Genomic DNA, 72,089 nt, shown 5'->3' on the forward strand with positions numbered 1-72,089 from the left:
TGTGGTAAAAGATCATTTAAAAATATGGTATGACTTATTTTACACAAGGACTCTGCCATGCTGGGGCAAGCCCCTTACAAATAAGCTGTTATCTATCTCTTTAGATCCAGCAGTCGAAACATCAGGTGAAACAATAATTTATAGCTATTGTAATATAGAAGAGAACAAATAGTTAATTAGCTGTTGTATTACACTCAGACTAAGTTTGACAAAAGATAAAACAATGATTAACCCAACCTTAAAAAAAGAAAGACATCTTTCCTAAAAGAGATGGATTAAAGTCCAAAAAGATATCTCAGCTATTTGTGCTTATTAAAGATCTTAGGACACGTTTTGCTAGAATAGGAATTTCACTCAGAAAGTCTTCATTAAATGTAAATGTAGAAATTAATTATCAACATACAGCTGTCTAGAGCAAGCTCATATTTATTTCACTAAAGGACCAACGCACAATGGTGTCATTCAGAGCTGTCTTCAGGTTCTGGAAAAGACAAATGAAGGGATTGTACACACTTACAGGAGGTACTTCAGCACTTCTCTATTTAGGCAATACTCTCTTTTACTAAAAAAAAAGAAGGCATTTCTGTGACATCTTCATTGGGACTTCACTGCATACGAGCACACACACATCAGGCTGCATCATAACCTAACCCTTGTGGCTACTAAGGGTTTTACGGAGAATTATACCAACTAAAATTTGTTAGCAAAATAAGAAATACTTGATGTCAGCTAGTGAAAGTTCAAATCAAAGGCTTTTTAAACGAGCAGTGGATTGCAGCATCCAGCTTCCCAGAGATCATAGAGTCTGGTAAGGTATAACTAATATATCATATATTTCTCATTCAGATATATAAGCAAGACGTAGAGAGTCTGCAAAGCTCCTAATTGCTCACTGATAGAATCTATGATCTTTTTCCTGCACATTTTTATTCTTGGCAATATTTCCTCTCCCTCAGGAGATAGTCCAATATCAGCTATATTATACCACATAAATCTCCATTAAAATTAAGAACAGAGTTTCTACCCATCCCCATGCGTATTGTTTTGCATTTAAACTGTACTTGCACTACAGAGAAATAGGATTCATCCTCTGGTGAAAGTGCTTCAGTAGGTCTCTGGAGACTTGGGCTTAAGTGTTTGTGTCACAGACTGAACATAACATTGGGGAAAAAAAAATAAATCGATGATCTTTAAGGTCCCTTCCAACCCTGACAATTCTATGATTCTATGAAATAGTAAAATTCCATTTGCCTACTGGCCCTGATGGTACAGATAGGTATAGCAAAGAGAAAGTTAGGTATGCAAGTAATCTCATTCCCATCAAAGTGAGCAGGTCAGCTCCTATCACTCCAGGGAGACCATCACAAAGTGGGGAAAGTGGGGCAGCTATTTCACAGACTGGTACTGTGTTTCTGTCTCCAGGTTACTGAGATTTGAGTCATTTTGAAAACAGGATCCAGAGAGAAATTTATTTCAATACAAAAGAAAAAAAAAAACCAAACAACCCCACAGGCTCCCCATAGGGTCACTCAGCCAGCATCCTGGTTGCTATCCCTTAACTTCTCACAGCCTGCTCCCCATCATAAGCTGTCACCCACCAGCAGTCTCTGAGGCTGAAGAACCATGATGGACTCCATCACCTCCAGAAGCCAGCTGTCATCTGGAAAAGTTCTGCTGAATGCCAACAACTGCTCCCATTTTTCATAGTCCTCTCCCTTGTCTTAACTGCTTCTTTCTTTATACTCGCAGGAGCTCAGCACAGGCTAGTGCTACAACATTTACACCTTTTTAAACACTCTGCACATTATAAAATACTTTTACATCATGTTTAATTCCCTCCTGTTTCACTTCTTGCCTGTCCTATATATCTGAAGCTCATGGAGGGTTTTCAGATTTTAGCTCTTGGGACTGGCATCTATAGAGTTAATTTTAAAGCTTAAGGAAGTAAAATCACCTCCAGGCAAACCCCTTATGAGCTGTAAGCATTGCCATTCATTTCTAATCCCTGCTTCTCTACACCCACAGGAAATAACCGTGAGAAATATGGGTACTATGAATCATTTATGGTGTTTCCCTTGCATGAAAAATTGCTTTCCTTACCTATATGATCAGGATGTCCATTTTAGTTTGTCATACCTTTCAGACAGCAGCAGCAGGTCAAAACAGAAGCAGTTTTCTACCCATACCCTCATGAGGGCAGATAGTCAGAGTAGTTTTATCTGAAATACAGTTGTTGCCCTTCTGCTAGTTGCCCCAGTGCCCACTTCTGAGCTGAATCCCGAGGCAGCTACCTCCAGCCCATCACTTTGAGGAAGCATCATCTCAGGAAAGATAGTTCCTGATACAGTACTACAGAATAATGCAGTAGCCTGGGCAATAATGAACTGAAAATTTGTGCAGAAAGTTAAATAGTCATTTTAATATAATTCTGGAAACATCACGTTTACATTAATTTTATTTCCATTCAGTTCAGTACAGTGAGTGTGTCTGCATCTGTTAACTGATAACTGGTTTTCCAATTATGGTGTTCACAGCAATAATCACTTTAAAACTAACACAGTCTTCCTCCCTCTCCTCCAAACAGAGAGCTTGGAAACCTTTCTGAGGAGGCACGAGAAGCTGTGGTAGGAGCAGGGAGAGGACAGTACTGCATGGGACACTGCTACTTCCCTCCACTTTTTCACATACAGCCCACCTCTACTCTGCAACAGCTCTGCCAGCTCCCAGGCTCCTTGACAAGCAGGAAGGGAGTGTTGGGAGGGTGAAAAAAGACTTGCTGCACCACCTAAATGCCTAGGATTATTGACTGTCTTTATAATACAAAAATCAACCACCCATTGCCCGACAGCATCCTGTGGGTACATGAAGGTAGGATGCCCAATTGGAGCACCTATAATTCCTCACTGCAGATTTTGCTCTCGTAAACTCAGTATAAAAATCTACATGAAAGTTCCAGTAGTGTGTCCCTCAACCCATGTGCTGCAGAATCATGCAGTCCAGGAGAATAAGAAAAAAACCCAACACCTGACACAACAGTCTTCTCAATTCTGGAAGTAATGCCATTATGGTTAACTCAATCTGATGTTAGCGAATAAATCTGCTAATATGCTATAGATGTCAGGTAAAGACATATCCCAGTGCTGCAATTCTTTAATGCCACTCTTTTCTTTAGTGGCCAGCTCTATATTCCAATAAACTGTGGAGTTGAAAGTTTTCAGGTTCACATTGTCTTGTCTCAAACCTCTTTCTCAATTCTGATATATGGATGATAATATTTTATTAAGTTATATCCATTACTTTTATTATTTGTCCTTTTTTTCCCTTCTGTTTTTATGCTTTAGCAGCTAGCTCCCATCTGAGGTAGAAAGATCAGTGTATTACGTGCAGTACCATCAGTAAATGAAACATGCTGATGGTTTTTCACACTTTCTATTTTCCCTTGAAATAGATAGGCTGAAATAGCTCATAGATACTGCTTTTATTGCAGACAATTATTGTCTTTTGTGTGGAAACACACAGAACCAAGTCCCCACGGAACTTAAATCTAAAGCTGAAGTTACTAGTTAACTTTGGGCACTCTTCATCTGCTGCAAATGAGCTTTGCAGGTGGTGGAAACCGCTCTGCTCTCCCTTTGGCAACCTCTATTGAATTAAATGGAAAGACACCAGCTTACTACAAGGAGCTCCGAACCCAGCATTTATTCAAAGCTGTCAGATCTTGCACACTGAGACAAGTCGATCTAGTATTTCCAGGCATTATTTATCTCAAGTTTGTGATATTTTTGGGTTCTCTGTCCGAAACTCCTAGTTTTTAACCACAGGAACTTCCTTAGGCCAGTTAAAAATCAAACTAAGGTCTCCAGTTGGTTTCAGACCTAAAGTCATTGCAATTTTTTCATAAGAGAGTAAAACCTTGCTGTTTGCTGTTACAGCAAATGTCAGCCTCAGAAGGGTACTACATTAGTACTGGGATAACTGTGATAATCAGCAGTTTACTACAGTGCTAGTTTTCAATATTTTCCACCATAGCGAAGATTGCCAAAAGACTTCAGGTTTCTGCTACTGAGTTACTGGCAATGTTCTGGACTTAGCATCATGTATAAACTGGACTTCCCCAAAATTGCTAAGCTCAAATATTTCGTACCCACTCAGCAGCATAACTACAAGGCAAGAATGGGGAAAAAGGGAAAAATTAAAGCAGCATAGAGAAAATGATGCTTGAGAAGGGAATATATATACTTAGAAACTAAGATTTTCAAGGCCAGAGAAATTACATTGCATCTCATAATTACAGTGGGAACATCAGCTCCACAGCGGCCACTCTGACAAGTTCAGCCATAATTTTGCTGTTAAGGCCCTCCAGTTGATGCCTCAAAATTATGCCACCTATCAGCACTTTAAAACATTCTTCTCCAACGCATGGTGACTCACACCTCACTGCAGGCATTGGTGGACTTATTAGCCTCCTCCAGAACGTTTATTGTCTGATTGACTTAATGAAATGTGGGCTTCTTTATTCTAATACCTACAGCAATTCTGTACTTAACTCTGAATTACCTGCATTTTTTATATTTATATATAGCAATTTGCGTGTACATTTCACATTCTATTTGCAGATCTCAAAGCACTTTGCAGAGGATATTTTCCCCACTTGGTTCGCAAAAGAGAAAGAATGAACAATCCCATCTACTCATTTGCTAAAATGCAACAATTTTTAGCCCACCACAACAGTATGATGTACTCTCTTTCATCAGGTAGTATTGTTATCCTAACAACACTAAAGATGGTAATAAAACAGGCAGTAACAGCAACCATTTTACATGTTGAAGCAGTAGGAAAAAGGACTCCAACTTGCACTCTTAAGATGTTACAAAATCAACAGGCTCATTGTGCAGAGAAGCAGCTCTAGAGCCACTTCGAACTGAAGCAATAAAGCATGCGAACAGATTACAGGCTCTGAAGTTAATCTAGTGCTTTACATCAGTCTTTTATAGCAGAATGCATTAATACCATGCTCCAATAAGCATAGCAATAGATGGAAAGATGTAACAGCATCTCTGGATCCTAAATAATACATAGGAGCCTTCATATATGGGGGAGAGATTTTCTACTGCTGTGGATCTGCTACTTTTTAGAAGTGCTAAGAATTATTTCTGCCTTAAAGGAAGAATAAACCAGGCTAAAATGCAGCACGTTTACATTCAATATCCTGGCTTCAATAAAGTTTGGAGTCTTTCAGAAGATGTGGAATGAGTTTAATTTCAGCGTCATTTGACTAAATCTTACCCCTAGGTTTGCTTAATTATAGAGACACTGGAAGAGAGATGAGATCATAAATCTCACAGTGTTGGGAAGCTACGCTAGTTAAAATTCAGCTAATAGAAAAGAGGTGCCTCCTGTGAGATTCAGCATGGATACACCATAGAAACAACAGTAAAAAAGCACAACTGTATTAATTACGTGCAATACTTACCAGCTTGTCTTTTTCAATATATTTACTGTACCACACTCCGAACATTTGTAAGTGCCTTATTATTCACTTCTCAAAAACCCAGCACACAGTGCCTGCCCGTTTCTCTTTTCACCTAATTCCTACTGGCTTCAGAAGTAAGGTACAGAGAGAGAAGAAAAGAGCGTTCTCGTCCCTACAGAGAGCCACAGCCCAGAGGAACCGAGTGGTTTCTTCAGCATCTCACTGGAAATTTGTGAGGAATGCAATGCAAACCAGATGCCCCTCCTGTCATCCCAGCTCACTACCAGTATTTTTTTTTTTTTATAACTGACTCAGAAAAAGATAAAATCTTTTTAATTAAATGGGCTTGTGTTTCAAATAAAGCTCACGTTCACAGGTTTTCTTGAAGCATGTATCTATTCATACCAACATAGCTATGAGCTGCAAGTTCCTCAATAGACCAATCACAAAACCAACAGCAGAGGCAGCACACAGGCAATCAAATTAAGACCCACCAGATCTTAAAACTTCCCCTGCAATTCTGTCTATTTAGTCTTCTGCTTTTTATACTTTTAAAAGACAGTGTGACAGGGAGAAATGGTACAAAATATTCTCCACAGATGGTTTAGAAAAATTGTAAACTGAACTCCAGGATGAGGCTTTTATGTCTGGGCTACCCTGATAAATCAGACTGCTGTCAGTCCCTGGTAATGTAAATCACATAGTGCAGTTTTGATGTGACAAATGCATTGATCCTTGCTGATAGTTGTTTTGCATCATTTATTTGAAACACACACCAAGCCAGGCTCATAGGAAAATTCTCTTAACCTGAGATAAACTTCTCATTGACTTGAGTCACGTTTTGTTGCAAAATGCAAATCCTGAAACTTTCTTCCAGATTGCTTTTTAATTAACACCTTGTTCAGAGCTAATTCACAGTCTTTAAAATGAGCCAGTGAGACACTTTGATCTCTTTCCTTCTAAACCATACTTTTCAGTTGATGAGGAAAGCTTCCTCTGGTCTTCCTGTGTAAATACTTCTGGTACATGTTAAACAATAGCCTGGTTATATCTTTCCCTCATTATCTGGGGCGTAACACAGCATCTCACCTTTTCAAGTAGAGTGTATAATTTGTTCCAAATAGCAACTACTCTGACTACACTGCAGTCCTATTCAAGTGACATGTCTGAGTTGTTCAAACGAGTTAAGTCCTGCGTCACTCTGACATATCTGATAACAAGGACTTGGAGTGTTTATTCATGTAATCATGCATTTATTGCTATGCTACAGTCTTTTTCCAGTGCTACTATTAGTTGCTCACACTTAGTCCGGGATGTACTCCCACTGATCAAAAAGACAGCATGGCAATCTAACTAAAAGCAACTAGCTTTGCAGACCCTTTCTTGCTGAAATGAATACAGTAACTCGGCTTCAGGAGCGTGAGAAGAAGCTATGCAGAAACCTATCTTAGGGCAGTCTTCTGAAAGCCCAGGAATTGCTTTGTAGGACTTGGCATGCAACGTGGCACATAGTTAGAGGAAAAGATTGTGTGTTTCCAGTATTACTCAATATATTGTGATCAATAGTAGAAACGAATTCTGGGGGGTCAACCTGAACCCTCTGCACAGCTTCTGGTAGTGACTGCTTTAAGTTGTAACCTAGTGACTTCTCACTGAACTTGCCTGGAGTTAGATCTGGACACATTATACAAAGTCTACAAACAGAGCTTGTGCCTTTGAGAGTTATACTGAATAGATTATCCTTCAAACAGTTTTGTATATAAGATGATGATCTTAGCATCTACAGCCCTCTCAAGGAGAGAGAGAAAAGGAGGCTGCTGCAGAATCCCCTGACTTACTGCACGTAATGCATATGGGTTAGAATCTCTCCATGCAGGGTTGATGTGGCCATAAAGTTCAGTTCTGTGGCACATTTTAATGTCAAGTTTTTATATATTATATTTTTTAGATATACTATATCCAGATATAATCCTGAGAATTGTCTCTGTTCAATTATGGTGTTACAGAGAAGAGACCAAAAATCGTGGCAGTAAGCAGTTCCGCCTCACATGTTTAACCTGCTCTGTTTGTACTTTTCACATGAACTTCTTAAAAGAGCTGTATTTGTCTTTCTCACTTTCATTCATCTATGAAACGCTTTCCACACTGCTAGTTATAAGGGAGAGAGAGCAATTAATTTTAACCAAATGCCCTCTCTTCTGTTCTTGCAAATTATTCCTACAGAGAACGTCTCATGCAAATTCTTACACGTGCTGAGTCTAACAGACCAATACCTGTAATGCCACTGTACCAAATCAAAACTTTACAATCCCTTCAAAACAGCACTTTTATCTGGCAGTTTGTTTTTGTGCTTTTATTCTTGGGAGTATGAGACACCTGATATTATGTATGAATACTAATAAAAAATAATCTTTCAAATAAACCAAATTTAAAATCAGATAATTTTGCCAGTATTTTTTTTTGTTTATTATAGAAACTGTATGTTGGAAGTACAGCTAAGTAGCCTAAAATCTTGATTCTGTTCTTTGAGACACAAGACAGCAGAACAATTGACATTTTCTACTGATTATACACAGGGTAATCCACAGAGAGAAAAATAAGAGTAAAGAGATGGAAAACTGAACTGAGTGTTTCACTAGTGTAGCTGTTGTCTGAATGTTAATCAATAAAGCAATAAATAAGCTGCCAAGTTAGGCATATCTTAGCTGTGGAATTTGGCCATAATTCTCTAGAGCACGTTTAGGGAGAGAAAGAGGTTGATTTCTATTGAATTTGTATTCAAATTTAAGCTTTAGAAACAAAATACAGATCTTCAGTTAATGCTGAAGGAGTCGTATCTTTCCACTTCAAGAGGAGAATAAAAATGTCTTTCTGCTACAGTGTTCCGAAATCTAAACTTCTCTAAGAGCTTATATGCAATGAGTCTTTTAATTTTTTTCCTGTGAATGACTCTGAACAAGATGCATGTAGAAAAAGCGTAACATCAACAATTATGAATTTCATACTTCAAAAAGAAGTAAACTGGACTTGTAAATACACCAAATAAGACAGGTCTTAAGACGTCTGCTACGTGTGTCTTCCACCCTAGTAGGTTTTCAAGACTTTGGTAGACAAAACCATGGCTGACCTGGTAGTCCTTCTTTGAGTAGGAGTTTAGATCAGAGACCTCTACAGGTTCTCTACAACGAACACTTCTCTGGTTCTGCATGTGTTTCTATTTCATCATATGGTTAAAAAAAAAAATAATAAAAAAATCTCATCTTTACCAGAAGGATCACTCAACTGAGAAATAATGGACAGTCAGAAGACCCATCCAGGTAGAAAATAAGTAATAATAATTTAAAAAAAAAAGGAATTGTGTGAAACTTTTTCCAATCAAAACCAAACAAAAAAGCTGAAAACTATAGAGAGGCTTTGAAGATACTACAATAAATAAGCTAAACATTACGTAATGGAAGCAAAAGTAAGGGCAGTCTGTACTATATGAAGAGTACAGCACACCCCCTTCAGAAATACAGCTCCACATTGGATGTAAATGAGATGTAATAATCTGAGAGGCAATTAATTAATTTAAATTAAAATTAGAGGAGAATTCTTTAGGAATTAAAGGAACTTGCTTTAGTGGTTTTGTCCTAAACTGATTTATTAATATATATCAGCTATTTCTCTATATTGTTAAAACATGGAAGTCCATTGACCATACTGTGAGATTAACTAAAATTCTTCCATGATTTTCCAGCGTTAATCTCTAAACCTAAAATTCCTTCAGAGAGCAGACCTTTCCAAATGTTTTCATTTCCTTTCTGAAACATGCTCTCCAGATGGGCGGTTGCTCTCCAAGCTATGTCCACATGTCCAGTCTATCTCTCTAGAAAGAGCGTTTTGTAAGAGAAGTCACAGACATTACACTATCTTTTTCTACTGGAAGCAGAAGAGGTGGGATACAAACTGAATAGGAGTGCCTTGGTTTTCCCAAGGGAGGGAATTATGAATTGGCAGTTCATAATTATGAATGTGTCAAAACCAGGACAGGAGGGAACTTCATGTGACAAAACAAACAGAACTCACTTTTTTTTAGTGAAAACAGGCTACCGGCTACTCCTTAATTTAAAAAAAATGTTTTTCATTGCTAGTAACTCCTGAAGGTTGCAGTTACTGGTGTGATTTATTTCTCATTGTTGATTATGTCTATGACCTTTACAAAAATAACTTTCACCATGTAAGCCCAAACTGAACTTTCTATATATATCCACATCTTATATGGACTAACTTCATGTGACACATCAGTCACAGCCTGAACAAGGGAGCACAGCAGTTCTCAGACTCTGGTATGCTGAACCTCAATACCGGACCATCAACAGCTTTCCTGACGTTTAGCAGAACTATTGTTCCTCCTAGCACAATATGTGGTTAAAGATCATTTTAGGCTGCTGCCAGAACATAAACATGCTACAAGTCAGCTAGTTTCTATGGAAACCACACTCAGTAGGTCACTGCTTCAACAAAAGATAAACAAACCGGGAATAGCTAATGTGCGAAACCTCAAATTATTTTTCCCTCTAAACAAGAGTGCTGTTGCCCTCAGCAATAACTCTGGTTAAGAGGTAGCACATGCAGAAAGCGTAGACTGAACACTCCAATAGTTTTTACTAATTTGGGAAGAACATTTTCAGCATTTTAAAGAGACTTAATTTTGTCAGATGGTGAGCACGATTCCTTTGAAGGTCTCAAGTTTGATAGCTTAAAATGGTGAGATAGTCAAAATAATCAGTTATCTTTAAAGCCAAAAATATTCATTTGAGGACTGTCCCTATTCATCCATCATAGTTTAGTCTCTATCCATTTTAATGCATCAAATGGAAGATTTTATAAGACAACAATCAGTGGCGTCATAAAAACAAAAGCTGTATTGTCAAAGAAACTTAGAAGATACTTGGATGCCCAAATGTCTTAGGAGCATGTGTACGTTTCATTCTTAAGCTTTTAAAGAGGTGAAGTCCTGAAATAATTGCTTTGTTTAGTCATACAAATTCGACAAACACAAATAAAACAAAAAAACCCAGCCCAAAACATTTCTGCTTCCTGATCCAAAACAATTAGAAAATGAAATCCGAAATAAAATTGGTAACAGCAGTTTCTCTGCCGTATATCCTCACCAGCAAATACTCTAAACATTTACCATGACTATTTACCCCAGTAAAAAAGGATCACCCCAAAATAAATGGAAATGGGCACAAAAGAGTTACAGAAGGCAATCCCAATGATTATTTTTACATTCAAATAGTCATGTTTTTCTACTGTTCCTGAAGTTTTATAAATAACATAAGAGCTAGCTGGCGCAGCAAGAGACCTAATTATAAACAAGTTATAATTAAGTGCCATCTCTAAATTATATAACATAATATCAATACAAATGTATTCATTATGTAAATGGTTATTTTATTGTTCATTTAAAATACATAATGAAAATGCAGCTAGTAGGTGGACAGCATGCTAAATAAGGGCACAAATGAAGGAAACATATCTTGGCTGAGACAGAAGACGTAGGTGTGAAAGAACAAGAGCAACACTTAGTTGTCTCTCTGATAACAGACAAGAATATATGCTCATGAGCTGTTCTTATGCATCACAGCCAAGTTTGAAGATTTCAGTCATCAGAAACATGCACCATATTTGCTTCGAATTTCAGAAGCCTCTCTCCTTCCCTTCTCAAGGGGGCACGAGAGGAACGGGGAAGAGACATCCAAACGCACCCAAACTCCTGCTATTTTTTCTACCAGAATCTCAGTCCAAAACAAATGCAAGAACTTCCCCTATATGTGAACCTGACCAGCACTAAGGGTTGAATTAGATACTTGAATGCTTAAAAAAATTTTTTCAATTACTTGAACTCCTAAGGAGGCAACTAGAGACTACAGAACTCGCTTTCTGTGGACCAGGCCAGGAGGAATACTTACAGCATGTGCTACAGAGGTGAATTTCTGAACTGTGATGAAATAATTATTCATCACCCCAGACCAGAGCTGGGAATCTAGATACTCCAGGTGAACTATATTTGTAATTATTTCAAACAACCCAGAATATGTTTTTATTAAACCATATTTACAGGTCCTAAATGCAGAGCTCAGCTGAAGCAGCTAACAAACACCACGTCAGTTCAGATAAGTCTCCCTGAAAAGCAGTAACTAGTCTATGTGGTACCTACTGAATGCTCATACTCAATTTTGACAAGAACTATATATATTTTGCCAGAATGTGAAGGAACATGATTTATCAGTTCCCAAAGAAGCCTTTCTTCCTCCTTCTCTGTATTTAATGTCTTGATTATTTTACAACCCCTGGTTCCAGCTACTCAAGTTGTCAGCTTGTAGACACTTAATGACAACATTTAGCTTTTGAGATTTTATGTAAGAAAAACACTGGTCAGTGCTTTTAGAAAACAGTTCCTCATTTTGAGCATCTTTCTTGTGAAATTAGAAGTGTAAAAATTAGTAGTTCTCAGCATGCAAAGCAAATATTTAAATATCCTTTAAAAAAAATCTGCTAAACATCTACTCAAATCTACTCAGAGTCCTACAAAAAGCTTCAAGACAATTCCCAGCTTGCTCCCTTCCTTCAGCTTCTCTCCAAGCTGCTTATTTTCCCAAGAGGTTCAGCATACCCTTTGCTTCCTTTTACCTTAGACATCTCCTGTTTAATTTCTTAATTATAAGAATAATACTGTTCATCATTTAGCAGGATTCATAAGTCATAATTAATATCATTGCAGCACTGGTATATGCCCACTGCTCTCTTACCCACCTCATGATTTACGGGTTGCTAGTTATTCGGTGTATCTGCTTCTGTAGGAAGAGAAAAATCCCCTTACCATATCTTTCAGTTCACCAAACTCCTGCCTGTTACCTCCACACCACCTTTTATACTAAGCAATTCTTCAAAAACAGACTCACCAAGGGAAATCCCAGTTTGCAGATACCAGTCAGACTTGGTCAGAGCAACAGGTGGGGAATGTCCTTTCGTTAATTAGGCTGCCTTACAGCTGGTTGGACATCATGCTATTAGAATTGCTAACACCTGCTTTAAGCCAAAACCCCCAGAAACTGCACAGCTTCATCGGTGTTCACAGTAAAAACCTAACCCAAACACCCACCACTCCCAAGGCAGCGCTATCAAAAACCAAAAAATCTTTTAGACTAACTTTACATGCGTTTCAGCATCAATTTTCAAAAGAATTAAAGGTGAATTTCGAGGCCTACTTTTTTCAAGCTCTGCCAGGAAATTATAATATTTAAGGTTTGCACACTTTTATTTACCTCATTACCACCTGAAAGACCATTCTGAAATTCAGAAAAACTTAGCCTTCACTAGTGAATAATTTGTTTTGATAAATTAAAGCTTTGTCAAGGTAGGGAGAGACAGATGCTCAGCTTGCAAGCATTTATGCATGCAGAGCTGTTCACTCATTTATGGCCTGCTTTTGCAGACACTTCACTATGTGCTTGAATATGCATTATGAGTAGTGCCATTACCTTAAATGGGATTGATTCCAGCACCTAAAACTGGGCCAGAATGTAAAGCTGTGCTGCAGTTGGATATTAAGTAGTCTTATTTACTTTAATGAGTAAGATGTACATATCCTTAAGGGTTTATTTTTCCTCTCTCTAGACAGGAATGAGGTTGTTCTCTTCAGGCATCACATTTGTAGACTGAAAACCTTGATCTTATTTTCCAGGCAATTCTTCCTTCAGTAGAGTTTTATCCTGAAATATGTTTAGACTTTGAATTTTACAAAAAGCTGACTCAATTTTGTCATTTTGAGATGCTAACTTGTTTTTGCTCAAATGACTGCCACTTTCTACTCCAAATCAGGATGCAAGTAAGTTAATAATCCTCTTTTATCCTGTCACCTCTCTAACCCAGGACCAAGGAACTCCAATGATGCCTTCCTCAGAAATACCAGAGTAAGCACTCCAACGCTACAGAGAGTGAAGAAAACACAGTTATTATTTTCTGGACCCTTTACTCTGAGCTTCACAAATGATTGCTCTAATAATTTCACCTGGGCTTTACCCTGTTCAGTCATGCAGAAGAGAAGCCGGGATGTAAACTTTGCCTCTGTCACAGCTAGTGGCCGTATCAGTGGTCAGGCCAACCAGCTCCATCCTGCACCTGGGCCGGGGGAGCGGGACAGGAGCGGACCAGCTGTGAGCAAGCCCAGTTCTGGAAATCCTACATCCAATGCATGACATCCATCAGGTCTGTGCCTGCATAAACAAGGTAATTAACCTTTTGTTGAAAGCTATTTAGTTTTGCTGTCTTGGGGCATATAAAATATGGTATCTATTCACAAAAATTTGAGCTATCTTTTCTAAGGCAGAATCTGGAACCTATTGTTAAATGAATAAAATTACTCAGTGTCCTTTATAAGCATGAGCTTCTGTTTTAAAATGCTATGATTTACTCAAAAAATACTTAATAAATACTTAAGAATATGGCTTCTGGACTCTTAATTAGTTGTGCACAGCACACTGAATCTCTAAGACCATCTTTGACCAATGGTCAAAATTCCATTATAACTGGCCTTCTATTTACATGAATGCAAACTGTGTTTTCATCAAGCCTTCCTAGCACCTCCACCACAAAATTTAAAAATAACCCATTCATTAGCAATTACTAAGTGTCGGTACACAGTCTTTTCATAGGTATTTGTGCTGCAGAAGTCTGGCCAAAAGGATTAGAGCTATTGACTAAAAAGAGGGGAAAAAACTGCAGGAACTTGCATCATGCATTATACATAGCATGAGAAATCCCAGTGGCACCCAGACATTGGAGGCAAAATTTCCTCCTCAGATCCTCATGGTAATAGCTGAGTTGAGTATTCTGGGCACGCAGAGAGAGCAGATTCCCCCAAAGTCAGGCTGACATCAAGGTACAGTAACTGAATATCACCATTCAGTATAATCCCAGGAGGAGGAATTTGCACTGAATTTCTAACACTTTAATGCACATGTGTGAATTTAAAGGGAAGGTGATGGAAAAGGAAGAGTAATACACGATTCTAGAATTTTAAGGGTAGAAATAAACCTACGTGTGAGGGTCTGGAGGTGACATTTCAGGCAAAGAAAGAAAATTCAGACCCCAGTTATTAAGTTTAAGGTGCCAGTTTCAAGACTGTGGAGTCAGGTCATTTTATACCTCAATATAAAACAACTGTCATACAAGTACAAGCAGCATTACGTCGTCTTTAACCTCCATCATCTAAAGTCATATTAATGTGCTAAAGACAACTGTGAATAATGAGGGAAAGAACTTAACGTATCACAAATAGAAGTGGGATTTTGATCAGCGACTATAAAAACATTTCCACAATCATACAGTGCGGAAACACTGCTAACAAAACTTGCTGTGTCTAATTTTTTTTACACCATTTGCCGTATTGATTTTATTAAGTGTGAACTGGGAAATCCTCCCAACTCACGCAGAAGGACGTTTCCTGGTTTACTGGATGAATTCTAAACTGATGTTTCAGGGAAGAAGCAGAAATCCAAAAAATTCAGTAGCTCACAGAGTGAACAGGCAAAATATTCAACCCACTCTAGTTGCTTAGAGCTTAAAGCGGTTACTTGAAGCAGTATGATCTGCAGATTTGGTCCTGTATTTATCCAAAAGGCTGAGGTTTATTTTCCTTTCCATTTGGAGACGAAAACTCTGGCAGAATCAGTCTTGTGGCACTTTTTTTTCTTTTCAGTTGTTGCTCAAGAGGCAACGTAATTACTTGTTTGATATTTATTTGAGAATCAAACCCTAGAGCCTAAATCATAGTGATAAGTTATCCAGCAAAATATAGCTAGTTTCTCCTGTGCTTTTTATTTTTATTTTTTTTTTCACTCAGAATACTTTTCTCCTTGCATTTCACACCAGGGACTTTGGTGTGACTGTCAGATAGAAAATTATCAATTAACTAAGGGAACTCTTCCCTTCTCTACAGCTCTTCTCATTAGTGAGAGGAGAAGGAGAAAAACAAAGAAACCATAACTGTTTAATCTGGGCATTCCTCCATATAGTCGTAAGAAAATACAGAGAATCAGCATGTCATGCACTCCTCAGTAAAATGACACTATTTACACAGCTCATAAAAGGCCTCCATTACTCCTCATTTTAAATGAGGTTGCAGAAACATTATTAAACGTAGTGATTTAAGTGGTTAAAATTCGTCCTTGCCAGGCAGAGTCCACTCATATCCCTCTCCACTGGACAAGTCGGGATGCTGGCTCTGACAAGACCTTTTCTCAGGAGCTGCCAAGGGCAGTTGCTGAGGCATCTTTTTATCTCCAGGCATGCGTATCTGCACTTCTACGGGACTGTTAAGAAAGGATGGAAAGGAGAAGGGAAAGAGTTTACCCAGGGGCTCTTCCACGTTCTGGAATCATAAATTCTTCCTTTTACTTTTAGCCCTAAAGATCTACCTATGATGGTGCTTAAGGAGACCTACAGGGAAGGCAGCTCACAAAAAAGCAAGGAAAAGCAGGCTGCCTATTACCCTTATTAAAGTGAGGATGTTTGTTAAAGAGGGAGGAGGAAAGCTCAGTGAAGGAAGGAATGGGGGAGGGTAGGGAACTCCACATCATGCTGGGAGAAGAGTGAGGGAACACTCTAGACTGGGAATTTCATGGGAACTGCAGGGATCCAAGCCTCACATGCAACCACAGACTAGGTTGTAACAATGCTGAGATTTCACATCAATTACAGGTGCTTCAGAGGAGAAACTAGACCCTATGTTAATAATGCTCCAAAACAACATATGAACAAAAATATCTTAATGAGTATTAACTTTCGTATTTCCACAGACGCACTTGGGTAAAAAGCTGGGGTAAAGGAATCCACACTGGGCATAAGTGATTGTGTGTATCCTTGGGCATGCTCAACTCTTCACGTTCTCAGAACTTTAAAAAAGTCCCTTTACCTCCCTTTAGGTGGCTGTATATCTTAGCATCAGCAGTTATTACTAAGGCTCTAAAATTGTTCACCTCTTGAGGCTAAGTATGTAAAACACTGCAGGTGTACTTCAATAGTTCATTAAATTTAATCAGTCTAGTACCACCATAATTAGCAAGGTAATATATGCACAAACAACAAGGTAATCAACATTAAGTATTTAGAAAAAATATTATTAAGACAAATTCCAATAGGTACAAGGTTTTAAAATACTAAACATATATTTATTTTGCATTATTAAAAAAAACAACTCCACTCAGCAAGTGGAATATGAGAAAACCTGTGTGCCAGACCAACTCAAGCTTCTCCAACTTGCAGTCTACTGCAGAATTATTGCCCAAATATCTTTGTAAAAATATTGTTTCATAAAAATTATACCCTGGTCCCTAGGTTTTTGAAATAAAGCTGCACTTACAAGATAGTGCAGCAAGTTCCCGTAGCACACTGAAAAAAGCCAAAACTTCACAGCTTTTATAAAGTAGAGGTTGCCTAATATCTACATAGCTAGTGTCACCAGTGAAACAATATTAATTAATGCTGTCTGAAAATTCCATTCAGTTACTTCAGTACTGAGAATTTGCCTTAAATATTTGTAGTGTTGGTGTCTCTTACGCCAAAAGCAAACACCGAAAGCACCTTTTCAACATAGAATTTAGGAACTCAAGAACAGTTCCTTGCTCAGCTCTTTCCTAGACTGGATAAATTATTTAATTTTTATTAAATAATAAATTTTATTTTTTATAGTTTTCCATCTATAAAACGGAGATGATGCACTCTTCAAAATTCACAACACTGACAGAAGACTGCATTAACACATTCATGGCATTAGCTGTAAACAAGTGAGAGACAGCTCTTTTCTAGGACATGAGGATTCTCATGTCTTTTTATAGATACTGCATGGTTTTTTCAGGTTTGCTTTCCTCACATTCATTTTGAGCTGCTTCATGATCTTTAAGCAATGAGAGAAAGCTATTTCTACAGATCCATCGTTTTGTCCATTCACATAACAAATGTTAGACAGTCCTTTTTTTAATTTTTTTTTTTTTTTTTTTGCCTTGGCATTTTAAAATAAGGTATTTCTAATGCCTGATGAATTCAAAGGAAGGAGGACTGGTTCATGCTGGTTTGGCTTTTCCAAGCACTGATGGTAAACCGCACTCCAGCGTTACAGTTTTGCAGGACCGGGTCATGCCCAGTTTAACATCAGACAGATAAGTGTTATTAAATGAGCCCCTAAATGTAATAGAATTATAGCGAGGAAATGTAGTAGCAAAGTAAATTATCTATATATGATCACATAATGTGGAAACAGGCTTTCTCCACTTTATAGTGCCTTCAGAAACACAGTTTATCTCTGGAATTTTAAAGAAGGCTTGCTGAATGATGCTGCACACTTTACAGCTAAATATAATTTAATTGTTTTCATATATTTTTACTACTTACAAACATGGAAAGATTAACCTTGTTTTCTTAGCAAAACTAGTCAACAATTTGTGCTAATTCATTTTAGTTGTAGTTTTTCTCTTGGAAACAGAAGTGGGTTACACCTAATTAGCTTTTTTGATTTGGACAGCAACAAACTGATGACATCGAGTAAAATTCGTCTTAAACTAAATACTAATAAACCACATTTATGGCTGAACAACTGTTCTTATCTTTTTCTCAAGACAAACTTTCATAATGCGATAAATACTTTTTACCAATACTTAAAAAAAAATAATAATGTAATCTAGAAGATGATGCAATGCCACAGCTATTTCAGGGTTGAATGGTTTTTAGGCCTTTGGTGAGGAGCATGGTATTATATCACAGCCACGCTTGCTTCTGCCCAGGGAAAGTTTAGAAATTACAGCTATGCCTTCAAACACCACTCACTGACTTTAGATTAATAATAATATATTGTTAAACTTCAGATTGATAAAAACAGGCCATTAAACTCCATTTTCCCCTTGCTCCCCAGGTCGGGTCTAAACATACATTGACAAATGTAATATATTACATTCTCTACATAATGTTTGTGATTTGTTCTTACTTAAGAAACACTGTAAAGTAAAGAAGAGATATATGTTTACCTCAGACATTCACCTATCTGACAACAGGTCTAAGGGAAATGCATCAATGGCTTAGAATAGTTACATTAACACATAGCCTTAAATGGCACCTGTAATTTAAACCTTTAAACAAAAATCTTAATTTACACAGAAAAAAATCAGCAAAAGTATTTTTAAAAAGACAAGCACTTGAAAAGCAGTTATATTTTAGTGAGATATATGCAATCAAATTATGCTTTTGTATTCCTTAAAATTTTTAGAAAAACAACAGATTTGTTCTTCTCTAGCCTTATTACCTCAGAAGAACTTGATACAGAAAAGCACATTACTAACTGTTATTTACAGTTCTCCTTCTTCCTAGATTGCAACAGCAGCAACCTGCTATTTTTCACACAAAAAGAAAAAACCAAAGCCCTGCCCAAAGAATACACAATTAATACTCTGGATAACCAGTGACAGTATTTCTTAACTTATCCCATAATTTTAAAAGAAGAAAAAGACTGCTAAAAGCATTTATAGTGCTTCCTCAATTGGAAATTGCTTCTTTAGTAAATGTGTTAAAGCAAAAAGTACTTTTCTTCTATAACTCTGCATCAGACAAAATCATTTCATGACACAAAATATTTCAAGGTGGAAACACCATCACAAAGCACTGTAAATAACAATCTTTCCTAACTCTAAATTAAAGTTCTACTAGTATTTATTGCACACGCTTATCATCATACGTTACATTAGAAAATGTAAGAGAGAGGGCTGTAAAATAGAGTCAGATAATTCTGCAGATAGTAATTGGAAAAGAAATGCAGTCACACAAAAATATGAAAGTGTATTTCTGTAGCTATATTTAGGCCCACACAGGTCTTTAGGATATAGGTAACCAAAGCTGTGCCACTGTCATATGTAACAGGAGAGAAGGAAGAATATGACCTTCAGTTTATCTTTTACTTACTGCTTATAGAAAATTAATGGGCTTAACGCTTGCCAGAATGTTAATAAATGCAGTGTCTCATAGGATGAGATGGGGGAAGAACTGCCTTATTAACAGCTCGTGAATCTTAGGTGTTTGGACATGAACTGTGGCAATATAGTTTTGTTGTAAATCCAGAATATTAATCCAGGCTCCAACATTGACTTGGCACATGGATTAAGTTAAAACATTTTATTCTCCACCCTTTTAATTGTAGGATTCTAATGCTCACCTTCGGTCAGTCCTTCTTTGCCTCCTGCTGTGGACCATCCTGCCTGTTTTCCCATTCCCCCTGGAAGAAAGAGAATGAATTGCATTTCTCCCTGAAAGAAACATCTTTCAGTGTATTTGTCAGATACTTGTTTTCTAAAGCTGATATACTCTTCATTTTTCTCTACTCTTTCTCTCCTCTTGACTACAACAGAATGTCAGTTAATCAGGATGACTTTTGTTTGAATTTAGCAATTCCCTAAACGGGGTATGGTTATTAGCCGAGATTGGATCTACGCAAATACCAAGGTATTTGAACTGTTCTGTCATTTACAACTTCAATCCCTGGTATCTTGCTAGGATATTCCAATTTCGGTTTGAAAGTACAAGTCATACTAAATCCCACTCCTACATACATCCTCCCAAGTTCACAAAAAAAAATAATCTCACCATTATTTTAGGATTTAATCCTTTATTACTTGTCCAGAAATCTGCTAATTTATCACTAAGTAATTCATGCTATAGTTTCCTTTGTTCACTTTTGGTTTTCCATATTCATTTTTTCATTGTTCCATTATTATTTTCAGATATTACCTACTACCTGTATAGTCTTTATTGCATCACCAGTAACACCCATGTGCTCTAACACCCATGTACTTCTCTTTCAAAGAACATCAAATACAGTCCTTATTTTTTTCAATTCCCTCTCCTTTAACAGAGGTCTTTATTCTGACTCTGTTGCAAAACACGATGTGTTTTGACTTTTGATAAGGGCTAAAATAAAGTGAGAGGCTAACACAGTGTTGCAGGATCAAATCCCCAGTGGGGCTACTGACTCTCCTGTTGCTGAATTACTCTTGGATGAAGCCTCCATGAGCAGATGAGGCCTGGAGGACATATGAAGAGCTTTTGTTGTTTCCCACTCATTTAGACATCACCTGGTCCTTCAAGGTGAATGATTCCTTTTTAGCCCAGAGACAACGTGGGTGCAGAGGCTGGACAACATACATCAGGCCACCCTGATGCACAAGGATAGTGATGATTACTGGCAATTTTCTTCCCCCATAACTCAGAGATCATGGTTCTGCTTTTAGCCTAATTATGTTCTTATAAACGGCAATTAGTTTTTCCTGTTTACCAATTAGCCTGGAGGATTTGCTGAATATATTTTGATGCTCAGCCACCAGGTACTAGCAGAAAATGCAAATTATGAGCTATGAATTCATTTATAATACAGTGGAATCTAAACAAAGAATGAATACTTAGCAATTTATTCATGTGGTAACATGAACTACACAAAGTGATTCATGTCAAAATCAATGGAGTCTTATTTCCTGGCAGTAACATGTGGATAAAAAAAACCAAACCAAACAAACATACAGAGTACATTTATAAATAATCTAACTTGTTTTTTTCTCTTTTTAATTCAGAAAACTCGTATTATCTTGTCTAAATTGTTTTGTCTGATATTTCTTGTTCCAAATTTTATTAGTGCTATAAATGGTTACTGTAGTATTTTTTCAAGTGGTTCCATTCTTTATTATGTATACGTAAAGAACGTGAATATAATTTAAAAAGCTTCCAACAAGCTCCCTGAGCCAATGAGATTCCAGAAGTAGGAGGTAAGTCCTTCAACTGAAGTAAAAGTTTTGGAGCTTTGACTAAAGATAACTGGAAGACCAAAATAACTACTGATTTATCAATTGGTGCAGTTAATGTTCCTTAACATATTCCCATTAAAAAACTAAGTTTCTAGATAGGTTTCTCATTAAATTACAGGAAAATGTTCCCTCTAATAATATAATTTTCTTTTCAAATTGTAGGAAAATGTTGCTTCTAATAAATATTTTTACTTCGTGACATGAGAGTTCAAATATTTTTTCCAATCCTATTTAATTATCTATTTTATCAAACAAGCCATAAAAAGTTTATCAAATGACTGAAAAGAAAAAAAACCCAAACAAACACTCTTCTTAAGTGAATACAAAAATTCCTGAAGGAAAGTGCATTTTTTTCACTTCCAAGTTACAAAAATCCACCAAAGTTCTCAAGAAAAACATGTGCTTTCCAGCCAGCTCCATTTCCCTTAAAGATGTCAGCGTGCATCTGCCCTGAGCTCACTGTCGAGGCTTCCTTTAACTGTGAAGAGAAAGTAGTACTTCTAAGACACAAGGCACCCTGTCCTAAAGCAGACATTTGAGATAGACCAGATGACTAGCTCGGATGCTATCACACGTCGTCTACCACAATGTTAGATTAAATCCATTCTTCAGATCATTTTTTCTGAGTTCCCAGATCCTCACATTTAGACAGCATCCATCCAGAAGGATCTCCACGTACTCAGCTGCATAGAGGCCAATACTGGCATCTGTCCTGCATTTCTTCACGGTGATCCTTACTAAAATGAGAGGTTACAACAGCAATGGCATCTTCCATCCCAAGAAACAGCACAGTGACAACAGCTCAGATGACTCAACAGAGATATAAACTGAGAACCATGCCTACAGTAGTACTTAGTCCCACAGACTTCATTTGGACAGTCTTAACAGCTCATCAATTTAGTAATGTCAAGTGGACTTGTATTACCAAGGAATAGAAGGAAAGTTTAGCAAGCACTTCAGCAGTTTAACAGAATTTAGTACAGAAAACAACCAGAATGTTTACACTCTTCAGCTCCCTATTTTTATTCCATGCCATAGGCAGTGTTTTTTCAAAGCATTCCAATTAACACACTTGTCAAACAACTCATTTTTCTAGACTCACCATGGTCATACTTCCACTTTCAGAAGCTAACTTGAATAACATGAAACTTGGTTTCCTAGTACACCCCAAGTCAATCAAATAACTCCAATGGTTTGCTGATTCCATTAGTCTTTTCCTGACAGTTTCGCTGCAAAACAAAAAATATCTTGAAAAAAATCCTTACTGAACATGAAACCTTTAGTGGGTTTAACCTAACACATCTGTGATTTATCTGGTAGAGACATGATAATAATTCTCTCACACACAAATATTAGGAAAAAGACAATAATTTTTATGTAGTTCTACTTCTTAAAATTACAGCACAAAATTATCACAGGCAGTCAAAATTGCCCATGCTCTTATTCCTTAGTTAAAAGGAAAGAAGATATAAAGATATACGATACTGTACCTGATTTATGAATAATTTGGTTTGTGGCATCACATTTAAGGAATAATCTTATGATTTTGTAGTATACAGCAATTGACAGCTGGTGAGTTTGATTAAATATTGAAACTAAGGCATTTAATCAATCCTGATAGCCATTTATGGGAGGCACATTGAAGATCAGGCATTTAATCAATCCTGATAGCCATTTATGGCAAGCACTATATACCACAAAGCAATAAAGATTATGGCTATTATATAAAAACTATACCACAAAAAAGAGAGAAGGAAAAAATCTCTCCTGCTATCTCAGAAGATAGCACTTCACTGAGAAGGGAAGTCTGTCCTTGACATCAACGCACTCTGAATGTAGGTAATATGATGATGGGAATAATCTTCACGACAGCCAATTTAGCCATTTTGGAAGTAAAACACTATAGAGAGATCAGAACTACCAGGGGACAGAAGCGAGAGGATGGAAAGCTATCTCCTTCCGAAGAACTAACAAGATCCTTAGAGATCCTGTGGCAGGCAGAGCCACCCATCCAGGTATTCCTGCATCAGGGTCTGACTCTCCATCAGGAACTGCATTCCCAAGGGGCCTGACTCTTCACTGCCTTCCAGCCTGGCAGAGATTTACATCTGACAGTATGTGACTGGAAAGAAAGACTAAAATACTGTGTGTCTGCCGCGTAGCTTTTTTACACCTGCTTCACATGCACACCCAAAAAAACCACTCAGAAAACCCAGAGATAATTATTCCACTTCCCTGCCCAAATCACTTCTTGAGAGAACCAATATGCACTACATTTCAGAATTTTAATCCTATTGAGAGTATATATGAGGTTTTATCAAGTGTTTCATTACAAGTAAAAGCTTTCCAGCTGCTTCTGCAGAGCAAAAGATGCAGTTAATAAGTTTTACAAAATTTTTGGCGCGTACAGCAAAATCAAAAAGCCATTCAAATTAAATGAACTAATAATCAAACCTCAATATTGTGGGCAGCCCTGGCTTCCAAAATGTTGAGCCCCTTTATTTTTTGTAGCCTGTATTTTGAAAGAAAACCTCCATTTGATGAAGGCATATCTTTCCACAGCATTTTGGTCAAGGGTGGACAGATCTTCAGCGGCAGAATTATTCTTGCTAAACCACTAAGAATACTAGTTGTATGGTTTTGGGTCACGTAGTCTAATTTAAGAAGCAGATAGCCAAACGTTTTCCCAAAGAAATGCCCAGGTCATATCCTTAATTAAATCAGGTTTAAGAGACTGTCCTCAGATAATTATTCATTACAAGGATTCCTGCCCTTGCTACAGGATTAGTCCTGCTCTTCGTTAGGTTAACTATCTGTTTACCTGCCTTGCTTGTTAAATTTGCAGCCTGAGAATATGTCATGCCTCCATGTAAGTGCACTTGCATTAATGAGAAATGCACCTAATCAATGCCTAGTACACACCTTTCCTTCCCCTGCCCCTAGCATCCTCTCCCAGACAACCTCACTGCTGATAACAGCTTTCATGGAAAAGCAGTCAAACAAAATGCAAAGCACTGGTAGCAACTGATTCACAGATTTCTAACACCATGATTATCATAATTACATTGTTTAACCACTATTATCTTGCCTGTTAAACACACAAAAATTCATTTTTCCACTATGAATGTTCTTCACATGTATAATTTCAGCACTGTATGTGCAACAGGAATGTAATAAAATTAAGTCACGAATGAGTGGGTTTTACAAGGTACGTTCCAGGAGCTGTTAATTTAAAGTCATTCACAATATATTTAAATTTTACAGGCAATGTTATCAATGGTGTCACTATAACACATTTATATTGCTTTTCTATTACTTTTAAATTTTGCATTCTCTTACATAAGGCAGGGGGAACTTCACTGTTAAGTGCTTCATCCTCTCACAGTGTGGTAGTTACCACATTCATCTCCTCCTCGCAATTCTCTGTTTGGGTAGTTCAGTGACCCCAATAAACAATGCTAGTAATTGGGTCCCTGAATTTAATGTCAGAGAATTTGCATACGATACCCTTCAATATTCCCTCTCCCTGGAAAGCAGAAATCACAGAATCATAGAATTATTATCTAAGAAATGTTAAGAACTGGAAGGCAAGTAGTTATATATAGTTGGTGGTTTTGATTGGGGGGTGTTTTAGTTTTTTTTAACTGATGGGTAAATCCGAAGTATAGCTATCTTTTGTATCTATATCTGCATACATAAATAAGTATCAAAAGCAGGACTACAGCCCAGCAACCGTAACCTACTGGATTCCACCAGTCACAGAGACTTATAGAAGTCCTTTAAAATGAATTTAGCTTTTATTCAGAGCTGCTGACACTGCAGTGGATTTGGCCGGGTCAATAGGACTTTTCAGTGCATAACTACACGAGCCTGCAAAACTACCTGAAGTTTCCCAGGTAACATGGACATTAATGCAAGTTGTGGGGGAAGAGGATTTCTCTCTCAGCATACAGCATGATGAAGATGACCTTGATTTTCTGTCTTTTCTATAGATCTGAAAACAAACATTTCGCAAAACAGCGATCAAAAATAAGTCATTAAATTATTAAGGGACAAAGTTGCCAAACTGCATAGCTATGTCTTGTTTGCATAATCTGAAACTAACATCCACATATTTTATTTTCTATTAAAAGTAATTTTTCTGTTCACCAAAGTATACTTGTTTTGTGTTACAGTGTTGCTGTACGGTCCCTGGGACGTGTTTACATCTTTCCAACACAGTGAAATCTAAGGATTACCTAGTTGCAACAAATTGTAACAAAATACAATTTCATCATGGAGGAAGTAAATTATGTTTCAACAGACATACAGAGTAAGAAAAATTGGATTATTTACATTATAGGTCAAATACTGTCCCTGTAAACAGTGCCTTGTGTGGCCCTAATAACACTCGTCCTTCAACAGCCTGATCCAGCACTCAATATACCCAACACTCAGCCTGACAACCATCCCAGTGCTCCAGGAGCACGAATCCACAGTCTACAGACGAAAAGGGACAATCTTGTCCACTAGACTAATCTAGGAATGGAGTCCAATATGTCAATCTTTTATGATTCACACTTGCATTATAATTTCTGTTGTTAAATAACAGATTGGTAATGTATTTCTGATGCTTCTTCTTGCATTGTTAAGTTCAGCATCTCTACAGATTAACGTATTTCCTCTGGTTGCTTTAGAGTGTTTAACAGCACTTGCTTCTCCTGATGTCTTCTCAATTGTAATATTTTCACTCAATACACCTTAAGTTAATTGGCAAGATGTAGGACTGTCATGATAAGGCTGGTCTTCCAACTTGTATCTTCATATTAGGTGGATTACAACATGTTCACTACAATTCTTAGCTTCAGCGTTGTAGTGGTTTACCAAAGAATGGTTAACATGCAAGTAAGATGTTCCTACGTGTACCACTGGTATTTAGGCTCAGCCAGTTCCCATTTTTCACAGAGGAAACTGCTATAAGCAGAACCACTGTTTTTCTGGGTTTTCTGGGGTTTTGTGATGGTGGGGTGTCCTGGCTCTAAGCCAAATTTCTGTTTGCGAAAGTGGCCCTCCTTACTAAATTTTATTCAAAAGGCTTTTATGTCTGAAGTAGAATCACTAGTTAAGCAAAAGGAGAGTCGTTATGCCATAAGCAGGGTGTTCACCTGGAACGTGGGAAGTCTCAGCACTTCCAGTAAGAGAAATGGGTAGGAAATACCACAGCACCAGATTACTCAATCTACTAGAGCTCTTCTAATCCACATAAACTCATAGTCTTACTGAGACAGACGTTGGTTTGAAAGCTCTGGTTTTAAGATAAATGATCCAAAATAGGCTATTGGATATTCTAGCATGGGGTATGGCGTTCTGAACAATGTAATTTTCCTTCTCAAACAGAATAAAAACATCAAGGGCCTCGCATTTGGGGTGGAAAAATGGCCACTGTAAAGCATTCAGAAAAGCCCTGTCATACTAGCTACCTTGAAAGAAAATTCATACAGAATACACAAAAATGGGAATGGACACAAATATGGAAACCAGCTGAGTTTCATGGCAACATTACACTGATTCAAGGTTCTTTAATGAAAAAGGAAAGTTTGGTAGATGATGCAATTACTGAAGAGAGCGAAAGAAACTAAAAACTTGAAAGTGAATGGACAGGGCTGCAGGAAAGAAAAGAAAAAAGAACCAAAACCAATTGAGCTATTTCAGGGAACACTCCAACAAACCTTTAGTGAGACAACAAAGGGTCCTTTGAAAGTAGAGTGTTCGGCACTTATTTAAACAAGCCTAAATGGAAAAAAATATCAATTACAGTAGAGGCTTATCATTATTTTAATAAGAAAATAATAGAATACAACAATAGAATTGTTAAGAAGAAAATGTCTGTTTCAAATTATTTGAGTACACAGAAGACAGGCTGGGAATGATGATGTGTGCCTGCTCTGGGTACGTGAAATAGGATCATCAATGTTCTGAAAGGGTGGGAAGTCAGAAAACCCACAAGACGGTTAGATGTATCAGAAGTTACATAAACACTTTTGCAATTAAGGCCCTAAAAGACAAAAAAGAAAGTGAGAAAATGAACAAGAAATATTTAAGCAAAATAATTTCTGCATATTAGTTCTTTCTTAAATAAATTTTATCAAATTTCCTAGTGAGAATCATGAATTACGGCTGGGAGAAATGTAAGTATAAAATGAAGGTTAAAGATGTCATTTCTAGTCTCAGATCTCATTTGATGCAGCCTTAATCGTTAAACTGAAAGGGAAATCCAATTTTTACTTAATTTAATTAAAATATTGGACTCCTATTAGATTTTATTCTATAGAGAAAAATATTCCGTGTTCACCAGCTTAGCGTGTATTGTTGAACTGTGCATTCGCTATCTTGGCTAATATATCAACCATTATTTTATCTTCCTATCTCCTTCACAGGAGAAAAGAGCCGAGATATCACTCCAAAGACTCCAAAACCTGACAATGAGCAGAGGTCAGAGCAAAAATGCGTAAGTGCCTCCAGGTTCCCCTTCACTCTCCACTAAATACACTTCCGGAAAAAGCTTTCAGTTTCTTTGCATCTGAATTCAGGATGTTGTTAAAGTACTACAGTGCAGAATGTGCTGTGCTGGAGAGACGATACCCACTTAAAGAGCTTATTTTAAGTTTTACTAACTTTTCATATCTCTGTTACACGTTCGCAATAGAATATATAGACCAACTGGATTTAAAAAGAGAAGCAGAAAAAACTTCTCAGTTTTCTTAAGAATTGAGAACAATTAATGACTTTCTATGTCAGGAATTTGAGTATTTTTTGCTTTAGATTTCCTTTTAGAAACTATATCAATTGATAAATTCCAGACAATTGAACAGAATCTCCTTATATCATTCTCCAGAATACATCTAGAAAAGATCCCAAGTTTTTGACAATTACTCCCATAATACTGTGGAATTAAAGGAGAAAATTAAAAAGAAGAAATTAATTAGTGCTATCCTATTCATTCACAACCTGTACATAACCCAGACTATCTGGCAAGCCCTTGTGACTTATTTGAAGGGAATTCTAATGACACGTTAATTTCAGCAAAAGAAATATAACAACACTGAGACAGAAAAACAATTATTTTCATTAAAAAAAAGAAGTTGTATTAATTCCACAGGGAAGCCAAAAAAACCTGAGACACAATGAAATAATTCCTGGGAAAGTGACAGGTGTTTCAAAACTAAGCAACAAAAAACGTCAGTAGGAGACTACATAACTCCAGGGCAAGAATCTGCAAATGAAAGAAGATCAGCAGTAATTTATGCACATGACAATTAAAAAAAAGAGTAGAAAAGTAGTCTGAAATGTGAAACCTCTGCACAAGCACACCGTAAGCTCTACCTTCTTGAAGCACAAAGGAAATCAAATGTGATCAAAGGATTTCTGCTAAATAAAACCAACTACAACTATTCAGTATTAGGAGAATTGTAATATAAGTGACAAAGCTATTAGCAAGGAGAAGTGACAGCAACTAGAGACAGACTAATAACTATAGAAAACCTCAGATTACTAGGTTCTGTTGCTGTTGAAAAATATGACTATCTGTCTGTGAAGATTTGCAACATTCCTCACAGCATGGTGTTCATTACCGCTAATTAGCCAAACTTCATTTCCACCGGGACTGCAAAAGTAGCAGAATCATTGCAAAGGTAGAAAATACTAGGTACACGGATCTGGGGCTCCCTGCCAGTTTCCAACCCTTTCCTACAGTGGCTCCTGAAAGGCACGTCCTGGCTGGGTACTCCATTTATCAGCAGCAGGCTGTTGTCTCCAAAACAGCACTGTCCTATTCCGAAGGAAAACCCTGATAAGCCTTTACCAGCCAGGTGGCACAGCCCTTATTCCCTGGCCTTGTGTAAGCCAGGAGACCATCCAAGCAGCCAGGATGGTCTCAGCAGCATGTAAAAATTATGATGGTACAAATCCACAGCTGATGAACCCACTCTGCCCCACAACTGGCACCTTGGAGCTGCCAAACTCCACATGCCATCCTTGGCAGTGTTTGGGGGTTCACATTTTTCAAAGGCTCTGCCAAGCCTCTGTATATAGAGAAAGCGCAGTTGTTTGTTTGTTTGGGGTTGGGGCATGTGTGTCTATGTGCTTGGGGTTTTTTGTTGGTTTTCAGGGTTCGGGTTTTTTGGTTGGTTTGGGGTTTGTTTTGTTTTGGTTGGGGTTTGGTTTGGTTTGGTTTGGTTTGGTTTTTTTTATAAAAAAGGTTTCACCAGTTAGGCAAAATTCTGTACCGTATGTGAGATATGAATACGTTTTGTAGCAGAATTCCATTTTTCTCTTGTCAGTAGGTACTAAACATTATCAAGAGCTATTTTCATTAAATGATTTACTCTACAGACACTTTGCCAATGCATTACTAGTTCCCAAACTCTATTTATTACTTTTGAAAATGCACATTTTTTCACTGAGCACCAAGTTAAATCTTCAAGTAAAAAAAAATATGTTTCTTTAAGGAAAAAAATGCATCAAGGATTACTGATAATGATTCTATGAGAAATTTAAGTTTTTTTATTTAATTTTCCACAACTGAATATCCCACAGATTTAAAATTTCTCCATGCCAAATATCCCCATGTCTCTTTGGAATCAGTTATAGAAGACTCAGTGTAACACGTACAAAGGTGACAGATAACGAAGTCACAGATGGTGTGCCCCAACTGGAGGATTTGTTTGTTTGTTTGCTTTAACAAATGATGATGGTCTTTCTAGAAGTAGATCTATTTCCCACTTCTCCTGTATTACTCTCTCTTTTTGAATTTTTTTAAGAACTCCAGAATATCAGAGCAATTATGACTTTAGCAATTATTTCATAAGTACTTTTAACATTTTAATATCCAGCCAACTATCTTCAAAATGTACTAAGTTTGCCTATAACTTAGGAGTTATAGAACTAAAATATCCAAATCAATATCCAGAAAGTATCACATCTTTAAACCAAATTAACTTATGTAGGAGCAGTTAATCCTTGGTGTCAAGCCATGCTGCCTTTTTATTTTTTTCCCCTTAAGTAATTTAAAAGATAATTTCCCTGAGGATTTAAAAGCACTGAGATATGCTATATGGGATAGCATCAGCTCTGCCTGGGAAGAAGGACACACTTCACATGTCTTTAAAATAAATTGCCGGAGAATGTAATGTAGCCTTCCTGGGTACTTTCATCATAGCACTGCCTATTTATTATTGAGAAAACGTCAAATTCAGATGTTAATTCAGGAAGCAAAATCTTATAGATTGAACCATGAAAATGATACTCATAATGCACAAAGAAAGAGCAGCAAAACATCTCGAAGGGAACTACGACAATGAATCTGAGCTTGAGTATATCTGTAATTAAAATGGATAGTGCACATATAAGCATGTGTTATGCATGCATATTAAGATGTAATGCTGATGCGTTAAGTGAGCCCAGAGCCGCAGGAATGGATTCCCACAGATCCACAAAATCCAGAAAGTACATTACCCCATTAAATATGTGAAAGGCAGAACTGTAGGAAGCAGATGATGTTGCGGGTCCAAATGCTGCCATGATGCAGGTGATGCTCAGCTCTGGCAGATGTAGCTGCTCCAGGTTTAGATGTCACTGCATCTGACTGCTACTCAGTCACTCTGTGGCCACACATGATTCTGCTAGTTCTTCATCTCTAGAATTTACTGCTGAAAGCAGTTTTATCAAATAACAAGATTATGGCTGCTCAATAAAATGGAAATATATTTTCACACATTAACTTAAAAATACATATTTTTATGCTTAATATTTTGATTTCCTTGCACTCTGCTGAGGAGCCACCCTCTTCAGCATAAGCTCTCCAGACTGCAACTCTTCCACATTTATTTTAAAAGCCATGGCTCCCCAAACAGACTTGAGCCAAAATCAAGTGACTGATCTTGGATTTAAAACCCTGCATGAGCTTGGCTGAGTTTGTAGACATACTGGAGTAGTTGCACCCGCACGCTCCGTCTCACCAGACAACTAGGTTATACTAGAGGAAGGAAGGTGTCTGCTTCAGATGTGTGAAAGTCACATCCAGCAACCCAGCTTTCTTTACCACGAACACAGCTATTGGGAACAGTACTAGAACCCACAGATCTTATGGTGTTCAGATCAAAACATGGTCACACCTCTGAGTTGGTTTTGCTCCAAAACCCCCCAAAAAACCCCAACTGTAATTCAATAAAACAGGTGAGGAAAAAAAAATAAAAGACACAAACCATATTACGTTTACACCTACGATAAATCTCAAAAACTTGTAAAGTTCTCGATTTTACAGTGCTGGAGAAGGCAGTATTTTGACAGAGTATTTAGCTATTTTATAACCCTGCGCTGCTGGACCAAAAAAAATTGTCTTCCTGGGCATATAGTGGAAAGACAAGCATTTATAAAGAGGAATTATTTTATTTTAAACTCAATGTCCTAAATAATTTAGCACAGTGTGTTGTTTAGCAGAACCTTAAGTTCCCAAAGAAAAAGACCAATGTCTAATCAAAGTTGCCCACCTGGAAAATTGCGGTACTTTTTCAACGTTATCAGAGTAGGCTCATTTAGTGTAGTGGCATTGTACAAAAATAGCCTTGTGTATAAAACATTATCCTGATTATAGGATTACTCCTGTTAGCAGCCATTCATTTTAAAGCATCACTACCCTTCCCAAAGCAAGACAGAGTACTGTGTTATTTTACAGTAATTGTAGTGAATACTGCACCCTAATCATGGAACTCCTTAGGATAATTACTACGCAAATACCAGGGTAGTTCCATCTCTTAATAAGCTCCATCTCTTAATACCTGGAATGCAAAGGTGTTACATATGAGGTAAATCTCAAGATAACTTTAAGTTTCCAGCTGTTAACAGGCTTCCTAGTACACCGCCCCTGCAGGGCACCATTGCATCTTTATGGAGACACAGGCTCCTTCACTGGGAGACCTGCGCTCTGAGCCTTGAGGGAAGGGCTGGCCACTGCTTAGAAGGATCTGTCTGTCCACCAGTCAGTTACTTGCAAACCACCACAACAAAAACTAATGGAGCAAAATGTAACGGAGAAGCTTACTGCCTAGACAGAAAAGTATTAAGGCAGACTGTGATAAAGGGAAACAAAGTGTTTTAATAACTGCGAGATCCCTGTTGAATCATTAGCCAGCAATAAACGCCAAACAAGACAGTGTCCTTTGCCTACTCAGCCCTGCCTGAACAAACAAGGAAACAATCACCCAGAGTCTGACACCGTACAAATTAAATTACTTGCTTGCGTCTGCATGGGAATGAAACCCCACTCTTCCTCACTGCTAACAGCCCAGACAAGCCATCACCTACACGATTTACCCTCCTTCCCCAAGGAAGGGAGTGAGACACGAGTCCTTAGGGCATCGGTGCAGTTCTTATTCACAGATGCCCATCTCTCTGTTTAATGAGTATAAAATAACCGAAGGAACAAGGAATTAATTTAGGGACCGAGCACTGTTAGGGAATCAGACAAGGCACTTGAAACCTGGTATCCCACATACTTAGCCAAATACTAAAAAGAGAATTCATGTCATAACGTTTGTTGGACAGAAGTAGCAAGACAGGACAGATTAAATAGCTTCATATTAGAAGGAACTCATTTTACCAATAGTGTGCAAAGTAAACAGAAAATGAAAATTAATAACAGCACAGTTTGCTCTCCCATATGCTTCTCCATCTCACTCACTATTTTACATGGCACTATAAATGACATCAGTCTACTTGCTTACAAGTAATGAGCCATTAAGTAGAATCTTAGCAGATACCTAACAAGCTGCACTTCTCTAATTGACTTCATTGTTGGAGCAATTAACGAGATCCAACTTTCCTTCTTTATATGAAATGTGCCCAAGTTGTTCCAAGCATTGTATAAACATTATCTCCATGAATGCTTGTGTGCAGTGAGAGCAAAGTTAGAGGATGGAATTCACAGTCTGTTTTAGAAGAGGGAATGCATGCATAAATGTCCTTGTGAATCTCAAGGTGACGTACGTTTTCAGGTTTTTTTATGACACATTTTTGTCATTGTAACCATCAGTGATGGCGGGAGCTGACATTCTTATTAATATGTTTTCAAAATAATTCTCAAGAAACCTAGTGAGGAGAGAATAAGTCTAACAGGCTGGTATCCAAAAAGTCTCACTGGTCAAATCTTGTGGAATTACAAAATTTTGATGACAAAACAAAACAACTTCGTGTCTGCCCACGTTTTCCAATTTTTACTCTAACATAAACTGATTCTAACTCTGATCCCTCATGTGGGAAAATCAAGAGAAACAGCTCAAGTCTGCTGCATGCAAACAGGGATAGACCAGAATAAGCAAGAATCTCAAGAGACAAAAAAGCACACACCAAACCAGACAAAAAAGTGGAGCACAGCCAGAATTTCAGTAAAAAGCATTGACCACAGGTGCACACTGCCCAGCAGCCACCGTAGGTCAAGTCATAGCATACACATTGGTTCCTTGCTTTTCTGAGAGGGTTTTTATCTGCTCCCAAAGGTAGGAAAGTCTAAAACTGGGACTCTGGTTATGAAGGAAGAGCCCCAAGAGCAGTTGCTAACTAACTGGCTCTACACGTGAGACTGAATTGCTGCCAGATGCTGGCAGTTTAGCTAGTGCACACCTTTCCAGTGTATTGTGATGCAATATCGGAAAGTTGTCCTACTAGGGACAAGCAATGAAAGTTCCTCCAGCCAACACAAAAATATTACACAATGATAACTGGCAATAGACAATCAGAATCTATAAAAGAATGGATCTAAGTTGCAATATTTTTATATCAGTTATAGTTATAAATGCCACTGTGACACAATGCAGCAGTTTGTAACTACAGAGGCCGGTATCAGGGATCAAAAAAACCCCGTTCTGCATTGTAAGAATTGATACAAATGCAGACCCTGTTTCAGAGAATTCATAATTTATGACAAGATGCAATAGCTTGATACCACAAAAACAGGGTCAAGGCGTGGACAAATATGAATGTGCTTTTCTGAATTCACGGGTTTGATAATCAGTGAAGTTTCAATTGCCCACAATAATGGAGGGGGGAGCAGGGCAGGGGGAGGAGGGGCAGGGGGTGTGTGGAGGGGAAGGGGGCGAAGAGAACAATTTTCTCCAGCCTCTCCATTCTGGAGTTTAACAAGGTTTGCTGCTCCTTCAGCTTTGCATTTTAAACTGGATTTCTCTTTCCTTTCACATCCAATTTGGAACATAATTTTTCATTGTCATTCTGAGATGTGGCAGCAATCAAGTGGAAATAGCGGCCAGTAGCCACGGTAAATCATGACTGGGGAGTAATTAACTTGTCTGTAATTAACCATGGTATCTGGCAAGAAACTGTGGCATCTTATAACTAAAGAGTGGAAAAATTCACATCTAGCATAATTATTGATGATCACTTCAAATGGAATTTATTATTTAGGCATATACAGATTTTAGCAAGAAAGCAGATCATCCAGTATTCTGAACTTCCTCACTCTAAATAAATAAGATCAATTTTTCACCCAGACCATTACTGTGGACTGGCTCTACAGAAAGTCCTCTAAGTTCCCCAACTGTTGGATGGTTGCCTTACCAAATATCCGTTTCACCCAAGCCTGCAGATTTCCTGAAATCACTATTAAAATTGATATTTCCTGTGATCACTGATGCAACTTCTAAATTGCTTAGGGACACTACTACAGTTTATACTTGCACAAGAAACAGAACCAATACTACATCAGAGATCTGTCGGTCAGAAGAGATCGTAGCAGCCTAGCTCATCTTGTGGGTACTTTTAGAGATGAAGAATGAAAAGGTAACAGCTATTATTGTGTCAGAATTTGCAAATCAGAGCTCCATTAATAGCCCAACTTTGGTTGATTTCTGTCACATATTAAAATCAACCACATAACTGCAAATGCTCTCTGCACATAAAAACCTGAGCTTCATTCAGACCATTAGAGAGTGGCCCTAAGTGTTGTTGGACTTCTACTTTGCATAGTCTTCCAACTGATGCAAAACAAGAATGTTACCTAATTTAAATGGTGCTACATGCATTCTATGCTTATTTTGCACTAACACAAGTAACTGTGCTTTTACTTAGGCAGGTCCCCGTAAGTGTCAAATACGTGCTAACAAAGTACAGGCAGAATAAGGACACAGGTGGTTTAATATCTGTGGATGCTGACAGGACCTGTCAGCATAAATAAAACACACAATAACTGTCAAAATGCAAATAGTGGGAAAAGTCTCTAAAACCAACTTATTACCATTGCTGACCTCCATAAGAACAACTGCCGTTCCATGAGCTTCTAACAGACTGAAATGCAGAGATATAATTGGTTCTATATAAGCTGAGCTCAGGGCTGCAACACAAAAAAAAAAAAAAAGTTGTTTAGATGCTAATTAATCCTATAAAAGTACAAGGACAAATGAATTGTGTCATTAAATTGCAACACAGATGTTTCTTGAGCTCCATGCTCAATTTAAAAAATAAAAATAAAAAGAGTTGAGTATATGTTGGATTATTAGAAACAATTTCCCCTTTTCATAATGAAAAAATAAAACTCTTACTGCCCCGATGTTCCAGGCCAGTGGGGCTTTGTGATGACTCCTGCTTGCACTGTGAACACCCAATAAAGCCGATAAGCTACAACCGAAGCTGAAAGCAACCCCAGCTGAAAGCAACCCCACAGGAAAACTTAATAGGGTGTATTTTTTGGATCTAATTCTAGATTTGAATATAGGTGCATTCTGATTTCTGCATTTAGACACCTTGCAAATAGACGCAATACCAGCATCTGGAAAATACATTCCTCTGCTGCTCTGGGAATATTTTGACTTTTGCTCCTAGGGCACAGACATTCTAACATACCTCCTGCTCGCAGGGAAGTTAATAATGTATTCAATGACTGATACAAGAAACGAATCATTGTTGTGTATTTCTGTGGTTTCAGATCTGTTTGTTCTGCAAAGCCCTTTGTTCTAATATTTATAAGGTGTCGCAATAAAATATGTTTTACAGGGAAACGCTTAAAAGATATCAGTCTTTTGTGAATAAACTGTAATTTCAGAAATTACTTTCAAATATAAATAATCTGGTCATCTTAGGCTCCCAGTAATATCTTAAACTAATTACACAGACTGTTTAAAAAGCGACAAAAAAAAAAAAAAAAAGCCATTTTACGTGGTTTCTATTTCTCCTCACACTCTTGTTTTTTTGGTTTTTTTGGGTTTTTTTTTTTTTTTTTTTTTCTTTTTTCTTTTTTGTTTTTTTCTCCCATGCTATGAAATTTGGTAAAACATATCTGGAAACAGCATTTAATGCGTTCATTTTCATTTCACTAAAAGCTGTGGCAAGGGATAAAACACAAACATCAACACTAACATCAACACTGTTTCTCATTAGACTGAAACAGACAAAATTCCCAACCCCATAAGCTGCACAACTAAATCTTCCACAGACCGAGGCAGACATTGCATACATCCAAAAGCAAAGGGGCAAGGACCTGCTCAGGATGATTCATAGCCCAACGCCGACAAGGACGTTCCAAGGAGTCCCAGGATCAGGCGGGTGATCTGTGATATGGGTAACTTGCAGGATGGCCAGGCAGAATTGCCCTGTAAAATTTACTACGTTGTCACAGCTACAACTCTGTGTACAGCAGCTCCTGGTTCCCACTAATCCTGTCCTAACATCAAAACCACGCACAAACTGGTCGCAGACTGCTTGTGGCTCCAAATATATCTGGGGTGCTACAAGCCAGAACACCAAGAAATAGAGAGGATGGGCTTGCTCTATTCAATGGCATAATCACAAATTTGAGGTGTCCTTTACTTTGCTTCTTGATTAATCATTTACCTTGGACAAAACTAATGGCAATATTCCCAGAAAGTGAATTTTATTATGTAAAAGCAACATTTCCTCTCTCCTCTCTTTTCTCCTACATTTCCTCTTTCTCCAAACACTAACAGCAGACAGAGAGGATACTAGATCTCAAATAATTTATTCAAAAAGAAGAAATAAACAGAAGTAAGGAGGATTGAACAGCCAGTCCAAAAGTGGCGGGAAAAAGAGTAGCTCACTGGGCTGCTTATGCTTCCACTGAATTATTCACTGTTACACTCAAATAAATCTCATAAGATTTCATTTTTTCTCAACTTTCAAGGGATGATAAGAGCCTGTCCAGGATCAGGATTTCTTGACAGCACACAAGAGCCAGACTTTGAAATACTTATGAAAACAAGCCCCAAACAGAGACCAATAAACAATGAGTAGAAGAGAGGGTACCTCACGGAAACCAAAGATGACATTAGTTGTGGGAAAACAATTACAGATTGTTATGTACCTGATTCCCATTCCCTTACCCTGTTACAAAAGGTTCCAATCAATGCACAAACCACCAGAAAATTCCCCTAAAAAGGTTCTTTGTTCTTACTCAGCTGTCAAGTGGGTAACACAGAGCTCTTTCAGGCCTACTCTTCCCTACACCCACCTTCCCACAGCGGCTCTTAGGGACATCTGGGCCAGAAAAAACATCAGTGTGAATAAACCAGTAATGGTTCTTCAACTTACTGCTGTATCTAACAAAGAATTTGCCCTAAATAAGCAGTGTGGACCCACATGAAATGCTGAAGGCCTACAGATCCCGTCAGCAGCCATGCGCAGTTCATGGCTCCCTGGCCCTGACAGGCTGCATTTCGCAGTTTGTTACCGTTATCAAGCCCACACCTGCATGCAGCTCATTACTGGAAATTGAATATGAGGCAGCTTTTACAAATCTGGCTGGCTAGGAGTCTTTTTTTTTTTATTATTGTTGTTTACTAAGCTTTTCTATATCAATATTCTTAAGGGAGTAATTTCAAATTGTGGTTAAATGCGGCTTCCTCTTTCTCCCTGTGAAATACTGGAGGCCATTTCAAAGTGCTACAGAGCCGCACCAAACATCATCCTGCACCAAACGCTGAGAAATCCTGCGTTCAGCTGGCACTGTGGAACGGCCAGCAGCATGGATCCCAGGTGAGGTGGATCACACTGATTCCTGTGTCATAATGCCTGTTAATTCCAGTAGCAATTGGTCATGGTGGGCATTTAATTCTATATTACCTAACACAAGTCAATGAAGTAAAGTTAGACCCTAATCGGTACGTCTTTTCTGTGCCACCACCAAATACCTGGCTATACTTACATCCCAAATTATTACTTTCCATGAAGAAAACACACCTTGCCATCTGTACTACAGCTTGTTCAATAGTAAATATTTATATATGGCAGCGGATTTTGGCAAGGAAGTACACTATCACTGTGATTAAAAAGATGGAATTTTCTGCATGTTGAGCAAACAGCTTAATGCCTTGGTTCAGAAATACGCATCTAGTTAAATCCAGGCTTATGGGTCTTCCTTGTACCGATGGATTTAAGTATGTGTTTAAGTGCTTTCCTGAAGTAGAGCTTAACAGATGGAAAACCTTTTGAAACAAGAAGTCTGAAAATCAAAAAGCCCTGAAAGATGGCTATTTAAATCTTCACATAATCCTATTTGCTCAAATATTTACAGGATTCCTTTTCTGTCAATAGCAAAAAAAATCATTATTTTAATAACTGTAGAAAATAGGAAATAGGTTAAACAGATAATTGAGACCACCAAGGAATAAATTCAATGTGCTTGCAAATTCTACCCCCCTACCCCCCCACACTACCTACTATTAGGTAGGCTCAAGCTGGAGGCCTGTCATACTTCTCCACATGGCTCAATATGAGGAAATACCTGTTCATGTCAGTTGACAACAGCTGACTAGCTGACAACTAGTTCAAGCCAATCTATTAAAGAGACAGAGAACACAAGAGAAAAAGAAGCTGAAATCAGAAATATATTGCCAAAGGGTACAAAAAGACCAAATACTTAGCAAAGCTTCTATGACAACTTAATTTATCTGAGTAAATGATATAGCAATTTAGAATAAAGCTGGAAAGAATGTGACGTGTGGAATTAATGAAGTGTATGACAGTGAGGGAATCTGAGGGTAAAAACACAATTGCTAATGCATTTACAAAGTTAGAAATACACAGAACAAGTCTTCCATTAACCCAGGTATCATTAAGAGGAAAAAAAAAAACAAAAAGCTTTTGTGGACAGACTTACAATCATAGAATGGTATGGGTTGTAAGGGACCTTAAAGATCATCTAGTTCCACCTCCTTGCCCTGGGCAGGGACACCTCCCACTAGACCAGGTTACTCAGATAGTTATTGTAGTTATAGTTATTTGTCTTTTCAGAAATAAACAAACAAACAAACAAATAAATTATTCTATGATAACTAAAACCCACCAGCAGAATGGGAGCATAACCAGAGGGTGACCTACAGGGCTGAGGAAGAAAATGGATCAGATCTGTTATTACTGATATAACTAATCACTCTGCTCAAGAAAAGCATAGGTCTGGGAGGAAAACACAAGCACTGAGGAGCAGGAGAACGAAGGGCTTTGGCATAGCTCAAGAGCAAGGATTGCCACAGTAAATACACATTGCAGACAAAGAACATTTCAGCAGGAATAAAGCTGGAGACATATTTTAATAATAATATCCCAGCTCTCCATTTTTTGTAACTCCTAAACATCTGCTGATGTCTATTATGTTATTTACACTTATCAGAGTCTTGACCTTGTTACGGGTTCTACCAGAATTGAAACATTGGAAATTACTGTATTGCAGCTAATAACCTGCTCTTGTCTACAGGGCTAGTAAGGACACACTTATATCCCATTAAAGTCAATGGAACTAATGACATGCTTGAAGTCCAGCATATGCTAAATTGTTTTGCTGGAGCAATGTCAGGAAATCATGACTTTTCAGGATAAAAAAAAAAAAACTTAAAAAAAATATAAAGGACAAAGCAGCTGAAGTGGAAATAAGAAAAATAATCCTTAAAAAGGATTATGGCTGTGTTACTGAAGTCTGTGATGAGGTCATTATGACTCCTGCCAATAGATTACATGACTGAGTTTTAATCAAAGCCCACTCCAAGGGGATAGCGGCCCTATGCTCAGTGCCAGACAAATTCTATCTACCTAACACCAAAGACATTCCCAAAAACCAGACACGGTATTTCCTTCATTTGAAGAGTTTTTTCATTTTTGTGTATTGGCAGAAAATAATACTGGTAATTCTAGAAAGACTAACTCTTATATCCATTAATTTTAAAATTAACAGTGATATTCATGTGTATTTTCATAGGACTAGTACTTGACCCAGGGAAAATTTAGCCCAAGAAGGAGGAAATATTTTTATCTATATGTTTCATTTGATATTTTCAAGTTTTGAAAACTTGTACAATGGTTAAATGATTAGTACATTTATTCAGCAAAGTCCTGCATTCATTATCAGTTTATTATCAACTAGAAAGAAAGAAAATAAGACCAAATTTGCAGAAGTGAGCACCTATATTTCAGTGTGGAACTGCTGGAGACTGTAAGCACTCTCAACCTTTACAAAATGAAGCCCTTGATGTTTAAACACTGACATTCTCTTTGTGATGTCAAATGGGTATCTTTGCCTTTTGTGAAGACTAAGATTCACAAACAGAATGCAAAAATGGTATTTGTCACAATGAGTGGGAAACGAGAAAAAGGGGACAGGAAGAAAAAAAAATCAACACAATGAAATGAAATGAAAGAATATACATAAGTGCTGCATTAATAAAAGACTTTAGAAAGAGGGAGAGACATCATAAAAAGACTAGGCAATGGGCAAAGTAAAGCCAGTGAATAGGATTAGATAAAAAGCTTAAGAAGATAATAAAAATAGTTTATTCAAGAAATAAAAAAGAATGAGAAAGGGGACAAAGGGAAAAGCAATTCATATTTTTAGCAGAATGGACAATGGGAAAACTATTCTGAGTTCAGCTATACACAATTACATCTTGTTACCTTCTAGACACCAGAAAAAATATTTCAGGTCATTGTGTATGAATTTACAGAAATACTAACATTTCAGAAGTTTGGAGATTTCAATATTTAAAAATGTTACTATATGTAAACCATACCAACTTTGTTTTCAATATAGAAGAATAGAAAAAATCATATCCAACTCCAGCTGAAGCCAAAGCCGTTCATTTAAAGTGTGTCACGTAAGACTAGAAAAGAAGTGATCCCTCAGCTTAAATTCACAGATAAATATGCATCAAAGTGTGCAAAATCAGATCCGAGGATATTTCTTGTGTCAAAAAACATTCTGTTATGCTACCAGGCTTTTTAATAACCAGAAGATCCACACTATTTCTACAGTAATGATGCAGCTCCTTAGCGTCAAAACAAAGAAAATACACATTAAACAAGCTACGCTAGGGTCACTTAACTTTGAAGTGCAGTGGCAACACACATCCTCTAGACAAAATGATGTCCCAAGCTACTGCAACATAATAAAACATATTCCCGTACCTTACGTTCTTATGGCAACTAACCACAATACAAGCAAGACTATATTATGGTGGACACCAAACAGCTGTGTGTCCTTCTCAACAGAAAGGCTAAGGCTGAAATCTGCCACACAAAATGTTACGTATTACAACTGTTACACTGCCTGAGGTAGCAGAGGCCATATTAGCATTAGATTCAGTAGGTCAGCTCAACCCAAGGCAATACAAGATACTGTAACTTTGAACTCATGGAAGAGTCATAGTTGAGGCCTTCCCATTGGACAGACACGTGTCTTGTGATATAATATACAGAATAACTGAGTCAAAATGTAAGGAAATGAGAAAAACCAAAGCTCTTTGTTTACTTGTTCAAAACTTCAAATTCTTTTAACATAATACTACTTTGGTGTACCATACACTGTGTTCCAAAAGAGATGAACAGGGAACACTCTGGTAGGCGAGCTGAGCAAAACAAGTAACAAAAAACGTCCCTACTCCAGAGGGCTTGTAATCGGAGGATGCAAGCTGTTTCGATATAGTGAAGCAGATTACAAAGAGAGAAAGCACACAGCGTGGGATAGTCTTTGCAGCCAGCATGCTCTGTGCAGTAAGTGAGTTTTCAGAATTACTCTGAAAGGTGAGAGGAAGGAAGTTTGACATAACGGACCCAATCCAGCAAGTTCTCTGCATGCAACACTGCCTCATACAGGGAGCCCACAGGCCAGAGTTCATTGATTGGAAACCTCTTGCAGGGAAAGATTTAAAAAACGAATTATGCAGTCTCACTAGAAGAAAAACACTTCATGGAGAATCAGTCTTCGAACAGAAAATTAAGACTTCATGCTTATTTTGGAATATCTATCCAAGAACAATTTCCAGTATTGACAAGCCCTTAGAGTCATGTTTCAGTAGAAGAAGCCATTCTTGGTGTGACATGTTGTCTAACTTCATGCTCTAATATGAAACAGTCAGTTCTTCGCACTAAGATTTTGTAGGTAATGCCTACAGAGATCAGAGAATCCAATGATTCCTTTAACATATGGAGAATTATCTTAATCTAGGACTGAGACTTTAATTACAGGAAACAAAAAGTGCTTAAAGAGACACTAAGTATAATTAAGATATTATTTCAAATGTGACTAACAATCCTTCTTACTCAGCTCCTTCATTCAGTACTTATGTTCAGGTCAAACACTGGGGCCCCCTCTCCCACAGATACGACATTTGGTCAAGGGTAGGAATGACCAAACACCACTGTCTCTTCTCATTTTGTGTAAGAACTAAGAGTTCGATTAGACAGTTGAAATATGAGGCATTTGAGACGTGACTGTATTTAGGTTTATCTGAGCGAAGAGATATTCACTTATTTTAAAGTAATTTTCATTTTCTGTGGTGATCTGTAAGCTTCCCTTCATTGGAAATTCCTATGGAAAGGTATCACTGTAACTACACCGGAAAAAAATAAATCCTGAACTGATGTCACGTTCAGAGCCAGTCTTTGGAGAAGAAGTATAATGCAGTGATTAAGACTTCAGCCTGCATCTAGAAAATCTGCTTCCAATGTACTGCTGCTACCAGTATCTGTAATGGGTTGGCAAATATATCATCATCCCTGTACCTTTTTTATGCATAAAAGAGTGAAGAAAGGAAGGACACCACAGGTGTTTCAGACAGAAGCTTTTTGAGGGCTATTAGTGATGGAAAGGTACTCTGACATGCTACAAAATGTCACGTAAACAAGCCGGCATAGGTAAGGAGAATGAAATACCAGACTATATGGGAAGAGACAGATGAATATTCCCAAATGCTGAGCATCAGCTGAACTGCTTCCTTCAAAATCAATACCGATGTTTCCATTTCCTACAAGAAAAGGACCAAAGAAAACGTTCATGACTTCCAAAAATGCTATGCAAGAGCAAAACTGAAAAAGAACCACAAAACTGCCAGCAGACCAAATTCTCTTCACCAGCCCACACAAAATTACTCTAAAACGGTAACTAGGATAACTTTTTCAGACAAGCAGAATTCAGACTGAAATACTGTGACCCCAGGGAATAATTTTTACGGATCACAAATTCATAGTATTATTGAAGATTTCTCTTCATAAACAGCAAAAGAGAATAGTACGTATGAGAGAAACTCCATAGTTCTTTGTAACAGTAGACCTGTTTTGCGTTACTAACTCAAAGAAAACTCAGAAAAGTGCACATGAATTTTTTTCCCAGGAGGAAAACAGAACGGGATCTGTCTTAGGGACGCTCTTGGGATGCTGCTGCCAACACATTTTCATTAAGATGGGTACAGGGAGTTAAGAATCAGAAGTTTGGTCTTGCCAGATCTTAACATAGTACTTCCACATTCAATTAGCAATGTAACACTTTATATCAGCTGAAAATATGACCAAGGGTATCTCTGAACTGGAAGGAGAAGAATCTACAAACGAAATTACGTTGGGAAATCATTTTTTCCTACATCATCTTACTCCATTCCAGCATGGCACACACATTATTTGTAGTGGGAAATCATCCCTGAAAGCATTTGATTTGGAAGAACTTGTTTAGATTGTTTGTTTATAAAGCAAAGTTTTTAATTGAGAAAAGTGCGCTATTACCCTTAGGAGTAGCAATTGCAATGTTTCTGACCCCTGGGTACAATAGAAAAAAAATATCTTAATATCTAGATAGCGTTGCATTCATTAAAAAAAAAAAAAAAAAAGGAAAGAAAAAAGAAGCCTTTTGGAGAAAGAGTTTCACTCCTGAATATCAGAAAAAAAGAAGGACCTTTCTAAATTCTTTTCTGGATGGAATGAGGGCACTTAATGTTCTGACTAAAGAATGCCTGAAATAACTTCTCAGTGAAATGAACGTCTGAGGCCTCTGTTAAGATGGCATGAAAGAAATTGGTAGTGAAGATTGACTGGGTATTGCTCAATTGGATACAGTTGTGAAAGACTGCTCCAAAATAGACAGTTTTGTAGAAGCTATTTTTACTGTAGAAATTTTCAAGCTTCCTGTCCTACATGACCATATACAACTCTTTCCAAAAGTGCAAAGATGCCTTAATTTTGTGCCGTGAGCCTCAATGCCCGTTACAGTGAGCAGCAGGAGAATAGACTTTTCCCCCAACTTTGTTATTGGTCTGCATGTGGCTTTGATGAAGTCTTTCTTCATGTCTCTGCTTACAAGTTCATTGATTTATATTCAAGTTGTAAGCTCTTTGTAATTTGGGCTGCTCCCCATGAAGCATTCATACAGCATGCAACACAATGGGGTCCTGATATTAATTAAGTTCAAGTTGTACTACTGGAATATACACCGTTTAGTTTTACATAATAATACTATAAAAGTAAAAATGGCAAGATAAGTTGTAAAGCAGTGGAGAATCAGCCCCCGTGTACAACAAGTAAGTGGTTTTCTGCTGTCTTTCACCTTTGTGTCAATTTATAAAGCACACAACAGTAATTTGGGTTTCGCTGTTATTAATCCCGCTTATTATCAAGGGGATTTTAGTAGTGTTTATTCAGAATTTATGATGAAAATTTACAGGACAGTAGTGTCAGGGGAAAGAAAATTTAGGACTAATTGTAGGCAATTGGTAAATTGCATCATCAGCAGAAGCTGGTGAATAACTGATTCCCAATACATCTATCTCAGCATTTTTTCCTGTAAAGGTAAAAGAGAAGGAACACTGCTAGCTCGTCATGCTTACAGGAAAAAGTGGATTAAAACAGAAGGGCCTGGTTTAAGTCTGTTGAAGACTTCAGAGGCTTAAAAAAATGGCAGTGACTTGCTATGTTTTCCAAGATAGTACCAAGTGCAACTGGGGAAGCTCACCATAGTGATGACTAAACATTGAAGTGGTGATTACTTACAGAGGGCAAATGCTTTATTTATGGTAAATTTGGTACTGAGTTAAGATTTCATTGAAACTCTGCAGATTTATCCATTTGATTATCTTGCCCAAGCTACAGCCACACAGATAACTTAATGAGCAACCAGAACTTTGTTCACTGATCCACCACAAATGAAGAAGTTTAATTTTTCACTCATTAGTAAGTTAACTAAAAAATTCAACTAGGAGAGCAAGGCAAATGGATTAGTTATTTCCTTCAGTACATTTTAAAAAAAGTTGATGAGGTTAAAAATGGAAGGATGGCAAGAACAAGCTCTGACATATGCAGGTAGGTACTAACAGAAGTAGACAGGCAGTCACTGCAAAGAGGCAGGTTGCTGAGAGCAACTACACTGAGCCCCTCTCACTACACACAGCTCCAGGAACGGAATAGTTTGTGTGATAGATATTGCAGGGGGTCAGGATTGACTTTGAATATTGTCGAGTGGGGGTGAATTATTAGCATCTTTCCTTCTTTTTACTGTTACATTCAGCTGCAAGCTGGCCTCAAGCAATCTTGTTTTCCATATAAAAATGTGCAGGAAATGCAGGAGATGGGTGAGATTAGAGGTAATATGCTATACATTCTATTCACCCATCTGATATTGCTGAAGTCAGTGGAACTATTTGCATACACCTGGCAAATGATATTAAAGTGTTTACCAATGCCATTAGCCTGACATGAACATACCAATCTCAGTTTATTAACGTTAAAGGATTATAACCCACAAATCTTGAAAAATAATCAAGACATGATTTGCCTCCATGTCAGCATACCTAAAACTGTTCTGCAGTTCTCTCTCTCTCCATCCTGGCACCTGGCAGTGGTCTGACCAAACCCTACCCGACTGTCTCTACAGGACTTAAACAGCACTAGAAACACAGTTGGATTTACTGAGGGAAGGTGAAGAAGGGAGATCCAGAGCTTCTCAGCCTTTTTTTTGTAACTTCCCAAGTCTTTTATCTAATATTTCACACAACTTTAGAATTCTTCTCCGTTCCTAGTATCTTTCCTTCCTCTATTTAGGGAAGGTGATTTTCAACTACAATGCACTTCAAAATCTTGCGCTGTGACGCATGCCCAAACCCACACAAATCAGCTCTCAAAAAACATCAAAAAAGATCCAACCAAGGTCAGCAGGAAACAGAAGAACCTAGAGGCTTTGGATTAACATCTCAGTCGAAACCACTACCGTAATGAAATGGGTAAGAATTTGGTCATTGGCTACCATCAGGTGAACCTCTGTTGTTACCACACATAACCATACAGCACTATAACAAAACCAACCAAACAACAAAACAACAAAACAAAAAATGGGGGGGAGGGGGAGATTTGCTTATGGTTTCCAAAATTATTTCAATGCCATATGAAAAAACATCTTTAGATGGCTTTGTTCACAACAGGTTCTTTATGTCTAGAAAAGTCTTCCCCACACTTAACATCAGTGAAGATCAGAACAACTGCTCACAAAATAAACCACACATTTTTAGAAAGCAGTAAGAAGCAGTCTTGTGGATAAAAACAACATTTAAAACAACTTCCAATTTTTTTCCATATTTTTACAACAGATTATACTCCTCATCTTGGCCTATATACATTTTAGTAATTTTGTAACACATCCATTTTCTAAGCAGGACAAAACAGTCCCCTTTACAGTGGAAAAGAATAAACTGAATTGCATTCCATTTATTTCTGCATAGTCTTTCTCATACAAAGAATCTGAAAGTGTCAGGGATATAATAATGACACCATTTATCCCATTCTTTCAAGTGTTATGTTCAGCTTCAGAACTCTTAAAAGCCTTATGTTCTAACAGGACGAATTATATTCCTTATAAAAATGCTACATAGAGAAGTTACATGTCTTCCTTTTTTTTCTAATTTGTTATACCACTATACCACTTTTCCATAGAACAACAGTTTCCAACTTTCAGAGGTGTTGAATACCTCTACTTAAATATGAATTGAAGAATTCTAGTGAAGAAAAAACAGAACAGAAATCACATACATTATATGAGGTAAAAAGTTACGAGCTAGCTTATTATGTAGGAACCAACAACATAAGGGTACCAGATCCAACAGAAGTACGGAATGCCTGGTGTGAAGACAGGTCCTGGCGTGCACCGTTCCGCTGCCACTGTACCACTCCTGCCATCTGGAATATTTCACTGAAGTCAGTTGTTAAAAGAAAAACTTTGGAGCTGTCCTAACAACACTGTGATCCACACACAGGGTAATCTAGTTCCAGGATGTCTTAGTAGAAAAAAAAAAATATCTAAAACTACTAATTTAGTCTCTGTTTTTTTCAGTTGGGCTAAACAGAAATTTGGAGAAAGAATTGGCATCTATTAAAAGGACTGATGTACAGGTCTTCCCAGTGCCTGTTGAATCACTGCAGATAATCATGAAGTAATAAAGTCCATGAATTTGCTGCAATCTCTAATCTTTGGTGTCTGATCCACAATTACAACAGCAGGCCATGGCCTCAGGAGCAATAGATGCAGCATGGCCAACTACTTTGACAGTAAACCATTAAGAATTCCTGTTCTTCAGCCCTCAAGCTGGACTCGGAAATGCCAACATCTTCATTCAGTATATCAGAATCAGAAGAGATTTTTTTAAAATATCTAACAGAAAGACAAAGTATTGTATGGAAATGCATGTAAATCTTTTATTCATACAGCAGCATCCTGGGGGAAGAACAACTACCTCCCACAATGCTTTCTCCTCTCCTCAGCTATAATGAAAAAGCTCTCACAATTTTTATTCTTATAGAAAGTACAAAGAAACTAAGTAAAGTTGCAGGAACATTTCTATTTGAATGACTATGACAGCACGATCCTGTAAAATTGATAAAAGGAGGCTTGGGGTAAGGGAAAGCTATTTAGAAGAATCGCTGTCTACACCAAGTCCACCCTGTATAAAAAGATGCCATTGTGACCTCTTTGAAGAATTGAAAGTGATTGAAAGATGATGAACATAGTAGCATGTATATACTGAAAATACCATTTCTGATGTATGTTTCGTACCATACTAGAATGTGCAGAGGACAGTTAGGTGCCAAGTGATGAACACAACAGAGCTACAAAACTGAGGTTCTGTGTGAGAAAGGGGAGGGTAAAGCTTATTTATTACTTTTGCCCTACATGGCAGTCTGTGCCAGATTGGGAATAAAAATAGGAGCACAAAGTGAAGGAAGAATACCACGTTGAACAAAAGAACGTCATAAATTTAAGGGCAGGAACTGTATCAGTCAATCCTAGACTGACAGACAGCATGTAACCAGCCTCATAAATAAATCAAGAACATCCAAAAATGGACTTCCTTGTTTAGCCTAGTCTTCTGGTTTGCAACTGTTCTCTCACTTTGATCACCTAAAACTTCACTCTTATTTTAAATAAAGTAGTTGTTTGCTCTGAGATTGTCCAGAGACAGAGAAGTTACTGGGCAAGCACGAAGACACAAATTTCAAAGAAAAATAAAGCAAATAAAACAGTAATGAAAACAACTACAGATACCCAACACATAGGACTAATTTGTAAATTTTCAGAGCTGTATCTTTTTCTTTTCATTCTGAGGGAGTTAACTTAGGGGTTGGTACTTTTACTGCAAGTATACTAGGAGAAATCTCTCCCCACTTGGAACTAACAAGAACACCCATGGCAAGACTTAGGTTGTAGGCAGCATTTGTGTTACCTTTTGCTTTGGGTAATGTCACTGGTTGTAATCCAATTGACTGGATGATTTTCTTAAATAAAGAAAATAAAACCCAATTCCCAACAGTCTGTTATTAACAGGTGGCAGAGCCTTAGATTTTGACAGAGATGGTCTTTAGGTAAAAAAACGTGCCTTTTAGACATAAATTGTCGAAGTTCAGAGGGGTTTAAAATTTATTTCACGGATTGGATTCTGTAATGCGATCTTAGCCTGCCAGCATTCTCTTGGATCTCAACATGAGCATGCAGCTTAGAAAACTCTATGGGGAGTGCCATGCTTTTCTATTGGCTGTGTGTAAAAGACCTGAATCAACCCAGAGAAATTCTCAGAGCACGGAGATGGCTGAGAAGAAAAAAATTACACTGAATTATCTTTTTTTCTGCTTTCCCTACTAAAATAACACAAAAGAAACCACACAGATATAGGATTTGGGAGACTAGAAGTTCTTCCAAGTTATTCACCAAATGGCCACAGTATTTATAAACTGAAGTTAGCAGGACTCATATCACAGGGAAAAAAACCCACCATGCTTCCTTATTTCAGAGATGAAGCAGCAGAGACCTAGATATTTCCAGAGATTACAGAGGAAGTCAGCATCAGAATCCCTCTTCTATCCACAATATTCATCAAAAAGAGCACACCAGGTCCTCACCTGCCAATAGAATATGAATAAATTCATGCTGTTTCTACATGCTCACTTTGCCAGACAGCACTAAATCCACTGATGAAAGTGCAGTATGAAAGAGCACAGCAATTCTGTGCTCACAAGACAAATGGCAGGTGCAAATCTGAGTAGTTCAGCCTAGTGTTGCAAGTATTAATACAAAGCTACAAACTCTGCTGGTGAATGGCAAACCAACTTTTCAGAAAATATACTCTTACCTGCAAAGGCTACTCTTACCTTTCAAAGGCTGAACTAATATTAATAAGGGCAAAACGTTTGACTACACCAAAAATCATTTTCTGCCTTAGAAACATAAGCTTGCCAATGCATTGATTTTAACTTGCAAGAAGGTTAAGGAGGTTTTTCAGTTGTTAATTTATGTAATTTTAGGCATTGCAAAGCTCCATCTTCTTACATGGAAACTCAGATGTGCAGTATACCACACAAATCTATAAAAATTATCACTGTGAAACACCAGTCATCTTTCCCTCCTTTATCTGGTTAGCAGATACACACTACAGATAAACCAAAGTAGTGGTCAAGATTTTATAATCTGTGAGATCAAAGGCCCACAAATGTAAAGTAGAAAGAGACCCTGTGTGGCTGGCATAGTCTCTAAAGCACTATCACACACTGAAAACACAAGGGAGGTGGTAGACACTTCCTAGGACTGCTACCAATTCAGCTAGCCCACCCATAGCTGCTATTGGAAGCAGGACACTGAGTTTGTTGGTCCTTTTGAGTGATGTCCCAGATTTCAGGTCTTCTGAACAGTGACATTAAGACCTCATATGGCCACACCATGGGCTTAGAATAGAGATCTCAAAAGCAAAATGCAAACTATGAGGACTGTTTTTCCCCTAGGTTCCTGTGCCTTGATGATAACTGAAGACTCTAAGGGACCACATTTTAAGAAGTAACACATCTATCATGATGGCAGCTAGATATCACAGAGCTGGGTGCAGAAGAGAAATCCCAGCTGAACACCCAAACGTCAGATGGTTGAACAGACTCACAGACTGAGAATTCTTAAACAAGAATCGAAAGACAGTGTTATCTACCCTCAGAAGAGAAAGACAAAATGTTTTCTTCTTCCATCAAGTATTCAGACATTTGTGTTCTGTAACAAGTCACCTTAATAGATTTAATTATGTTTTTCCCTACCATGTATACTAATATCTGCTGCTGAAAGCAAAGAAAGATATTTTTCTGGGCAGTGAATTGTGCTGATAGTAATGTTCAGTGGGATTTGCTGCAATATCCCAGGCATCTTTAATATTAATACTGTGTAGTCAAGGTCCTTTATTTTTCTAAAAGCACAAAAAATTGTACATGTAGAGGGATACACAGTGGGTTCAGCCACAATTGCTGTGCCGCTTACAGTCTCATTATCTGTTACACGGAAATCAGAGAATGTTCTTAGTTCTAAAACACTGGCTGAATTATTACTTTTTTTTTACTTATCTTTGTGCAGGTCAAATTTACATAATACTAATTTGTTCTGTACCGTTTGTCATTTCTAATTAAACTGTGGCCTGCCATGAGATGGCAGCACGCTCACGGCCAGCTCCACAGGAAGGGTGAACATGGCAGAGAGGAAAGCGCATCTGGCAGCCTACACTCAGACAGATAAAGAAAAGACTGTGCATGTCTAATACACAAGTGAAAGACAAATCCACTTCACATCAGAATAGTTTAAAGTGTAAGATACTGATAACATGATGATACAGTATTTACAGGACAGGACTGCTTTTCTTCTTTGACCAGTAAAACACTTCAATCAATACTGTTATTGCAGAGCTTAATCCAAATGTCATACGAGCCTCCTGAGGCCTAGGGGCAGCTGGTAGGAAATAACCCAGTTCATAAAGGGAAGGCGTGAGAATGCAGATCTTCATACTTCGTTTATGCCTGTCATGAAGGGCCTAAGAGATTTTTTCTCATATTTCTCATAATTTCAGACAAAAATTATCATAAACTAACAAGGCCAAGACATACTTGTGTGCAAGAACTTTCACCATGCAAATTGCTGTAAACAAAGAACATGAAAATTGGCCAAATTCACTATCAAACTATAGAGATGACGACAGCAGAAAGGATCCCAGTGAGGACATGATGACACCTGTGAGCTGGCACTGGTCATTACCAAGTAGTTGGGCATATTAGAGCAAACAGAAGGTTCAACCAGAGATCTGAGGGACAGCAATTTGGTAACTGGACACTTCCCAATACCAGGAACTACAGGGAATAAGATTCCTGTATGTGGGACTGGGGGGCAATGCTACACCTTATTTCATCTGTTGTACAAGCATATATTGTCTTGGAATTGCAGGATCTGAAGTGGCAGCTTGGGGAGGATACAGGTAATGCAGCATTAATGGCTACTGAAAACACAGGGTTGTTACGGAATTTTTGCAACAATAGCACATTGCTCTTTTTCTTTATTATTATACTGAGAGAACCTCATCCAGAAAGTCTTTGAAACACATGCAAGAGATACTTCATTATTCTCAGTCTGTAAAACTAAACCAGAAACGTAACACACTTCTTGCCTGCATTCTTTGTAGAGAATTTAATTTTACATGTTGCCTGGGAATAACTGTAAGCAGCTTCTTCGAATTTCCTGTTGTTGGTTTATAAAGAGCTATCTAGAAACTCCTTTAGACTACACCCCCAAAGAGCTGATACAGCTGGTGTTTTGAAAGCCCAAACAAATATTTCTTCAATTAAAGCATGTCCCCTTGCTGCTTCCTGGAAATCTGGGGAGATAACATGCTGCATTGTTCTAGCCACGCAAACTGTGAGCATCACCACCACATCATCTCGTCCTTCCCTGTTTGCCAAGCTTTGTTCCTTCCTCAGGCACATCTATAAACACATCTGCCCCTTGGAGTAGCACTACTCTGGACCACTCAAAGATGGAGAAAGAACACGAAAAATGAGAGATATGGCTTGTGGTTTTCAAAGAAAGATGACCTGTGGCTTTCAAAGTGTGATGAATATATATATATACACGTGTGTATATTCATATACATATAGTATATATTTTTCGTATCAGAAGTTCCTGCTTGCTACATTTTGATCTTTAACGGATCTTAAAGCATTAACTTTCTGGGTGGGCAGAGAAAACATAGGATCACTGTTTTACGCTATAGCAAAGTGCAAAGCTCAACAATCGATAAGAAGCATTAAAGTGTAATTATGGTACTTTATATTACAATCCCATAATTGTCTTAGTAATTTTCCCGAAGTAATTTAAACATGCCTTTTAGATATTCAAGCAGTGAAACTCCAGATATCATCATCCAAGATAATAGCCCTGAATCGATAACCAAACAAGAAAAAAAAATCCCCTACAAAACCCAGAGACGAGAAGAGCCTCCTTTCCCAGGTTTCTGTGAGCGCGACATAGCCAGATAATAACTTGCAGTCCCACTCTATAGCTACAAACTATTTCATACAATTTAATTTTTCCTGTCAGAGATTTTTTTATTTAAATAAGTGATATATTTTTACGCCAAAAAGATCTCCCAGTCTAAACTCCTCCAACATACAGACTCAGTCATTTTTCACACCAATGATTTGGGTGTCATTGAAGGAAAATAGGCATAGGTGATTGATTTTTCTTCCCTATCATAGCATATGATTTTTATTCACTGGAGAACATCACGTACACAATTTTACTGTTGCACTAGAGAATATCTGATTTTATTTAGCAGAATCAATATTTTCTTCAAAACAAAAAACCCCACCCAGATACACAAAAGTCTTTGTGCATGAACATGTACCACGAACGACACAGCTCAGGAGAAGGATGGACTGACATGCTTCCTACTGTCCACTGTGATCTGCTTACGGAGCACCATGAGCCTGCACTTGGATATTGCAGTCTCCAAAGCCGTTACAACAACTTTAGCAGACGTTAGATCATATTCTCTTTCCTTTCTATTTATTTGTCAATTAGCGTGTGCATTCTTACAGAAGTAGCACAAGCAACTTTTTGATTATTTTAATAGGTTTTTTTCTCTACACAATTTCCCTATGCCATGTCACTGTGCTACCGAAGCTTCACTAATACGAAATCCATCATGACATAACATGATAATTAGATCAGATTGCTGGTACACAGTGATATTCTGTATTATTATATTGACATGTCACTTCCTCTTTTTGAGATAAAGCCAAGATAACTTGAAACGTCTTTTTATCAACTTCATATCTTTTTTTCTAAACATCCAAAAAATAATAATTCTCAGGCAACAAAGAAACAAGTAAACTCTACATGTGTAAAAATGGTACCTAATTTAATTTTGTGGGAAAGGGTGGGGCTGAGGGTGGGAAAAGCTATAAAAATTTTCAGAATCCCTAAAATTTGCTAAACTGGAACCTGGTCCTAAAATATCATACAGCTTCCCATCTCTTCATAGCAGCCTACTAGATTTTCTCCTGTACCATTTCTTCTTCTTTCTTATGGAACACTACAAACTGCTCTGACAAAAATCATCTCAGGAGTCTGCAGTACCTCCTCTTCATCCTACTCTGTGCCCAGCTAAGAGCATGGCTTTTGACGGTATGTTGGCATTCTTATTGAGAATCTGCCCACCATGTTCCAGTTTTACCTACTCTTCTTTTGACTTCTACTATTAAATACAACTTCCAATTATTTTTGGCTTGTATTTTTTTCGCCCTGCAAGTTACAATCATAGAAAACATAAGAGTTTCAGTTGCAAGTGAATTGAGGGGGCAGAAGCAGAGGTCTTTCACTAATAAATCCCATCATTAAAACATAAAATGCACCACTGCACAGAGCTGAAAAAAATATTTTCTAACGAGTAGCAAGTTTGCCCCAAAACAAAATACTTTCAGGGTCAAAAAAAAAAAAAATGTAATTTGATAAATTTCAGAAAGAAAAAGAATGATTCCTTCACTCTTTTTTTTTTTTTTTGTCTCAGAGTGGCAATTTTACTGGAGTAAAATTATATTTCACACAATGAAACAGTACATTTATTAATTCACTGCTTCATTATTCCCTCAAAATATTTGATTTGGTTGAAAACTGAAACCAAATTTCCCAGTTTTTCCATTTGGCAACCAGAGCAATCTCTAATTGCTGAAGCCTACACAGAAAGTTTACAGAAGGCATATGCACATAGTAGAAGAATTAAACAGGATACGGGCACTTGTAACTGGGAATTATGAACAGAAATCACTGCAATATTTGAAACAATAACCTTTGATTCCATACATTTAGAAGATGAAACTGTGCTTTAGCAATTCATAGATTTTTAGGCCAGAAGGTATTTAGACCATTTTTTTTCTCCAGTCTTTGAATGCTTTTGTATTCCCATGAAGGATACTCAGTATTAGCAAAAGCAAAGTCAGCAGCAGCTCATTTTTCTGCAGTTAGAAGGAAGAGATGGCAGCAAATGCTTACACTAGACAGCAACTGCTAACTACCTTTCCGCAGCGACTTCTTCCCTGTGAGGCAGGGGACTGACTATTTGCATTCTCAAGAATTTCAGACGGTTCTCACTCCTTTGACCTGTCAGAGCTATTCTGCTGCTTCGAGTAGTCGCACCAAATCGGTAAAATAAAGGGAAAGTGGAGTGTGCAGAGTTTCAAAAAACATCAAGAAATAATTTCAAGCTTATTTCTTACATAGAAAATTGAAGCCTCCTGGGACGAAACGCTATCATTCGCATTCTGCTAAATGATCATTCCAGAAGATTCTCTGTTACATCTAGATTGGGAGAAAAGGCATAACAGCTATTATTTTTTGTTCTTACTCCTGTAAGTGTTCTTCATTCAGCCAGCTAAGGGGATTACTCACATGATTAACAGATTTGAATCTGAAATATTTTGAAAAGTAGACAGTTGTATTGAAATAAATAAAAGAGATACTGCATAACAGACTGCAGAATGAGAGATGCAGAGAGGCTGCAGCCAAATGGGTTAGACTACTGTCAAAGGAATTACACCAAAAATGAGGAATTTAATCCTCAGAGTTCATACCAACCATTTAAAAAAAACCCGATTTTACGGTAACACCACCTAACTCCACTTTATACATTTCCTCCCTGCCTAGAGCATTCAAATATAGGTGCAGCTCTTCTCTGTGACTGGTGACCCTCAGATTTTATTGTTGAAAACTGGGGCATACAGCATGCTGTGAGGTGACAAGCACTGCTGATGGCCTATGATTTGGACGTTGGCGTTCAAATGATGTTGCAAATATAACTCCATACGCAAAACAACACATTGCTCCTTTATACTGCGGTTGTCTGGCAGAACATGCTTAGCAGACAAGTCTGTTTTGTTTAACCTTCTGCCATCTTTCTCATCAGATAAAGTGACACATCAAAAGGCCCTTTTTAATACAACTTCAATCACTAGTAGCTAGTATTAATGTTAGGAAAAGGGGGGAGAAAGGGGAATAAGAGATGAGATTCAGAGTGTGATCTTTCTCCTGTAGGAGGAAGTCAGGGAAGCTAAGTACACTAGAAAGTGTTTACTTAAAAGGTTGGTTGTTTCAGAATCTAATTGAAAAACTCCACACTATGGCATTTCCTTAACTCAGTATTTAATGTCCTCTAAGCAGGCAGGATGGAAGTTAAGACAGATTAGGTCAGAGGTGGGATGTTAATAAGCAAACACTGTGTGTCAGTTTTGATAGCTGAATCAAGGTCATTTAGCCTAAACACTGACATGTGCTGTAAACAAGCTGCAAGCTCTAAAGAGGCTTCACCTACCTGCCTATGCCATTTTTTTGTGTTTGGTGGGTTTTTTAAAGAAAGGACTCATCTTGTTAATTCTGCACTGGTAATGGGGTTTACAGATACCATCCCTGCACTCCAGGAATAATACGTGCGCTATTATCACACACTTCATGGACAAAGCTCAGAACGCGGCAAAAATCTTCTAGGTAGAAAGGCACAGCCCAAGCCAAATTAACAAAGCAGAGTTCAGTCCAAGCCAAATGAATAGGTCAGAGTCCAGCACAATCAAAAATAATCTCATACAGGATGGTTAAATGCATCTGGAGCATGACTGGTATGGAGGGAAGTCTGCAAAGGTTCAGTTATCCTGACATTATCAGCATACTCACAAATTAACATAAAAGTTTGTTTTCAAAAGGAGGTGGGTGATCAATATTTTTGGTGGAATCTTATTTTTTGATAATTTCACAGGCATAGCAGACAAAGTTAACTCAACATTGTATTAATGAGTTAAGTACCAGGTGAACCAAAAAAAAGGATAAGGCACTGCCACAAGCTTCTTGTGAGTAGGTGACAAATGTTCTTGTTTCCTCCCATGACATATGACATATGGTACAATCACTGACAATTAGCCTGAAGTTAAAGCAGCCTTGCATTATTGACATGCTAGAATAACTTTAGAGGAACATTGTGCTAATAGAACCAGGATTATCTTTTTGCCCCCAGAGCAAGAGTTAGTTACACTCACGCAGATGGACAATAGGTGCCAGTGCACTGAGTGGCAATGTTGCAAAAATTCAACAACTTTCATCAGTAGTCTACACAAGACTGAAAGCACTAAAACATTGTGCATCCATCAGCACAATCATCAAATAGTTCAGGGTTTTTTTTCCTCTTAGAAGGAAAGAAAATCCAAAACGTTATGTCGTGGTTTGGCCTCAGACGGCAACAAAGAACCACGTGCCGCTCTCTCGAGCTTCCCCAATACGGGAAAGAATTGGAAGAAAAAAGGCAAAAACTCGTGCGTTGAGACAAAGGCAGTTTAACAGAACAGCAAAGGGAACAAGAAAACAACAACAATAACAGGGACAGAGGAATATACAAACACGATTACAGAACCGCCGCTCCCCGACTGGACCCGGGACGCTCCAGCCCACCCCAAGCCCGCCTTCCTGCCCCCTCCCCCAGCAGCTCCAAGTGGGCATGGCCCCGTGGGATGCCGGAGCCTGTGGAAAATTAACCCTATCCCTGCTGGAACCAGGACATGTTATTACCATATTCATGGCATACATGAGAAAGAAAAAAAAAAGTGAAAGCTACACAAGAGGCAGAGATTATTAAAGCAAACATTGTCCTGTTCTTTAAAATTCCTTTCAGAAAATTAAACTTATTGATGTAGTCTGATGAAGTCCATGAAGGTAACCTTGCTAAAACAATAACTTCTCAATGTTTTGTTTGTATTGAGACACAGAGATCTCTGTTCATTTGCACTGTGTCACACACAGATGATGGAACCGTCATTATTACAGCTCTGGGAGATGGTCTGCAGCCTGCATTCACTGCAACACAGAAGCAGTTTCCAAAATAAAAGACAGCCTTCAAACCTTGTCAGAAGTCCACAGTCCTTCAAAACAATCATAGATTTGCTGTAAGTTGCAGCACTAAACCAAAACACTAATAACTTTTTACTTCATTAAGGGACTGCCGCGTACCCATAAGTCACATGGAAGCAGTGATGCCCAGCCTTGTACGGGTGGGATCAAAGGGGCAGGCCACCACAGGAAATGAAGTCTTTCCACAGTTTCTTTCCAAGCCTAGTCCTTTTCTTTTCTTTCTTTTCTCCCAAGTTTTCGCAGTTTTTATGCTGACACAGACAGTGACCAGTCTTAGGGCTAGTTTATACAGGCCGGTTCACTTACTAACTGAAAGCAGTTTCCATCTGCAGGACAAAACTGCACAGGAAAAACCTTTTCTGCAGCTTCCCCCACAGCAGGTGTTATTAACCCAAAAGTACTGCCTACTTTTTCTTTCAGAAAAGTATATATTCTCTCCTACTGCTGTTTTTACATAACAAGGCCTTTACAAGCTTCAGAACAAAATGCGTTAGACTTTAGTTTTGTCTCTGCATGAAAAGGCTAAATAGCCTTCTGTAGTAAAGCCACAGGACTGTAGTCAGTAGAAAGAAATTATACCTGTCTATATTGCTAGAGAATTAATTGATTACAGAATTACTTGTAAAGCGCTTATTTGTAATATTTTTATTTCCAGCAGAAATTAGCATTCAAACCTTTTATAACTGTTTGTTCCTAAACTCGAAAATACAAGAAAAAAAACTCAGTTAATAAAATGCACATTGGTAAGAACCAAGTACTGACATAAAAGAAAGAAAATAATTTTCTTCTTTTACACTTGTATCAATGACTAGTAATTCAGCTCTGAAAGCCACATGTGCTGGTTAACTGCTACTGCACAGGCAGCAGCAGACTTGCAGTAAGGTGTACCACAGGCACATGGTAACTGGGGGGGGGGGGGGAAGTTGTTTGTTTTTTTTCCCCTTGGCAGTAGAGGTCAGGAGAGAGGAAAATTGAAGGTCAGCGAGACACAGGACCTCCCTTCCAGGCCTCCTTCCTCACACAGCCTGGTAATCTGCCCCCAAGAGTGGCTCGCCATCATTGCCCTGCGGCTCCGGCACAGTAAATCAACTGCCCCATGATGCAGGGGGAAAGGAAGGAAAGGTTTCCCTCCTTGAAGAAGGAAACCAAGAGAAACGATGCTGCGTTTGTCCTGATGGCTGGTTCCAGGGGCGCTTTGCACAAGGAGGTCTGTTTGCAGGGTGAGTTGTTAGCAGACCTGTTGCACCTTTGCAGCACTTCCAAATAGGGATTATACACTGAACTGGAGAAGCTGCGTCACTGTCCAGTTAAAAACCTGCAGGTTAATGAAACTGAGAGGATAAGCATGAATGGATCGTCTCTATTATAGATGAATTATATTAATAGTGCAATAGTGTAATTTAGAGACGAAGGATAAAACAATAATTTGACAAGACTCCACAGATTTTAAACAAAACCCTATATATTTGGCTGGTTATTAACAGAGTTGCATCTATGCTGTTTCATTCTTTACTTGCGGATTGCACTAGTTAATATCATTTATTTACGATCATTTCGAAAGTATACTTGGAGGTTTCCAAACAGAAGAGGTACAGTTCTATTATGACCTTTCTCCACTAGTTGAGGGCTTGTGGAAAAGCAATTCCATGTAGGTATCTAACAAATCTGTTGCTTAATCCATCATAAAATTATGCATATGCTATCCATAATCCTATCAAAAGCAGATGTTCAATATTTTCATTCTGATTTACTCTTTGCATTATATATGGCCGTATTTCCTACCAGTTTATGGACAAGCTATCTTTTATAAAAGCAACAGCTATGACAAGTAGGTTTTTTTTAAATTTATTTACTACTGTAGCAGCCTAGCTATTTTTTAGAGAACTGAAGTTCTCTTCTTCATCGACCAGTAGACAAAAAAGTAAAAAAAAATTCATTTACCTGAGGGGATTTTCAAGACCAATTGGCAAAATTTCCCATCAGTTCTGCAGTTAATTATAACCGGCTACAACTATGTTCTTAGACTGAAGGTTGGTGACCTTGCAATGGAAAAAAATATTTTCAGCTGTGGACAATTAACAAACTCAGTAGACCAGGAAAAAAGTGCAGACCTAGTCCGTTAAAAAAACAATACAAAACTAAAACTCACCAAACCCAGACACCAATTCAACTGCATCCATTGCTTTGACAGCTATATAATTACACGGGCCATAAATTACATTCAGTAATCACCTTGTTTATAATTTCACTCCCTGTAAATTAGTAGTGTAATGGAATGAGATTTTGTAATTGCTAAACACGTAGTGAGTACTCAGTAGAGAGTATGGCATAGAAAATCTCCCATCAAATTTGCTGCTGACCACCCATTAGGCTTATGATCAATAGATCATACAGGGATACAGAAGAGTGAGTCAATGGAGGTCCAGGGTGCCAGTGTATATCAATCTCCATGAAAAACTGCCAAAACTTCAAAGCCATGCGCAGATTGGAACAGCCGTTACTACTGTCATTACTACAGTTCCTGGTGCACTTTGCTATTTCTGCTTATAATCAGGAAATCATTTTTAAAGCTTGGACAAGCTGTGTGGATGAAGACTCGGTAAGAAGGTTTCTATTGCCTCCATCTATCAGAGAGTGCAGGGAAGACACACTGCAGACTGAGGTAATGAATTTTCACAACTGCAGTTTCCCAACCCCCGGTTTATGTCTGAGATACAGACACTTCAGTGTTTTGTTAAGCTCCCGTAATGTTGGCAGGCTACACTTGTATAGTATCAAGACAGCTCCTGAGGAGTTTTACAGAGCTCTCCCATCTCTAATAAACCATCTTCAATCATAATGGTTGATAATTGCAGTTTCTTTACATCAATAATACTTAGCTACACTTCCCACATTCCACAAAGGAAAACAACAACAAAAAAAAACAAAGCTAGAGAAGCGTGAACAGTTTGTATTTTCTAGCCCACTAAGGCAGAAAAAAATTCAAAAATATATTCCAGGTCTATCTGCTCTGTACAGGGCTGTGCTGCTACAAAATCCAAATGAACTGCAGCTGTTCCTAACTTGGAGCTAGTAGCTAGAGGTCCTAATTACCTACCCAAATTTGAGCTGGTTATGCAGCACCCTCTCTATATTAATCACTGTCCAACTAAAACTAATCCTGGCAGCAGAGATGATAAAGCAGCAAAAGAATCCTGGGTTCTGGAGGTTAATGTGCACAGCTGTCATAGGTTGACAAGGAGGAAAAAAGGCTAGATGTGGGATTGTGCAAGTTTCTATATTCCACAGCCAGCAAGATGATGTGCTTTCAGAGCTCTTTTCTTCTAGAGATGCTGGCATTGTTCCAAGAAACTAGGCTATTCTAAATACAGGGGACTAAGCTGCCATAAAAATTTCTGTTTGTGGCAGTGGCTGGTTGTGTTAAATATCCTGACACACTGTTTTCTTTTGGATGTCTCAGCTTCCATTTCTCCACAGTGAGTTTACAGGTCTAAATTCAGATCAATAGCAGCAATGAATGGAAAAGGCTTGCAGCTCTGAGCTGCAGGATGCTATTCCAGGAAGGAAAACAAGGACTCTGTACTAATGGGCACTATCTAAATACACAGACCAACCAATTAAACAGTCTATATACATAACTATCTCAGAAAGTCTTTGCTTCATGAGCCATGGTATTATTTCCCAGACTACAGCTACTTAAAAACATAAACAAAAAATACCCTTGAAGCTCTATTTAATATGTAGGTAGAAAACAGATAATCATTTGGGACACATGTTCTCCAAACCCATATTCAAATGAGTTTCATACCTCTCACGCTTGTTACCTTCATTTGCATCTCAGAGCTTTACTCCAGTTCTCCTGCATGCCCAGAAGAAAGATAAGAGGGCACATTATGAACATCAGTAGGGAGGGCTGAAATCAGGCATTCACTGGTACACCAAGGAGGTTTCAGTGTTCAGTAATGAAGCGATAATCATCAAGGTAGATTAATGATTGTCTGAGAGAGTTCATCGCCTTGGGCCATTAACCCTCATGTGGTTATTAATTTTGCAAAAGACATCCTGTGCTGCTGAGGTCATTACTGCTGTTATTAGCTAATGAAAGATAAAACATCTGAAGTTCCCTCTCTCATATATTTAGATATTCACACACCCATTTCTGTATTGTACATGTGCCTGATTAAATTGGTCATTTAAAAAGTAAACGGGGTAAGTGTGTGGGGAGGTCAGAGTACCCATAAGCAGGGTAAATTACCATAGACTAAGCTCTGTTCCACCAGCAAGGCTGTTTCTACTGTCCCAGAGAAAAATGGCAATAATATAAACTTTTTTTTTTCTACAAACTTAAGCCTATAGTACCAGAGAGTTAAGTTTCAAAGGTACCTAGAAGTATCTCACATGAAGCTGCTTTGTGATGGCAACAGCCTGCAATTTCTATTGCTACACTGTTGTTGGCAACAGGTCACGCAGAAGCAAAGTTGCAGGAAAGGCCAGTGTTAAGTGGTGATCCTTTGAGACATCACTAATCAGCAAACAGTCCAAGTCCTTCCACCTCCATGCACACCATATTAGGATGCTGTTCAAATCAGCTTCAGTCAATGCAAGTTTGGGCCCATCTTCCCTCTATGTCCCCAACCACATATTCCCACTGGCAAGCTGCGTATGATGGGATGATCAGGGGTTAATTTAGCTAAACGCTGATCTCTCCCCTTTGTGGGGTTATTTTTTGTCAGTCAGCTCCCTGAACTAGTTCCCCACATCCTCACCAGTGCCAGAATGCAGCAGGGGCAGAGCTGAACGTGTCGAGGGCATGACTCAGAGCAGGAACAGAGCAGCTGTAATTTAGATGAGATTAAGCTGCGAAAGAACTTCACCCATAGCTTGCTGTCAGTGAGACACCGGCTAAATTCAACGGAAAACTTCTAGACAGTTGGTGAAAATTTGGTGAAACATTTCTGCTGGGGGAGTCCACAACCCAAAGCTGCTGATGACACAGTTTGATTAATTACTTTGGCTCAAGACTTCTTTTTTCAAAGTTATTTTCAGTGTAATTAAGTGTGAAGACCCATATTGAGGGATGGCGTACAAACCTTGCAATAAGGGAACAGTTCTTTCCTCTGAAACCTCACTGTCCAAGCTAATAATACGTAAAAGAGGGCAGGGACAAATGGGAAGAAATTCACCCAGTGCAGATTTGTTTTCCACCACGGGCTGCACCCAAGGAGGTACTACCAGAGAGCTAATCCTAAAGAAAAACAAGGCACAGAGCCATCCTGCATGAAGCCATCTCATGGCTTCACTGTTCTCAATTTTCCATTTACTTTCATTTCTGCTTCAGCCTTCAGTGTATAGGTCACCTTTACGCTTCCTCAGCACAAGGAAATAGTCTGCTGTGACTGGCACATTTCTGCATAGAAATGGTTCTGAAAAAAACTGTGTGTAAAACCCCAAGAGGCTCCTATTGAAACTTAATTACTGGAATAAAGATGATTGTTTAGGTGCCTAGTAAAAAATGGAAGACTGAAAGGTTCAAAAGAAGAGAATAAAATGCAATAATTAAGTTTCAAGTCTGTTTTTTACTGAAAGGTCATCAAATGAATAATAAAGTTGTCTAGACCACTTGCATATATTTATCTTAAAATCAAAGAGGAAAAGAAAATTTAGAGGCTTCCTTCTTTTGCAAATACCGATCTTGCTGCTTGCTACCTTGTTAGCAAACTAAAGCTCATTAAAGTTTCTAAAGCAATAATTCAGAAAACCTGTAGAACAAATATGTAAGCTCTTCTGCATTTTATTTTTGTAGAATTTAAAAGATCCAGTAATTTTTTTTCAATGTAGCCTTAGATATGTTTCACGTACAGACCATAATGAAAAATATTTTCTATGTAGGCTCTTTTCAAAGCTTGTAACATAACAAAGATCATGAGCTTCAGAGACTGTAGATATAAGTATGAATTTAACAATATTAATATTTAATATGAATGCAGTGCTACTCTCAACCGGCCTGGAGAAGGTGATAAACTGCTCAGACTGGCAGTAAGCACAAAGGCCTACAGCAACTGAAGGTCTAGGAACAAAACCAGCAGCGTTTATAGGTCATTCTGGTATGAACGACAGCCAGGAGCCAGGCATGGGGGGAATCACCATGGGGTACCCGAGATGCCCTGCTTCACCGAGCCATCAAGGGTATTTACAGTTGTATTCATCCCCAACTCCAGAGAAATGCAAGTGTGGCTAGTTTAGGAGAAAAGGTATTCAGTCCTCTGGAAAGTAAAATGACTCCGTGAAGCTGGGAGCTCAGTGTTCACGAAGAGGATGTGGCAGAGAATTCTAGATGAGAGATACAAGAACAGGCTGAAAGAAATATTGTCGAGTATAAACCAGGATTGTGTTTTATGTTGAGCTTGCTTGGGATATTTTGTTTCCAACCTTGCCCAAAAAACCTTGACCTCTGGTCTTGTTAAATCTTTGCTTTGTTTACTATTAAACCTGCCTAGTGTTCAGGGACAAGGTGAATCGAGATAAAAATGGAAAAGTTTAGGGAACTCTCTTCTCAGAGACAGTGAATCAGGATAATGCAGAAGTTGTAGCCAAGCCTGAGAGACTCGAACCTTGAGCATGTCTGGGGAACCCAAGGTTGGGGTTACCTTTCCACCTGCGTAACATCAGAATGAGTGCTTATATTACCACGATTTCCTACTGGCCGGCAAAACCCAGCATCCTTCTTATACAAGCAAACAGCAGTTTCACCTCAAAACTCCAGATGAAGCAAAAATATCAGAGAAAACAAAAGCTTCCTGTAGAGCCTAAAAAGAAGAACCAGAGGAACAGCTGTAAGAGAAAGGCTCAGCCCAAATTCTGATTTCTGGTTTGAGAAACAGTTTCTCTGAAGGTGGCTATTAGTTGGTAAGCAAGCAGCTAAAAGATAGTACAATGCTTTCTGTTAACCACTATTTAAATGTTAGTTAAAAGAGTCAGAGTGCCATGCTCAGAAACACAGTAAGCAAACATCTCAGGCACAGCATAGGTTCAAAGGCAAACTTTGCTTTTAGAAGTTAAGAAATAGTTGATACTACTGGTAACGAATTAAGCTATATTGGCACAGCATAAATTTTAGGTGACGGACTGTAGAAAGACAAGATAACACATGTCTTTCTAATGACAGCAGAAATGAGAAAGATGATGATCATCCACTAACAGACAGTTAAATAAGAGACTTATCTATTTGCAAACCAGTATTGATCCAAATTTCTTTATGTCAATGAGAGAGTCCATCATATTCAAGGAGCATTAGTAGAGATGTTAAAGCTGTCGGATTTGATGAGGAATAGCCAGGGCTCCAAACTGAAATATTCCTGAAGTTCTCACCACTTTAGGTATAATTTACACAGTTTATTTTGATACCTAACAGAACAGTGAGTCAGTTTCCATATTGGATTTTTCCACCCAATCAGCATTTTTTTTTTCTTTTTAATTTCATGTTAATTGATTCAACAAGACCAGTTAAGTATGTCAACAAATTTGTGTACGAAAAAAAGGCATACTCAGGAATAAAGCTGATCAGGAGTCATTTGCCTTTCAGAGAAAAAACATTTCAAATAAATCTCTACATTTTAATGTGAAAAGCTCATACATGAAAACCAATACAGACAGAACTAAAAACAGAAATTATGTTATTTTTAACATCCCCTATGCCCCATAAATTTTCTTCCACTCACTCTATCTTGCCACACTTGGCAGAGAAAGGTAATTTGAAATAGAAAGCTATTTTACAAGGTCAATATTTAAAAGACAGATCAGCTGAAGGAGACTTTTGTAAATATATTTCAGCAGCGAGAGGAACACAAAACTTATTTTCAAACTATTCTGTGAACACTCTCACTAAACACACGCATGTCCTATTGCATGTATTTACCGAATCCTCAGCAGCTGCCTTGAGATAGGAATGGGTTTTTGTAACCAAACAACTGCTTACATTTGAGGCAGCAACAATAAATCTTGATAAAAATTTAGTCTTGGAAAGGAGTTACAAATAGATGATAATGGAGAAACTAGCTTTTTATCTAAAGCCTGTCATAAAAGAAACCTTGCTCTGACCATCATTGCCAATTTCTCAATATATAGCATCAGGAAGGTAAGCAGAAAGGCCACTGCACAACAATTCACCATCAATATCTTTAATCACAACCTGAAAACTCTATTTCGAAAGCAGGTTCCAGCAGCACGCACCTGTGTGCTCTGTCCAGCAATTTTCAGAGTGTTTAATTAAAGTTTCTACCATTTTGAAAAACAGGACTATTTCAGGCATCTGTCATTAATCTGTATCTATTCATTGCTTTTTCGGAGTAGACTGCAGCTTTTAGAAGAAACTGGGAAGAGCCAGCTCTGCTCTATCATTAAAGCACTATTGACTTTGACAATGAGCACATACAAAAGTTAGGACAATGATTTGTTTAACAGCATAAACTAGCACAGAAAGAAACATAAGGAACCATTCAGAAAAACACAAACTTTTTGAAGGGTCCGATCCCAAAAATCCTGCTGTTATGATCTCCTAGAGTACCATCTTTGCCTTCTCAGAAAATAAAGTGGCTTTAAGAGAAAGCTACTTGTAGCAATTGAAGGAAGTGGAAAGGCTGTTTTCTAAGATAACAGTTCTTTAAGTCAATCACTATAAACCATCAGCAGCTAGAACTTGTCTGCTGTACTCGCGCAGTTGTACTGCAATACAAGGGTGAGGACAAAACTAGCAGAATCTAGTTAGTAGAACCCAGAATGCAAGAAAATGAAGGTCTTGAAGAGATTATATCCAAGCTCCAAAACGCACTTGCTCACACAGCTGCACATAAGGGCACACATTCACACCGTCCCATCTCTTCCTTCAATCCTTGATTCTGCCTACCCCCTTCTCACACAACTATGTTGGTGTAGGCCTCTTGCTTCTGATCACTGTAGCTCTAGGAACAGTAAGTGATCAGAAACAATGGCAAGCAGTGAACATAAACTTTGTATGATCCTCCACAGTGTCAGCAGGTAGAGAACTATCCCTCCTCTGCAGACTCTCATCCTCAGACTACAAACCAGGCACTGGTTTAATTAACTGCACTGTTTACAAACAGGCTTTTTGCCAAAAGCACGTTCATAAACCAAGCTCTTTTGGCCAAGGTGCATCACACAAGCAGCCAGGACAGCAAACTACCAGCCCTGTCGGGACCTGTAACTGTTGTGGCCTGCAAGTCAGGGGTCAAAATTAAGCTGATGGTAGATGGTGCCACCTTTGCAGCCAAGGTGGCATGAAAATGGTGGCAGTCTGGGGTTTCCTTTCTCCTCATTTACCTTCCTGTGTCATTAATACCATCTGGCAGAAGAGGGCAGCCCAGCGGAGCTAGAGGAGTTTATGTTACTACCCTAATAGATCCCAAATGGAAGAGTAGACGAAGAAACTGAGACTAGATTTTACCATCTGTCGCTCTTCCTATCTGTATTTTGTGGGTTTACTGCCAGTGCTGTCTCTGGGACAGCGAAGAGAAGGAATTGTGTTCTCCTTCCTACTTGCTTTAGCCCGATGTAGGTGGTTATCCATACCACCAGCTCAGCTGTTCAGGTTGGCATGGAGAGGAAGAATGGGGAAACTATGGCACTTTGCTTGCCAGAGGAGGTACAAGTGGACAGCACCTGTTTATGCCAATGTATCCAGATTCACATCTGATCAGCCAACAATATAACGAGTAATTGAGGCTGTATTGTAAACATAATGCTCTTCACATGAAAAAGACCCATAGCACTAAGCCTTGCTTTCCATCCCACAGCAAATCCACAGCTGAGACTCCACACAGCCACAGCATAAGCTGTTCTGTGCGATACTAGGATGCACACAACATGCCACTGGATTGACGATAAAAGGAATTTTCTTCGCTATTTTCTACTGATTTTGTAGCATAGGCACCAATATTGGCTGTTTAACACACGTATCCAGTAGTAATACATTCTGTTCATTTTATATAGGCACGCACTGACAAGTTTTGCTTATCAGGAGACTAGCTATTAGTGGAGCAAACTGCTTTGCTGTTCTGAAAAGATCTGGTCACAGCCTGCCTAAGGCAACAATCACAATTGACATTCAACTTAAGGTTAAGACCTGACTTCAGAGATTAAGACAACATATGAAAAGGCACAGCAGTGCCCATCTGAGAAGCTTCTGAAGATCAGAAATGCAAGATCTTTCATGCTTTGTGATTCTCTGTCCTGTACACTTCTGCACTCTAACAGTTAAATAAATAATTACCCTCCTTCCTTACACACACACCCCACCACCACTGCCCCCCGCAAGGTACCATATTTATTTATTTTATTGCACTGATAATGAGATAAACTCTCTCTTCACCCTCTCCCAAGGTTTCTTTGGGGTTTCTGATAACACGTTTGCTCCAGTGAAGAAACAAATGACTCTTGAGAAGTGCTGAGAGCCCTCAACTTTGGTTGAAGTCAAGCGCCTTGCAGAAGGCAGCCTAGACTGATTCAGAGTAAGACACCACATTGATAAACAGGGAGTTTATTTTTCTGCTTTCCCTGCTGTTTTTCTTACAGTATACATTTATGTACAGTATAGATTTTTGCACATATATAATCCTTATAACCCGTTGAAGCACCAGAAAAGCATGTGCAACTTCTTGAGTCTGAAGCTGTTGGTAACAGTAGACTGTCCAACACCTGCCATCCTTAAGCTTTGCATTAGGTCCACTACCTGAGGCTCCACTATGCTTGATCAGCAGAACTATTATTGTAATCAACAGCGCCCAAAGGGAAACATTCACGCCATTGCCCAGGGACTGGAGACCAGGTTATCCAGCAGCAAACACGCCATGGGAGTTTCGGAACTTACTGGTGACCTTTGCAGCGAGATACAGGATTGGTCTCAGGTGGGGGAGTCATATTTGTTTTTTTAAGCAGATCATATTGTCAAAACTAAAGGTCTAGAATGAAGAAAACCCAACAACACCTCTTCATCCTAGTACTTTAAGGGCATCGGTAAAAGGCACTTTTTTTATTTTCGTAAGTTCTTAAACTTCCCTTCTTCCTCTCACTCAAACCTAAAGTTTAGTGGAAACAAGTGAATTTACTGTCTCTTTCATCTCCCAGCTCCATCTCCCACCTTCATGCCAGGTTGAAAATAAACTCTTCATTAAATAACTTCAAAATGAGCAAAATTATCATACTTGTGTTGCTTTCAAATTATTTTACAGATAAAATATGAAGAAAAAACTCAGACACATCTACAAAAAATACAAAGTATCTATCAAAGGGGGGAAGAGAAAGGCAGGGATTAATTTTTATTACCAGAGAGTAAATTTTGGTAGTGAATCAAATACATTATAGCAATCTTTTTTCAAAATACAATTCCTTTTCATAGTGTCATCACCCAAAAATGTAATTAACATAAAAGGTTGGGAATGCAGCCTTAAATAAGAATAATTTCTGTAGCCATCTTTGAAACAAAGATGTATTTCTGCTTTAATCCCGGATAGAAGATCTGGTTTTAATTTCCATAGAAATGAGATTCCCTTCCTTGTGGCAGAGCCGCCTGTAAGTACACAGTAATCCAGACCTGAGAGAAAGGGCTCAAGTTTAATGAAAATTTAAACAGACTGTAAAGAAAATAAATTATTCCCATTATCTGTAAATAAATAGTTTGGATTGTTCTTCTTCTTTCCCTCACATTCCCCTTCTCCGACACTGTTTGCAAATGTCTCAATGTGTTGACCTGCCACAACGGCAACTGCTGTTGAGAAAATACCTTCCCTGCACAGTGGACTTCAAGAATCTTTCTGCATCCATCAGTACCATTGGTGTTCACAAGCAAGGATGTTTTGGCCCTCAGTTTCCATGGCTTGTTGCTCCCAACAAGACAGCCAAACCTGTCTCCTGGGAACAGTCTGATCTATCATTTAATGAGGAGCAGGAAGCTATTTCTCTCAGATGTGGAGTATAATACACAACACCTGCTGCAGAGCTAGAATTTAACTTCTGTGGAGTTTGGGTTAGAACATACATCTGGGAATAAAGAATACACTGACTTGTATGCGTGCTTTAAAGGACTACAAGACATTCACTTCTTGCTGTTAACTGGCATTTCAGAAATTCAGGCTTAGTAGTTTAAATCAGACTTCGGAAACATTCTTTATTACTTCACCATCTTCATTAACACAAAGGTAATTAAAAACTGACATTTACTCTAGTTCCTCCTTAGGATCAGGGCTTATTTTTTGTTTTCCTATACTTGAATCACCAAGTTTCTTTTGGGCTTCCTGCATGACTTCAACAAGGCTGGGAAAGCACCCAGCGCTGGATGAGGACCTCAGCGGTGGGCAGGCAGCTCTGTTTAAGGGCTGCATTCCAAGACGAGAGAGTTTCTTTTACTGCTCGGGGCTTTCCAGTAGAGTAGAAGTAAAAGAGTACATTAAATATCACCTCCTTTCTGGTAATCCGACATAAAACCCGAGAAACCGGCTAAATGGAGCATGATTTCATTTGGGTTTGATGGTTTATTTGTTTTCGTTGAATTTGTTTAAAGAGCATTTGAAGACTGAAATGTTGCTGTTAACAGCAAAATCTTCAGCTAAAAACTTATTTCCTACTCCTCCCTGATAAACCTTCTACTGTTGATGATTAATACTTTAATATGCAAAAGGTTTGATCTTGAAAAAATACCACAAGAATAGTGCACTGAAGAATATGCTTAAGTGCAGGAATAATCCATTAATATCACATTTCAAGTGCAATGAATATCTCAGTTTCACACTGTTTGACCCCCCAGTGGTTGCAATTTAGCAGGATGGAATCCAAAATTGCTGACACTGCCCTTCCCCAGGGCATGAGAAGAAACTGTTGGTTTATTGTTTGCTTTTAAATGTACAGATCTGAAACTGAGGCTAATTAAACAGAAGCTCAGAAGCGCCTGAGACTTAAATTTTAATAAAGGCTAAAGGGGAAAGTTCCTGTGGGAGTTCTGTTGACAAACTGCTTAATTATTGTTTTCCAAAACTACTTTAGAACTCGAGATAAAAGCCTTTAAGAACTGAACATCTTATTAAATCAGTAGGATTTTCAAGATTCATTTACTTCCATGCGGATTACGGCATTAAAGTTTTGCGCATGGGAACTTTTGAATATTATGACGGATAATAATATTTAGAACTATTTAGGGCCTTAATGTAAAAGTCTAGTTCTTTGTAGTACTATGGGATTACTTCAGCAATGGTGTTGTTTTCCAGGTGTGAAGCAGTCCCGCTCCTTCATTTTAATTACATTACCCTGATTTTAGGGATGTCCCAAAAAAGAGGATTTTATGACATTAATGAGGTCTGGCAGTAAAATTACCCTTTAGAGCTTCAACAAACCAAACTAGCATTGGTGATGACCGAATACCCAGAATGCTCACAATTATATTCCAGTTACAGCATTAATCATATACTTGTAACTAAAGTTACAGTATACTCAGGAATGGAGGAGAATCTGACAAAGTTGACCTGTGGACAAACTATTATGGCAAGGAATGGTGAACAAAATTTACTATTTTACTCAAACCTGTGTGTTTTATGTGTATGTATAACATAGAAGTTAGACTGTTCATAAACTGGAAAAAAACCTTTAGTTTTGCTACACAGTTGACCTGTTGGGTTAAACATGGACTTCAGCATTTTAAATG

The 72,089-nt window shown here is 38.1% G+C and overlaps 1 long non-coding RNA gene across 1 annotated transcript; it reads left to right on the plus strand.

Annotated features, from left to right (window-relative positions):
- Positions 1-13,614: 13,614 nt before the first annotated feature.
- Positions 13,615-49,348, plus strand: LOC134523148 (uncharacterized). Its single transcript, XR_010073231.1, has 4 exons — positions 13,615-13,750; positions 25,533-25,669; positions 27,774-27,844; positions 47,984-49,348. It is a non-coding gene; the product is annotated as an uncharacterized LOC134523148 (long non-coding RNA).
- The last annotated feature ends 22,741 nt before the right edge of the window (positions 49,349-72,089 follow it).

The sequence above is a fragment of the Chroicocephalus ridibundus genome, chromosome 14 (assembly GCF_963924245.1).
Source record: "Chroicocephalus ridibundus chromosome 14, bChrRid1.1, whole genome shotgun sequence".
Lineage (NCBI taxonomy): Eukaryota > Metazoa > Chordata > Aves > Charadriiformes > Laridae > Chroicocephalus > Chroicocephalus ridibundus.